Source organism: Ipomoea triloba, chromosome 5, assembly GCF_003576645.1.
Source record: "Ipomoea triloba cultivar NCNSP0323 chromosome 5, ASM357664v1".
Classification (NCBI taxonomy): domain Eukaryota; kingdom Viridiplantae; phylum Streptophyta; class Magnoliopsida; order Solanales; family Convolvulaceae; genus Ipomoea; species Ipomoea triloba.
In genome coordinates, this window is record NC_044920.1 from 22,821,678 (window position 1) to 22,893,296 (window position 71,619).

A 71,619-nucleotide genomic window follows, 5' to 3' on the forward strand; every position below is an offset into this window, starting at 1 on the left:
AGTGAGATCTCGCCCAAAATGGCCAAGTCTCTCCTTTCTGGCAGAAACTAGAATGCCTGAATTTCTGGTTTTTTTTTTTTTTTTTTACTTTTCAAATAAATATTATTATTTTACATATTATTATAATTTTTTTATTTTAAATAAAATAATTAAAATGTAAAATTATACAATTTTATACATTTTACAGAAAATGAACTAAACACATCAAGATAGTTTTCTAAAATGCAACCAACTATTGCAAAAGAAAAAGTTTTTTTAAAATGATTAATTTTCCAGAAAATATTTTCCATGAGTAATTTTACTACTTTCCAAACACACCCTTAGTATTCTCTTAATAAACATATTTTATGTTTATTTGTATTATATTGCAGTTGTATTAGTATTGTAAAGATGAACATTCAATATTATAAAAATGAACCATTAATATAATATTGTAAAAATGAACCTGAAATATTTCATTAATGAAACTATTTGAAATCCACCATTATAACGTAGTTGCAAACAATTGTAAATATTGACCTCATTATGCCCTTAAACAACCTCTTTGGAGAAGGCCGGCTATGCAAAATGAATATGCTGCATTACAGCGAAATCATACATGGGAGTTAGTTACTGCCACCTGTCATAAGATCACTAAATGTAAGTGCGTTAGAATAATATACTTTTAACCCTAAATAATTAGTCTATTAGTCAATTTTAACCTATTTGACCTTGTTTGACTTGGTTAAAAAATTAATATAAGTGTTTGGTTAATAAGCTTTTTGTAACTCTAAAATACTAAATTTCAAAAGGCTACTCACAGCCTTCCAATTAGTCTTTTGAGAAAAGAAATTATACAAAACAGCTATCATCTAACAATTAATTTACCAAACACTTTTCTACAATTAGCTAATATTATCAATTAATTATACTTTCTAACCCAATCAACTAACAGTATCAACTAACCACCATTTACCAAACAGCGACTTTATATTTTAGGTCCTTTCCAACATTAGTCCTTAAGCAGGTGCCCAACCCGCGTACACTTAGCGGGGGTCGGGCCAGTCTCTTCGGACACCTGACGCCTTAGCATCGTTACGTTGCAGTCATTCCTTGAGCTTCCCTGCAAAGGGGGTATAGTAGATGTATGACAAGGAATGTGTCCAAAAAATCATCTTTACGAATAGTCTTACTTAAAAAAAAAAAAAAAAACCTTTTTTATTATATAAACTATGAATAGGTTAAAAGATCAACACTGTCTACTTAACAAACAAATTAATGTGTACCCCAAAAAAATATAATATCCGATCCACATTTTAATTACGCAAATTTCACCTACATTGACTAGTATTGACAACTTCAAGTCAATAAATGAAGTTTCCCATAAGTTAGGCCTTTCAAAGCAGCATATAACAGGTAGCTTATAGCTACCATACAACACAAAGTTTCATGATCAGAATTCAGAGCCAATTAACCTCCCAAAGAAATATGGATCCCAACCCCATCTATCCAGCCTTGTTTATGTTCATCTTGTTAATCCAAACGCCAGTAACTTTGTGTCAAAATAATGGCAGCAGTAGTGAGTATGAGGCCTGCGGCGAGCCATTCAGTTGCGCCAATATTGAAAACGTAGGCTACCCTTTCTGGGGAGGGAGCCGGCCGGCCTACTGCGGCCATCCAAGCTTCGAGCTGGACTGCAGTAAAGACTCGCCGGAGATTACAATCCAATCGGTGAAATACAGAATTGTTAATATCAGCAACGGGGCACAAACGGCCACTGTTGCCAGAGATGATCTGACAGCCAATATTTGTCCCTCTAATCCTCGGAACGCATCCTTGGACTTCAACCTCTTCAGCTACGTTTCTTCTGGGGACAACAACATCTCCTTGTTCTACGGTTGCACCATCACAACTCCGGTTTCGTTGGTTTCCAACCTCTTCAACTGCAGTGAAGCGAATTCCAACTCGACCGGAAATGGCCTGTGGTTGCCTAGTACTACAGGATTGCCCAATAATAACATCAAGTGCGGGTTTGAAATCTTTGTTACTGTGACTCAAGAAGCTTTTGAGGCTTTAGGTAATGCTTCCCTGGCTTCGGAGGAGCTCCTGAGAACATCCGTTGGTGGTGGTTTTCCTGTGGAGTGGAAAGCGAATAATAGTTTATGCCAGGAGTGTACAAGCTCAGGGGGAAGATGCGGTTCCAATGGCAATTTTACTTCAACGCAATTTGTTTGCTATTATGGTATGCTCCCTTTCCTTTTCCTTCTCCATTTTTTTTTTTTTTTGGATTAACGAGGTAAACCCGACTCCTCACTGTGTGAGTATATGAGTAAACTCTCGCCCTGTAACCCTAGCCGGCAAAAGACCATAAGAAGGTAAACCAACCTAGATTACCCATAGCTGACGGGCTCAAACCCAAGGGCTTGAGGTTCGAACCCACGACCTCTCGGCTGTGTGTGTAACTCTCCATTTTCTATCACCTTGGGTTGTAGTAAATGTGGTTAACCTTCCTACATACTAAAAACACTTGGAAAATTTGACTTAAAATAACATTTAAAGTAGCTATTTTGTAGTATAAATTTTAGTTAGATCAACTTCTAATTTTTTTGGGGTTACAAGGGAAATCCGTAGCCAGTATCCGAGAATGTGCACTAGGTAAATCTGTCTTGTGACTCTAACCGGAAAATGACCACAAGGAGGTAACCAACCTAAGTTGTTCATAGTTGATCTGCTCAAACAAAAAAAGGCTCATATTCGAACTCGTAACCTTGTGGTTACAAATTTGTATCTTTAGTCATCCTCGCTCAGGTTACCCATGGATCAACTTTTAATTTGGGTCGGGCCAACGTAAATTCGAGTTCTTCTAATTGAGATGTTTAATTTCGATATATTATATGCACAAAATGAAAAATGAACGAATGAGAAATTGATTTTCAAAGTGTACATAATTGAATTAGAAAAAATGAAATTGAGAATACTTATAAATAACTTTTGACAAAAATGAATGTGGGCTTTCATCAGTATATATACAATTGCACTTTTTAATAAATTTAATTTGTACAACATAAACTTTTGTCATCTTCCTTTAACTACATATAGTCTTTAGAGGACTTGGACGCAAATAATGCCCAAATTATTTCTTTGGCCTAATTATTTCTTTAATAATTTAGACTGTACTATTCCCAATCTCAAGTAGCGATAATATTTATTTGTATGTGCATTCTTTTTCCACGTTGTGAAAGTGATCATTGTGCATATATATATTAGTCTAATCAAGTAGCGTGAGGATATTTGTTTGTGAAGACAAAAGGACAAACAATTTCATTCTAACAAACACGCCAACTTTGAAGACCCAAAGCCTTCACTTATTTCAAATATATGGCCATAAGATTCCAAGGTACCAACTTTCACGAATGAATTTAGGAACGGTTTGAAAATACTAAATATGTTTTCTATAAAATGAATTATTTTTTGAAAAGTATTTTCATCTGTTTTCGTTTTGGGCTGTTGACTTTTTTGTGTTGATTTGACATGGATGAGTCAAAAATAGGTAGGAATAAAAAGGTGGACAAAACTATGTAAAGTACTAAGCTCATTACTTTCTTCTCATTAGGATTTTTGAGAAGAAGGTAATGAGCCTACCTTCTTTTAACCAAAAAAAAAAAAAAAAGAAAAAAAAACTGCTTACATTGCTCACGTGTGGCGAGAGGAGATGCTACATTTGATAATAATAATAATAATAATTATTATTATTATTAGTATAATATACGACTACAATAGTCGTAGTTACGTTGTTATTTTTTTTTTTTTGGCTATTATTATTTCATACAAGTACAGTAGATAGTAATAGTTATTATTATTATTAGTAACAGTCGAGTCGCACTACCGATTCTGAAAGCGAAGATGAAGACACCCTAAATACTGCGAGTTTTAATTGTAAAATTCAGCCTATGCATTTTGATTTTATGTTGTTAATTAATATTTAATAAAATAAAAATTATAAAAAACAAATTCAAAGTAATAAAAATTGAAAGGGTTGTGTTCTAGTTAAATATAAAATTACGAAGGATGCTTATCAAATCGTATCAATTCTTTAATTGTTTTGAAGATCTTATAATCACATATATTAAATAAATTAATGGTGTTTATATCTCTAATTAATTAATATATAAAAGTGTATAGTAGTAAAGAAGTCTTAAATTTTTTTTTTATTTAAAAAAAAAAAGAAGTGAAAAGAAGATAATTGCATTGCCTTCTTTGTGACATATTTGGTCAAAGCAAAAAATATAAAAGAAGGCATTCCAATTACCTCTTTTCAAATAGAGTTTTAAAAAGAAGGTAATGTCATTAGTACTTTACACATTTTTGTCTAGGGTTTTGAATCAACACATTTTTGTCCATATGATGTCAAATCCACACATTTAAAGCAATGACTCGTTTTTCGTGGCTATCTTTTCTCTCTTCTGGTCATATGCACTTACATGGCTTATCGCTAAATGCTTGCAGCTCGCAGTAGCAGCAATAGCAAAAGAAGGTCACTGGGCAAAGGTATTGCTTTGTTTCCAACAATTCAACTGATTTATTGTGTTTGCCTTAATTGGCTTGCCTTTTGAACAAGTTCTACATTATTCTTGTTCAATTTCCAGTTCTAGGCATAGTGGGTGCTGTTCTTGGTGGTATTTTCATGGGATGGTTAGTATGTAGACAAAAAGGAAAGTGGGTCGTTGCAGCACAAGCACAACAGCAGGAAGAATTGCCGCCTGATGACCAAAACATTGAAGCATTCATAAGGACTAATGGATTTCATGGTACCAAGCTATATACTTATTCGGATATCTTGAAAATGACCAATTCATTCAATGACAAAATAGGGGAAGGAGGCTTTGGTTGTGTATACCGAGGAGAGTTACCTGATGGATACCCAGTAGCTGTGAAGCTATTGACAAATGCAAAGGGTAATGGAGAAGATTTCATCAACGAAGTTGCTACCATTAGTCGAACTTCCCACGTGAACGTAGTTACTCTTGTAGGGTTCTGCTACCAGAAGAAACGAGCTCTGATCTATGAATTCATGCCTAATGGATCGTTAGACAAGTACATAGGCAACATGGAGTCGCCTAATAAGAATTGTCTGTTGGAGTGGAAGACATTGTACCAGATTGCAATTGGCATTGCTAGAGGGCTAGAATATCTGCACAGAGGGTGTAACACAAGAATCATGCACTTCGACATTAAACCTAACAACATTCTTCTGGACAGGGATTTCGCCCCGAAAATATCTGATTTCGGCCTGGCAAAACTGTGCAAGAAAAAGGAGAGCGTTGTATCTCTATCAATGTACGGCGCTAGAGGAACCGTAGGATACATTGCTCCAGAAGTTTTCTTCAGAAGCATCGGAAGTGTGTCACACAAATCCGATGTTTATAGCTATGGCATGACGGTTATTGACATGGTAGGGGCAAGGGAGAATGGAGACTTAGATGAGACTAGTGACTCATATTTCTTGAGTTGGGTATATGAGTATTTGGAGCAAGGATTTGATTTCAGTGGTGAAGGCATCAGAGATGAAGAGGATAAAGAAATGGCAAGAAAGTTGATATTGGTTAGTTTGTGGTGCATCCAAACAAATCCAGCAGACCGTCCTTCTATAAGAAAAGTGGTAGAGATGTTGGAGGGAAGCATTGAGTCCTTGGAGATTCCACCTAAACCATTTTTCAGTCTTCCTATTGATGACTCACCTCGTCACCAGTCCCCTATATCACCAGGTCCATAGTGTGTCAAATGAGGATTCTAAGTGTGGGATCATATGACCTAATCTCTACAAACTACTAAATCCTCCCTTCCTGATGTTACGTTTTCTCCAAATAATTGCTTAAAATGATACTCCGTAATAGACTAATAGTGTTCAAATTAGCTTTCCTTTTTGGAATGCATTTCGTTAAATTCCAAATTTTTCAAACAAAATCTCTTTATGATTTGATTCAATAGCATTCTGGTAAATAAGAACAAAATTTTATTAATAACTGTCGGATAAAGTATTAGAGCAAAAAGATCGATTAAATTCATCTAAAAGGCGAATTTGTAATCTTGTGATTACTAAATCAACAACATGACCGATTTGATTAGAATCGTCTGATCTCATGCCCCTACAACTATATTTTTCCCTTTCATCATGTTTCTATCTAACAAGATTTTTCCATTTCATTATGTTTGATCAAAATCCTGTAATTGCAACTAGATTTTCCACACAGGCGGCAAATAGTAGCATTATATTATTGCTCCAATTAACAACACTTCAAAAATATTAATGAACTTCTTTGGTATTGGAATTGCCAATTTCAATCCAAAAAATTAAGTTTCTGGGTTGTTGGTGCTTTTGCATGCAGTTTTGTCTCTGTCAGCATGGTCACCATATCTTGAAGAAGGTAGCTGATCACCCAGACTCTAAGAACAAAAACAATACCGCTACAAAACTGTTATCTATTTTCTAACTTCATCTATTTTCATTCTCGATCCGATTTCTATTTTCTGTAGAAAATTTGTTTACTAGCAGTCATTTTTTCAAATTTATTGTGGTCTAGTGGCATCAAACCCTTCCCTTTATACGGGAGGTGGTGGATTCGAGCGTCAATGGAGGCAATACTTACTCTTGTGCTTCAATAGGTTGAGAAAGTAATTATGAACAGATACTGCAGTGTAATAGAGTTAGTAGTATTCAAAAAAAACTAACATTATAAAATTAATGCAAGTTTAATTTTGATTAATTTTTAGACCTTATATTTAAAATATTTTTAGATATGTTTGGTTTAAATTGAATAAATATAATAACTTTTACTTGTAAGTCTAATATATGTAAGATTTTTACATTTAATATACAAACAAAATTTATATCTGTATATAACATAATTAAAAACATATCCGAATCAATAACATATTAATTTCACTAAAAAAATTAGTCTAGATAATATTGAGCTAATATTTAAAATATTTTTGGATATATTTATTTGAATGACATGTATATATAAAATTTTTACTTTGAAGTTTAAATATGTGAAATTTTAATATATGATATTTGGACTAAACTTGTATCACAAATTCACAATATAACATAACTAAAAGGGTCACACTTGTGTGAGACCGTCTCACGGATCCTTATTCGTGAGACGGGTCGGGTCGGGTCAAAGCAATATGCAAATGTCATACTTATATGTGCAAATATCATACTTATATGCTCAAACATAACACTAATCAAGAATACAATTTTTGTTACTTATAAGAGAAAAAATAATACATTTTTCATAATAAGTAATGTTGACAAATGCCACTTACTTATAAGGGCAAATATAATACTTTTGAGGAAAAAAGTAATACTTTTAAATTGAAATGTAAAAGTATTGTATTTTCTTTTCTCTCTAAAACCAAAGGCCTTTCTCTGCTGCTCAACTTCGGCTTCCACCGCCGGCCTCCGGCCGGAGCTCTAATAGAGCTTTGAGCCGGCGATTTTGGTCACCTCTATGTTTGCTCTTGCTCTTCTTCCGCCACGACCACCGTCGCAGTTTCGTCCGCCTCCGACCACCGCCACAGATCTTCTTCTTCTGTTTTCTCTCCCTTTGAATAAAATAATAATAGGTAGGTATTGGGGTTTGTGTTGGTAGTCTTGAACTCCCAACCCTACTTTGACTTTACCCACTTTTTATTTTCTCTATTATTGTGTTTTCCTCTCGTTAGTTTCACGAGCAATTTTTCTCTCGTTACTTTCACGAGCTTTTCATTTTCATTAGTATAAATCATTTAGTTTGGTTTCGACAAGTGTTGGTCTTATCCTGGGCGAGCAAAAAAGAATGATGACGAAGACCCAGATCTTTGATGAAGCTTTAAGCTCTCTGAAGGAACATATGTTCATAGTTATGAAACAGTTTGCGATTCAAGTTTTCTATAGCATAGTTAGAAAAATTGTTTCTATGTCTGACTGTAAGGAATGGTTTACCATTTCATTGATCATTGATGTAAACGTTTAATTTTATGTTATGAATTAATGGAATAGTTACATTTACCTTAAAAAAAAAAAGTATTGTATTTTCTCTTAAAAATATTACATTTACCCTTATAAGTAACAAAAATTTTATTCTTGATTAGTATTACATTTGAGCATATAAGTATGACATTTGTGCATATAAGTGTCACAATTGCACATTGACCCGACCCGACCCGTCTCATGGTGAGACGGTCTTACACAAGTTTTTGCCTAACTAAAAATATCATAATCAATAATCTATTGGGTTTAACCAAATCTAAAATTTGATGTAGAATTCAAGTTTAATTTCGATAATATAAATATGTATACATTTAAGTGTGAACAAATAAGTTATGTTTATATAAGTAAATGTGAGTAGAAAAGATAGAAGATGGTGATAAGTAAAAGAATTAATAATAATGAATGTAATCATATTAATGAATAAATGTATGTGTAAGTAGATAATGATGAGAATGTGGTTATAGTACTAAATAGATAATATATGATTTTGTTTTCCATTTAAAAAATAATTTTAAAATTTTTTTCAATTTTCTAAAAAATTGAAAAATGTTTAAATGAAAAATTGTACTAATAACATATTTTATGTTTTCTTTTTTGCAGGTACATATTTTATGTTTTCTATTCTCCAATTCTCTAGCTTTCCAAAAAAATTGCACAAATTCTCCAAGGGCCCTAAATCTTTCAAAGTCGTAGAGTTTGTCTAAATCTTCGAAAGTCGTGGAGTTTGTTAAGGAAAAAGTTGATTTGAGGTCTACAAGGACTCTACTTTTTTTTCTTTTTTTTTTTTTTTTTTTTTTGAAAACCGCAAGGACTCTGCTTTTTAATCTCTGCTTTACATTTTGATTAATTAATTAAAAAATGTGGGTCATAATCTTTTTTTTTTCTTTTCATTTCCTCCCAAAAAATCAAGACACGGAGGTTTACTCCCTTGGAATACACTTATTATTTTCTATATTGGAGTGTGATTATTACTTTTGTTATATATATAATTGCATATTTAAAAGTGTACAATTGAAATGGTAAAAGTACAAATTACGAATATCAAAAGCATGCATACATACATATATATATATATATATATATATATGATATTTTAAAATTTATATACAATACCGGCATTAAACTAAAAAATTGCATAGTTTCAAAGTTTTTTATTGTTAAAACAATGAATTATGGCCTTCTTTATTATAAAATATAAAAGAGAGAGAGACCCTTGTATATTTCAATAATATGCAGTAATTTACCGGGTCTGCTCCATGTCATTATTACCACCTACCATAAGAGCATCCCTAATAGAGATTTTACATAGTTTTTAGAATAGTAAAAAATTAAAAGAGTTGATTTTTAACAAATGTGGAGGTTGATTTTAAGTTGGTTTTTTATCCTGCAAGATTAGTTTTGTATGGGACCCGCCACGAGAGAGAAAAAGAAAAAGAAATGGGCAGCTTTGTGGGTGGCCTGCACAGATCACCCCGGGTGGCCTGCACAGATCACCCCTAACTGTACGAGCTCGCTGGTACCTCAGTAGCCCTCTGTTTTTTTGTTTTTTTTTGGAATTTTATTTTTTTCCTTCTTCTCTCTCATAATTGGCACACCAAAATTTAAAAAAAAAAAAAAAAGACCACTACTATTGAGTGACATTGACCGACTGACATAAGCAGCTAAAAGTCAAGAAACCACTAATACCAAGTCCAATCCTACTTAATAAAACCAAAAAAAAAAAAAAAAAAAAAAAAAAAAAAAAAAAAAAAAAAAAAAAAAAAAAAAAAAACAAAAAANAAAAAAAAAAAGAGTGACATTCACTAGCATAAGCAGCTAAAAGTCAAGAGTTGAAGTTTCTCAGCAGTTAAACCGGGCATAGGTAGCTAAGCCGCAATGCTTAATGATCATAGGCAGACACCCAAGCCAATATGCAACTACAATACATACCTACTGATAACTATTGTTGCATGTTTTTTCTTTTTATCTAACTTTTAAATTAATTGTGACATTATTACTATTCTATAGAAATTTATTCTTACATAAGTGACTTTGATATTCGAAAGTAAAAATATGAAAAGTACGTATGCAAAAAAAATAATAATAATAAATAAATAAATGAAAGATACGGAGTAATTATTATGATTTTAGCATGACTGAGAGCAATGATCAATTTAAGACTAAGTTTGGAATCCATATTGGCCTGGCTGTCTGCCTCTGATCATGAAGCATTGCGGTTGAACTACCTATGCGCAGCTTAACTGTTGAGAAACTTCAACTCTTGACTTTTAGCTGCTTATGTCAGTCAATAATGTCACCTTTTTTCTTTTCGTTTTTATTAAGATTGGATTTGGTATTACTGTAGTTGGTAATAGAGACATAGAGCCCGCAGGCCCCGTAAATTACTGCATATTATTTAAATATACAAGGGTATAATATTTTCTTCTTTTTTTAAAAAAATAAAATAAAGAAGGGTATAATTCATGAAGTAACATGCACCCAAAACATTCCTATTTTTTTCAACTTAAATTTATCTTTCACTTTTTCTTTTTGTACAATAAAATTAATGTATAAAAGTTTATAGGGAAAATTGTATTTTTCGTCCCTATATAGGATAATTGTAGAATTCGTCTATAATTGTTGGTCATGCTCACTTTTCGTTCCTAAGTTATCATTGGCGTTACACTTTTCGTCCTTTCGTGCTCACTTTTCATCCCTAAGTTATACTAAAATTACATATTTCGTCCCTAATGTTTTATTAGTAAAGGGACGAAAAGTGCAACGTCAATGATAACTTAAGAACGAAAAGTGTGTATGACCAACAATACACTTAGGGATAAATTCTACAATTATCATATAACTTAGGGAAGAAAAGTGCAATTTTCCTAAAATTATACTGTTAAAAAACTCTAATTTGATATTGTTTAAATGATATTCATATTAAATACATATAAAAATGCAAATTAACAAAGACTTGGGATGAGGTAACACATGATTCAAATGTCATGACTAAAGAGGGAGATAAACTCGATATGATGTTGGGTTCCAAGATTACCAATCGTCAATTTAGGGGCTAACATGCCACTCAAGATTACCAATCGTCAATTTAGGGGCTAACATGCCACTTTCGCGAGCGATCTATACAAGACCAAATTAAATGGCGAGGATTGTCCCACTGTCGTGGCGCATCAGTCTCCTCAACAAATTCCAAGCAATCTAGTCCCTAAAATTCTCTATTTTCATAGAGGAATAAAGGGGTTGTGAGATAGGGTTTTGAAATGTCAACCCAACTTTCGTTGCGGTTGAATTCCCTGTAAGATTAGTGTTAATAATGATGTTGTGCACCACGCCTTAACACAAGAATACAAAGGATCTCTCACAACATTTGGAACCCTAGAACCGATTTGACCCCTTTTATGCAATAGAAATCAAATAGGCATTCGAACCTCATGGTAACCTCAATCTCTAGTCCTAAATAGGACTACTCACTCATCATTTCAGTCAACAAAGCAATAACATTAAAGTAAAGCATTATAAAGCAATAATGGGAAACAAAGCAATAGACACTTATATTCAAAAAAATAGAATGAATCCACAATTGAGGAAGAATTTCGGGAGAACCCGGGTTCGATCCCCACAAGCGACGATTCACCCTGGGCCAGCTCTTGTGTCTCCCGGAGCGAACGTGGGTAGACCCGGATCATTAAACGGACGAAGAAAGACCCCGTGAATTTACCAAAAAAAAAAAAAGAATGAATCCACAATCCTTTTTGGAACTAAATCTGCAAAATGGGAGAATCTATCCTTTCGGAAGAAGGAAAAAGTATTTTTTTCACCTAAGATTCGAAATCTCAATCTATTCTGTTTACCCTACGCTATTGTTCACTATCTCTTCAAACTCTCCTTTTTAGATCTGAATATGACAAAATAAATCGTGCATCAGGGCTCGGCGCATGAGCATCAACACAAGCGTGTTGAAGCCCATCTATGGTAATGGTCATGGCACAAGCATGACAATGCCCGTTACAAGCCACGTTGCACTGTGGACCCTGGTCTAATATACATAATTTGATTTCATAATGCACAGAATTCATGTTCATAATACACATACACATAAACACGTTATAATGAACATGAATTTAAACACTTAACCTAATACACAGAATTTATGTTCATAATGCATAAAATTCATGTTCATTATATCGTATTTATGTGTATGTGTATTATGAAAATGAATTTTGTGCATTATAAACATGAATTCTGTACATTATGAAATCAAATTCTGTGTATTGGATCAGGATACACAGTGTACTGTGGACCTTGATCTACGATATAACGAATAACGATTGCATCAGAGTGTTCCCCAACTAATAATCGCTCTGACTTTTTTAATGTTTTTTTTTTAAATTTTAAAATTATATTTTTTAACTTGTAAATCGTAGTGGGCAAAACCCCCCAAAAAACTAGTCGTTATACTGTGAACCATGGTCCACAGAGCTTTGTAGACCATGATCTAAAAAGACGTCGTTTCTTTAACGCCGTTAAGTTTTAACAAATCCCATATTTTTTGTAAGTTCATAACAAAATGAAACTACAGTATATCTAAAATAAAACTATCTCACATATTATGTTCATATTATCAAATGAAATTGAAATTGAATTGAAATGATATTTTAGTTGTGTTGAAATGAAACTGCAGCATGTATAAAATGAAACTGAATAATATGTCTCACATATTGAGTGTATATTGTCTAATGAAACTGTAATTATATCGAAATGATACTGTAGTTACGTTGTAATGAAACTACAATGTATATAAAATGAAACTGAATAACAGTTTCACATATTTAAGTGTATATTGTCCAATGAAATTGTAGTCATATCGAAATGATACTGTAGTTATGTTGTAATGAAACTACAATGTATATAAAATGAAACTGAATAATAATTTCACATATTTTATTTATAATGTTCAATGAAATTGTAGTTATATCGAAATGATATTGTGGTTGTGTTATAATGAAACTACATTGTGTATAAAATGAAACTGAAAAATAGTTTCACATATTTGGGTGTATATTGCCGAATGAAATCGTAGTTGAATTATAATTATAATTTAATGGTGTTGTAATCCGACTACAACGTGAATAAAATGAAATTCAACAACATGTCTCACTGTAATAAGACTATTGTATGCATAATGTCGATCGAAACTATAGTTCACTAGTACAAAAAAGTACATAAAACACTGAAATTTAGCTACCGTTCTTGTAAGAACGGTAGTGTATTCTTAAAAAAAATGCGCGGTGACAATTTTGTAAATAAGTGAAGAACAATCCACCACCGTTGTTAGCTAGAACGAATGGGATTTTAAAAAAAATGTGCTTGATATTCTGCCATCCTTCCAAGATGAAACGGTGACGGAAAAGACATTAAAATTTTTTTTTTAAAAAAAATAGATATGCATTTTGCTATAGAAACGGTAGCGAAATATTAATTATTAAAAAATATTTGAACTAAACAGATCAGATCTCAGCGCCCGCATCCACACCATTTCCTCACCACATTCTCGCCACACCACCGCATCCACACCAGATCTCAGCGCTCGCATCCACACCGTTTTGATGTTATATATTATTGTATTGTGTTAGATAGTATTGTGTTAAAGTTTGATGATTTAAAGTATTGTGATAAAGTTTGATGATTTAAAGTATTGTGTTAAACTTTGATGATTTAAAGTATTATGTTAAAGTTTGATAATGTAAAGTATTGTGTTAGATAGTATTGTGTTAAATTTTGATGATTTAAAGTATTGTGTTAGTATAATTTGATTAGTTTTGATGATAATATCGTGTTAGATAGTGTGTTGATAGATGTATTGTGTAGAATTGTTGATATGATATGGGTCTTCAGCTATAACATGTACATGAATTAAAAAAATTAGGAGTTTTAATTAAGAGTTAATTCTATTTTTTGGCCCTAGATTTATATGTGGCAATTCACTTTTAGTCCATTTTTCAAAGCATCCCTTTTTGGTCCTAGTATTATTGTAACATGATCATTTGTGGTTCTTCATCAACAAAATCGTTTAACTTTTGTAAAATACAAGCGCATTTAGGTCTTCAATTATGATTTTTTTTTTCAAAAAATTAAAAATAAAAGTATAGCTGGTCAACCCACTTTGTAAAAAAAGATCGAAATGTCATTGTATTTAATGACATTTCAACAATTTTGTTAATGGAGGACCAAAAATGGTCATGTCACAATAATACTAAGACCATGAGATATTTTAAAAAAGGACTAAAAGTGGATTACCACTTATAAATTTATGACCAAAAATGGAATTAACTCTTTAATTAAAATAAATAAAATATTAAAAAATAGTAATCCGCTACCGTTCCTAGCTAGGAACGGTAGCGGATGATCAATTATTAAAAAAAAAAAAAAAAGTAATCCGCTACCTTTCCTAGCTAGGAACGGTAGCGGCTGATCAATTATTAAAAAAAAAAAAAAAGAAATCCGCTACCTTTCCTAGCTAGGAACGGTAGCGGCTGATCAATTATTAAAAAAAAAAAAAAAGAAATCCGCTACCTTTCCTAGCTAGGAACGGTAGCGGCTGATCAATTATTAAAAAAAAAAAAAAAGAAATCCGCTACCTTTCCTAGCTAGAAACGGTAGCGGATGATTTAAAAAAAAAAAAAAAAAATCCACTACCGTTCTAGTAAAGAACGGTAGCGGATGATCAGACTTTCCGCTACTGTTGTACAACGGTAGCGGAAAGTCAGTGACATTCAGAGACTCTCCCATCTGCTACTATTGTACAACGGTGGCGAAAAGAAACAACACCGGTTTGGATCATGATCTATAATACTCGGTGGACCATGGTCCATGATATAATTTGCCCCAAAAAACCCTTGTGACCATTAGAATTGCTAGAGGTGGGTTTTTGGGTGGCAAATGAAATGTAGTTTTAAAAAAATAAAATTAAAAGAAAAAAAAAAACAAAAACAAAACTTGGGTGATCACTATCTTGACGTCACTGGGCATATGGACTGCCCCTCACATGGATTTTTTTTTTATTGCTTCTCAAGAATTGTATCTTGCAGGTACCCTAGCAAAAAATTATTTAAAAAAAAAAAAAAAAAAAAAAAAAAAAAAAAGTCTCCTCTCACCTCTCTCCACCGTTAGAGGCTTTTGTTTTTACATTTTCATCAGTGACTTCCTAGAAATTTAATATGATACTCTTTCAAGTTTCAACTGAACACAATTTATAAAAAGTCTACCAGGAAAGTGATTTGCCACCTAACATATATCATCATGATTATCAATAATCTCTTTTCTAACTCTGTTTCGCTCATTTATCTCTAAAAACTACATAGTATTTGTTTATTTTCCAAACAATGCAACTTTCCCCCTTCAATTCACTGTAATTTTCCGCATATGAATTCCCGAAGCCTTGGGTGGTTCTCTTTTCTCCCTCTCCTTCCCATCCTGCAATTCTTGATCCTAATGCCTCATCAACTTGATTCTGCAATTCTTTATCCTAATCCAGAAGAAACTTATTATAAGAGCTGTGGAAATATGTTCAACTGTGGTGATATCAGTGATGTGGGATACCCTTTTGGCAGCTACAATGATCTTCCGTACTGTGGTCATCCTGGTTTTGAGCTCTCCTGCAATCAGCGGAACACAACCATTGATATCATGAACCAGACATATCGTGTCTTGAAAATCAATCAGGCTTCGAAAACAATGAAGATAGTCAGAGAAGATATCATGGAAGGAAATTGCACCCAAAAATTTGTTAACACCACCCTGGATAACTCGCTGTTTGAATATACTACCACCTACGTAAACCTCACCTTTCTATATGGTTGCGATGGAGGAATTAATAATATTCCAGGGATAGGCACTATTCCTTGTGGGGATAGCAATGATGCTTATGTATTGCCACTAGGAGCTGGGGTTTCTGAAAATTGTAGCAGTAGCGTGATGGTTCCAGTGCCAGTAGTTGGGGCTGGATATGGAGGGTTTGTTATTGATTCGACGCTTTTAATGAAAACACTTAAAGAGGGGCAGGAGATTAGATGGAAGATGGATAGTAAGGCATGTGATGATTGCACTAAATCTAAGGGAAGGTGTGGATTTAACAAGGTCACCAATCAAACTACTTGTTATTGTCCCAGCCCGCCTTATATATCTGATACTTGTTCAGTTTCTACTCCAGGTATATATGCTTGTATAGTAGTTACAATCATTATTGTGTGAACCATGATCCATACAACTGTGTCGTATTGTGTGGATTATTATACTATCAAATAATATACTTTCAATACACAAATAATGTACTTTTAAGTATATTAAAAATTTACATTGTATTCAGAAAAAGTATATTAGTTGAATACTAAAAATACATTACAAATACATTAATTGGGTACTGAAAGTACATTATTTTGTATAATGTACATTCAGTACATGAATAATGTACTTTTAGTATATTAAAAATGTACTTTTGTTATGGTCCCAGTAGTTCCTTCCCTTGATATTTCAGCTCATGATTGAGGTCCGGACTTCAATTTTAAGTCTGGTCCGGCTGGTCCGGCCCATATATTTTTAAAAATATATAATATGCACATATAATCTGATCTGAAAGACTAATGTGGCACATGAGATTATCAAATTACAAATTGTGAAATTGGTTTTATATCTATTAAATTAAATTGTTTTACGTGTCTACTATTTAACTAGTATACTAATTAGTAATTACTACCTCAAAATATTTTAAAGGTATAAAATTTTATTTGGGATTTAGGAGTGCCAAAAGGACAATAGCTATTTTTAATTGAAAGAAATATATTTTTTTTATGAGGTTTATTCCTCACCCTGTGATCCTAGCCGGCAAAGGATCACGGGGGGTAAACCAGCCTAGGTTACCCATAGCTGACCGGTTCAAACCCTTGGGTTTGAGGTTCGAACCTACAACCTCTCAGTTGTAGGTGGATCTCTCTTACCACCTGGGCTGGGGTCACCCCCTGAAAGAAATATTGTTTGAGTGGATGGGGAGTGATGATATACATGGTACCCAAGGAATTCAATAGCATTAATATAATGTGATATTGTTCAAGTAGACATACATTCTTTCAGCTGAATCAACTTGCTCATATACTCCACACTCAACATGCATATGCTGGGTTAGTTGTTAGTACGTGAAAACTATACGTATACAGATTGTAATTGAAATATAGTAACTACAGATTTCTTCTTGATCAAGATTTGTGTATTATTACTATTTTGCATATAACATTTTAACACCTATATTTTCTTGCAGAATCTAGGAAAGGGCTTAGCACTGGTGTGAAAGTTGCTCTAGGTAAAGTAATTACCTTTCCCATCACATAATTTTTTGTTAATGTGACAGATGCTCTGACCTACTGTCATTAGATTTCTTACCATCTAGCACTTAAAATTAGAATGTAACCCTACTTCAACCTTTATATGCAGTTGCCATGTTTGGCTTATTGGGAGTAGTACTAACTACAGCGCTTATAATATACTTCCTCAAAAGGAGATGTTTCTGGAGAAAGGGAAATGAAAAGCTAGAAAAAATTGAAGCACTCGTAAGGACTAATGGATTTCATTCGACCAAGCTTTATACTTATTGGGATATAAAGAAAATGACTAATTCATTCAGTGACAAGATCGGCCAAGGAGGTTTTGGTAGTGTATATAGAGGAAAGTTACCTGATGGATGCCCAATAGCTGTGAAGCTATTGACCAACACAAAGGGTAATGGCGAAGATTTCATCAATGAAGTTGCTAGCATTAGTCGAACTTCCCACGTGAACATAGTTACTCTTGTAGGGTTTTGTTATAAGAAGAAAAGAGCTTTGGTCTATGAATTCATGCCTAATGGATCATTAGACAAGTACATAGGCAACAAGAGCTCCCAAAATAAAAGTTGTCAGTTGGAGTGGAAGACATTGTACCAGATTGCAATTGGCATTGCTCGAGGACTAGAATATCTGCACAGAGGGTGTAACACAAGAATCATGCACTTTGACATTAAACCTAACAACATTCTTTTGGACAAGGATTTCACCCCCAAAATCTCTGATTTTGGCTTGGCAAAATTGTGCAAGAAAAAGGAAAGCGTTGTATCGCTATCAGAGTGTGGTGTTAGAGGAACCGTAGGATACATTGCTCCAGAAGTTATCATCGGAAGCATTGGAAATGTCTCGCACAAGTCTGATGTTTATAGTTATGGCATGACAGTTATTGACATGGTGGGAATAAGGGAGAACGAACACGCGGCTCAGACGAGTGACTTATATTTCCCGAATTGGATATATGAGCGTCTGGAGCAAAAATTAGATTTCAGTCTTGAAGGAATCATAGATGAGGAGGACAAAGAAATGGCAATGAAGATGATGTTGGTTAGTTTGTGGTGCATCCAGATGAATCCAGCAGACCGCCCTTCCATAAGAAAAGTAGTCGAGATGTTGGAGGGAAGCATCGACTCCTTGCAGATTCCACCAAAACCACATTTCTGTCCTGCAACTGATGAGTTTCCTCAGCAGTCCTCTACACCATCAGTTACCACAGAAATCTGAGGCAGGCAAGGGTCCATTATGTATCAAATGAGGATTTTAAGTATGGGATCTTATGACATATCTAAATACTGCCAACCTGCTGTTTTCAAAGAAAGTAAAATTAGTGTTTTGTCATGTAAGAACAAATTTGATAAATATTCATAACTCTCATACAGAGTATTAGAGCTGAAATCATCTATTAAATAATGAAACCGTGTAATATAATTTTTATTTTAATTAACAGAGTACAATATGTAGATTGTAGATACTGTTGTCTCTTGATCATTATGGGTAGTCTTAGTATAATTGTGTAGGTATGGTAATGATTAGGTTATGGTATGTTAAATGAGAAGGAGAGCATAAGCAAATAGATTGTGGTGAGGAAATTGAATTGAAGGGTGGAGTTTATGCATTAATGCACACAGGGACATGAGACTTATGTCCTTCGGAGAAGGCGACTAAGACTCTAGTCCCGGGTCCCCTTCTCCAGTCACAGGAGAAGACGACCAATTTGTTTTTTTTTTAAACAATGCGACCAATTTATCCATGCTATTCCTCCGGGGACTGGAACGCAAGTGAGACTTGCGTTTGTGGTCAACGTCTGAACAAAATCAATTAACAAACACTTGTGGGACATGCGTTCCCAACCTCAAACGCAATAATATGTCTTTATGGGAAAAGCTTCTCATTTCTGTCTTTAACCCAATAATATGTACCCAAAATATGGTACTATAAGGATTAAGAATTTAAAGGGAGGAAAGAGTAGTAGGTCCAAAATCTCTTCACACCACTCCACCATGCCATGCCACGATATGCCGCCTCCACACCATGTTGTACGTCCCCACCCCACATCAAGCCCACCGGTGCCCTCTAACAATACACTAGCCACGGGAGCCTAGCCACAACTCCTAGTCATTTTACTTTGTACTACATCTCCTTAACTTTGTTTCTTCTACCTCAATTCCTACTTTTATACCTTCCAGAACTTTGTACCTCACTTTCCCAACTTTACGTTTTCTACCTCTTGGACTTTATGCCTCATTGCATTTGACCCTAGACCCTGATAGCATAAGCTAATCATTACCATACCTACACAATTATACTAAGACTACCCATACTAAACAGGATACAACAGTTTCTGCATATTGTACTCTGTGAATTAAAAAAATTATATTACACGGTTTCATTATTTAATGGATATTTCAGCTCTAATACTCTATATGAGAGTTATGACATAACACTATTTGGTCAAATGATAAAGATTTTAATGAAAACAGCAGGTTGGTAAGGTTTAGAGATTATGTCGTAGGATCCCATACTTAAAATCCTCATTTGATACATTATGGAGACTTTCTTGCCTCAGATTTGTGTGGTAACAGATGATGTAGAGGACTGCTGAGGTGATTCATCAGTTGGAGGACAGAAATTTGATTTTGGTGGAATGTGCAAGGAATCAATGCTTCCCTCCAACATCTCAACCACTTTTCTTATGGAAGGGCGGTCTGCTGGATTCGTCTGGATGCACCACAAACTAACCAACATCATCTTCATTGCCATTTCTTTATCATCTTCATCTGTGATGCCTTCAGGACTGAAATCAAACCCTTGCTCCAGCTGCTCATATATCCAATTGGGAAAACATGAGTCACTAGTCACACCTGTGTCTTCATTCTCCCTTACTCCTAACATGTCAATAACAGTCATGCCATAACTATAAACATCAGATTTGTGGGAGACACTTCCAACGCTTCTGCAGAAAACTTCTGGAGCAATGTATCCTATTGTTCCTCTAGCACCATACACCGATAGAGACACAACGCTCTCCTTTTTCTTGCACAGTTTTGCCAGGCCGAAATCAGAGATTTTGGGGGTGAAGTCCTTGTCCAAAAGAATGTTGTTAGGCTTAATGTCAAAGTGCATGATTCTTGTGTTGCACCCTCTGTGCAGATATTCTAGTCCTCGAGCAATGCCAATTGCAATCTGGTACAATGTCTTCCACTCCAACTGAAAACTCTTATTAGGCGACTCCTTGTTGCCTATATACTTGTCTAATGATCCATTAGGCATGAATTCATAGATCAAAGCTCTTTTCTTCTGGTAAGAGAATCCTACAAGAGTAACTATGTTCACATGGGAAGTTCGACTAATGCTAGCAACTTCATTAATGAAATCTTCCCCATTACCCTTTGTGTTGGTCAATAGCTTCACAGCTACTGGGCATCCATCAGGTAGCTTTCCTCTGTAAACACTACCAAAACCTCCTTCTCCTATTTTGTTATTGAATGAATTGGTCATTTTCTTTATATCCGAATAAGTATACAGCTTGATAGCATGGAATTCATTAGTCCTTATGAATTCTTTAATATTTTCTTTTCTTTTGTTTCCCTTTCTCCAGGAACTTCTCCTTTTGAAGAAGCAGATTATAAGCATTGAAGTTAGCACTACTCCCAGTAAGCCAAACATGGCAACTGCATATAAAGGTTGAAAGGAGGTCAGAGCATCATATTAACAAAAAATTATGTGAAGGAAAGGTGATTAGTTTACCTAGAGCAAGTTTCACACCAATGCTAAGCCCTTTTTTAGATTCTGCAAGAGGAAATACATGTTAAAATGCTATGCTAAATAGTAATACACAACTACTGTGGCCCCCACACACTTGATCAGGATGAAACCTATAGTTACTTTATGTTAATTACATTCTGTATATCCATTTGAAAAAAAATATTATTTCAAGTGGCTATGTTTAGGATTACCTAAGTGTTTTGGCATGTTGCTAAAGGCTGAGCAGCTGCTTGGTTCACTATAACAATGATATGTTATGCCTGTTATGGTACTGGAGTCATAGGAATTGGGAAGGAACTTGATATGAAGCACTGCTATATATAGTACAGATGATGTTGTACAGACAGATATTGCTCTACAAATCCCCTATGGCAATGGTGACTGTTAGTGCAGCATTGCTGATATTGAAGATTATTTCTATATTCTGGATAGGATAGTTATGTATAGGGCTAGGGCGCCAACTACAATCTAGTTGAAAGCCAGGATAATTGCAGCAGCAGAAGAGAGGGCTATGACAAGTGACATAAGAATATGAAGATTGTAATGGCAGTGAAGAAAAACATTAGATTGCATTTTTCAGGGGCAAGAAGAAACAAGCTTCAAATGTTGAAATGTACTTGAAGATGAAAGAGTAAGTAAAGAGATAAGGAAGGACAATGAAAAGGGCAGGGCAGGGAGCATACCATTTTTATCACCATTAGTGTGACTGCGAATGTTGGTGCAGGTGGATGAAAAAGTTCCATTGGCACAGTAGCAAACAAATTGTGTTGAAATGAGATTGGCATTAGAGCCACATCGTCCCCCGGACCTCAGGCACTCCTGGCATAAGCTGTTATTTGCTTTCCACTCCACAGAAAAACCGCCCGCGATGGATGTTCTTACCAACTCCTCTGAAGCATGGGAAACATTACCTAAAGCCTCAAAAGCTCCTTCAGTGACAGTAACAACAATCTGGATCCCGCACCTTAAATTGTCCAATGATCCTATTCTGGGCGAGGTCCCGAGGCCATACACACCGAAGCTGGAATTGCCTTCACTGCAGTTGAAGATGTTGGAAATTGAAGCAAAGGACACATGGTTTTTAATGATGCAATTGAAGCTGGAATTGTCTTTGGATTCAGTGCAGTTGAAGTTTTCAGAAATTGGATCAGATACAGCAGGGAAGGGCCGGGCAGGGATTCTGGTGTTGAGAGCAGGCTTTACAACGGTGCAACCGTAGAACAGAGTGATGTTCTGATCGCCAGAGGGAACGTAGTTGAAGAGATTGAAGTCCAAGGATGCATTTTGAGGATGCGAGGGACAAATATTGTTTAACAGATCATTTCTGGCAATTTTGGCAAGCTGCGACTGGTTGCTGATATTAAGAATTCTGTACTGTTCTGATCGGATAGCCATTTCCGGGAACTCATTACTGCAGTTCAGCTCAAAAGCTGGGTGGCCGCAGTAGGGCGGCCGGCTACCTCCCCAGAAAGGGTAGCCAATGTTTTCAATATTGGCGCAGCTGAATGAGTCACCGCAGCTCACATACTCACCAGGACTGCTACCATTATTTTGACACAAAGTTTCAGGCGCCTGGATCAAGATGAGGGTTATAATGATTGAGAGCAATGAATTGGAATCCATATTTCTAGCTCAGACCATGAAACCATCCATAATGATGCTGCATAGTATCAACTTGAAGCCCAAACTGCTGAGAATCTTTATTTCTTGACTTGGAGTAGAGGTCAATATATTGCCAGACGCCAATCAAGCCAAATTACCTCAATTACAGTACTAATCTGGTCAAACTGCCAGTGTTTCTCTTCACACAGGCTCTATTTTGCCCCCAACAAACGTTAACATTTCCCTCTTTGACAAGTAGGGATGGCAATGTGTCTCGTCCCGTTCGATGGGAACAAGAAGGGAGAGAAATTTCGAGGATCGGGAACGGGGACAAAGATCTCCCTGCCCCGCCCCGCTCCTTCCCCGAACAATTTTATTTATATATATATATATGGGGTTCCAATGCGGTTGGTTGTCTCTGGTACAGTTGTGGAGATGAGAGTCATTGATCTTGTCAAGATTAACGTCCAAGATTAACAATAATTAAAAAATACATGGTGATTTTTGCATCGAGGTCAAATTTAAGGTGCGTGATTTTTGTGTTATGTGTTTAAGGTGCGTGCGTGATTTTTGTGTTCTGTGTTTAAGGTGCGTGAGTTGTTAAAAACTTAAGTGTCGATCTAAATCTTTGGGTGTGTGATTTTCCTTATTAAGGTGCGTCGGTTGTTGAAACTTAAGGTGCATCGGCCAAAAGCTTTAGGTGCGTGATTTTCCTTTTAAAGTGCGTCGGTCTAAAGTTGTAGGTGTGTGAGTTTCTTTCTTTAAGGTGCATTGTTTTTCTTATTAAGGTGTTTCGTTTTTCCTTCTTAAAAAAAATATAAAATAAAATCAATTTTATTAATTTCATAAGCAATTTCATGAATTCCTTTAGGTTGTCTGTCATCCTTTAGGTTTATATCTGTGTTGTTCATTCATAACTCTAGTTTGTGATATTTACTATAGTTAATTTTTTTTAATCCTAAGCAACATAAGAGGTGCTCATGCAAATCAAGGTGCTCAGATGAGAGCATTGAATGTGTAAAAGACAGAGAGAGAGAGAGAGAAAGAGTGCGCGCGCGCACACAAATATATATATATTAATCATTATTATTATTTTTAATTTACCTTATGAGAGTATATTATAGGACATTTCGATCATCAACAAATTTGAAAGGACAAAGAGCTAGAAATTTGGTAAATTGGAGGAGAATTGAGGTATATATCAAAATTAGAGTATTAATATAGTTTTTATAAGTTTACTAGTAATGTTTTACTGTTTTAACTTTCTAATATATATACATAAAAATTCATAATTTGTAGTGTCATCAACAACTTGGTGGTGTAGAGTGTTTAGAGAAAATTGAAAAGTTTGGGGTTGGAAGGTCAGATTTCAACTATTTATATACGTGATAGAGATGAATGAACCGTATTCAGTTTTTCACTAACTCAACATTACAAAGAGAGTCCTGCTACTATACAAAGTGTAACTCCTAGAGAATAGGTGAGAGAGAGAGATAAACCCTGAGAGCCACAAGACTCAACACTAGACTAGAACAGACTTAACAACTAATAATAATAACAACAATATAACAATAATAATAATATGACATTATAACTCATAATAGAGTCTATGAAAATTAATAAGTTTTTAAATACTAGTAAACTTTTAAAAACTCTATAAAAGTTTAAATAGAATATTAGTATACTTTTAAAGACTCTTTAAAAGTCTGAATCGAATACGGGTAGACTTTTAAAGAGTATTTAAAAGTCTAGATCGAGTATCACCAAACTGTTAAAGTTATTAAAAGTTTATAAAAGTCTTAATTTAATATACCCCACTAAAACAATTCTTATTCTCAGTTATGACAACCTTAAAAAAAATATTTGTAAAATTACAATAAAGAAATACATCAGATTTAAGTTATCATTCATCAACACAACCTATTAAACCAACATGGGGAAATATTTGTAAAATTAGAATTAAGTCATCATTCATCAACACAACCTATTAAACCAACATGTTTATTCATGTTATAACTTAACAATATATTTAAATTTGTTAGATCAAATTTATAATTATCACTAAATCCAATAGTACTAAGTACTCCTCGGGTCTGGGCTGACACCCCTCCTCCTGAGTGTATTATTACTCATTTGATTATTTGATTAATGATATGCTTTGGTTACTTTAAAAAAAAAAAAATCAAAATCATGGGTTATTTCCGCAAAATTTCTACTGCAACCACCGCCCGCTACCGCCTTCTGCCACTGGACGTCAACAATTGGAACATGATTCACAATGGATTTGGGACCACAAGATGAAAGGGACTCCTCAAATGTGTGAGGTGAGGACCCGAAAAAAGATTTTTTTTTTTTTTTTTTTTTTTTGGGAAAATGGCACTTTTTCCCCATATATTATGTGCATATAGCACTTTTCCCTGAGTAATTAAAGTGACAGTTTTTTCCCCTCAATTATTTTAAAAGTGACAGTTTTCTCCCTGTAATGTTAAATTGACATTTTTGCCCTTAAAAATAACTATTTCATTTATTTTTATTCTCCAACTAATTATTACTAATATGTATGGAAGATCGCTCGATATGAACCTAATCGAACACTGTAGCAATTGAACCTAAATAGTATGGACGGTTACATTTACGATTCATAACCGAAAAAAATAAAACAAAATAATTGTTGAATTTAGACTATTTTTAAATAATAAATAAAATTATAAAAATAAATAAATAAGCTTCAATTGGTGGTTCAAAATCGAAATTAGAACCGAACCGTATCGATTTATCAAAATAAGTGTTTAATCATTTTCACTATATATGATTGTGGTTCAGTTCCGGTTCACGGTTCAACAATTATTTTATTTTATTTTTTCGGTTCTAAATCGTAACCAGAGCTGTCCATACTATTTCGGTATGATTGCTACAGTGTCTGGTTAGGTTCGAACCGAATCGTGATCATCCATAGATATAAATAATAATTTGTTGGAGAAGAAAAATAAATGAAATAGTTATTTTTAAGGGTAAAAATGTCAATTTAACATTACGGGGGAAAATCACCACTTTAATAATTCAGAGGTAAAAAATGCTATATACGTATAACATAGGGAAAAAGTGTTATTTTCTTTTTCTTTTTTTTTAGAAGGGACCACAATAAAAAAATAAAAATAAATAAAAATAAAAAATAAAAAAGATGTTTTGCTCACTGGTGCTGCCGGCTGCTGCAAGGAAAGAAACGAGGGGAGTGAAATGGGAGTAACTTTAGGATTTAGGGGTTTAAATACGGTAGTTGAATTACAATATGGCAGTAAATAAGGTAGGTGTACTGTCACTTACCGTATTTACTGTCATTATTTAAAATTAATTCAAAAACACACCAAGCTTAAGGGTAGGCTTTATTCAAAAGCAACTCGCCTAATTCAGAGTATTTTCTTGGTCTCGTAAACCACCCCAGAACCTCCTTGTTTGGAATCTCACCTTCTTCGCCCTCCTTGCCGGCAAATGGACCCCAACAAATGTTGTTGTCACCGGCAGCAATATCTAGTTGTTGTTCATAACAATAATAAAAAATTTTAATAATTTTTTAATAGATGTATGAAATTAAAAAGATAAAAATAAAAAAATATGAGTATTTATGAGAGTTTTGAAATGCTACCGCAAAATTTGACAAAAATAGATGAAAAGTTTGTCTGGTTTAAACAGAGAAAAAAAAAGGTCTTTAGGGAAATTGAAAAGTTTTATGTTGGAGGGTCAGATTTCAACTATTTATATTTGTGATAGATTCTATGAAAGTTAATAAGTTTTTGAATACTAGTAGACTTTTAAAGACTCAAATTTGAATCGAATACTAGTATACTTTTAAAAACTCTTTAAAAGTCTGAATCGAATACCCGTAGAGAATTTTTAAAAGTCTAGATCGAATATCACCCAACTTTTAAAGTCTTGATTGAATACACCCACTAAAAGAATTCTTATTCTCAAGTATGACAACCATAAAAAAAAAAAATTGTAAACTTACAATAAAAAATATTTGTAAACTTACAATAAAGAAATACAGAGTACATAAGATTTATGTCATCATTCATCAACACAACCTATTAAACCAACATGGGGAAATATTTGTAAAATTACAATAAAGAAATACATAATTTATGTCATCATTCATCAACACAACCTATTAAACCAACATGGGGAAATGTTTGTAAAATTACAATAAATAAATACATAAGATTTAAGTCATCATTCATCAACACAACCTATTAAACCAACATGTTTATTCATGTTATAACTTAACAATATATTTAAATTTGTTAGATCAAATTTACAATTATTACTAAATCCAACACTACTAAGTATTTGAAACTCAGAACTTGAGACGACCTTGTCCGTCTATACAATTAAGCATTGGCATTGCTAACACAGGGTTAGCTCACTGATTCAGTATGTAGAATTTGAGAGAAGAAACCAAAGGTTCGAAACTAGAAAACAACAGTGTAAGAATTATGTTCAAAGTAGACAAATCTTTTATGCACACTGACATTTAGCCCTTTCTGCTCTCTCACATGTTCCTTCAGGGGTTGGGGGTTCCGCCTTTTGGAAGAGCAATTAAGCATTGGCATTGACCTATTGACCTCAAAGTCAATGAAGACTGGCTTGTCCCGTAAGTCAAGAAATGAAGAGTCTCAGCAGTTGGGAGTTGGGACTTCAAGTTGATTCAATGCAGCATCATAGATTGTTAACGGTTTCATGTTCAGAGCCATAACTATACCCATAGCCAACCTCTCTGTAAAAAAATGTGTTCTAATCTTAGCATTAACCCATTCCTCTCAATCATTACAACCCTCATCTTGATCCAGGCGCCTGCAACTTTCTGCCAAAATAACAGCACCAGTCCTAATGAGTATATAACCTGCGGCGAGCCATTCAACTGCGCCAATGTGGAAGGCATAGGCTACCCTTTCTGGGGAGGAAACCGCGCCGCATTCTGCGGCCACCCAGGCTTCGAGTTGAACTGCCGTAACGACTTCCCGGAGATCTCAATCCAGTCAGTGCAATACAGAATCTTTAACATCAGCAACCAAGCCCAGACCGCCAATATTGCCAGAAACGATCTGTTAAACAACATTTGTCCCTTGCATCTTCAAAACGCATCCTTGGACTTCAACCTCTTCAACTACGTCCCCTCTGGCTATCACAACATCACTCTGTTCTACGGTTGCACCGTAAAAAACCGCGTCTCGTTTCGTGGAAATCCCGACGGCTTATTCAACTGCAGTAAAGACAATCACGGCCAATGGGCTTGCAATTCCACAAGCCATTCAGGGTTTGGTTCATTTCCCGGCATCTTCAACTGCAGTGGAGATGATCCCAATTGTATCATCTTCAACATCTGCAGTGAAGGCGGCGATCTCGGCTGGGCTTGCAACGGCACAGGCCATGTAAAGTTTGGTTCAGTTCCCGGCATTTTCAACTGCAGTGAAGGGAATTCCAGCTTGAATGGATTTGGGCTCGGGATTTCGCCCTTTACGGATTTATTGGTGAATATAACGTGCGGGAATGAGATCTCTGCTACTGTGGGTGAAGGAGGGTTTGAGGATTTAGGGAAAGCTTCTGGATTTTCGGAGGAGGCGGTGAGAAGCTCCATTGCTAGTGGTTTTCCGGTGCAGTGGAGAGCAAATGATGAGATATGCAAGGAGTGCGTGAGATCAGGGGGACGATGCGGTTCTGGTGGGATGAATTCTACAGAATTTGTTTGCTTCTGTGTTAATGGAACTTCTTCGTCGATCTGCACTCGCACTCACAGTCACGCTAATAGTTATAACAATGGTACCATTGGTATGCTTCCTTCCCTTCTCCATGCTGCAATTATTGTAAAAGGTTAAAAAAAACCCAGCCAAAATGACTAAAAAATAAAAAATAAAAAAAGATCACAAAGATACAAGTTTGAATCTCAACTATCTTGATTTGAGTCGGTCAACTATAAGCAATTGGGCTGGTTACCTCGTGATTCTTTGCCGGCTAAAGTCACAAGGCCATAGTTTACCCCATACACACGCTCGAATAGTGACTGCAAATTTACACTTGTGTGAGACTCTCTCATGAATCTCAATCTGTGAGACGAGTCAGATATTTGATTAATGTGTCAGTTTTTTTTATTAATGAGTCAAATATTTGACCTCATTAATTAAAGATCCGACCCGTGAGACGGTCTCACATAAAGTTTTGCCAGCATGCAATGTTCATTGCCCAATGGGACTAGATTTCTTGTCTAACTTTCCATGATTCCATCCATGTGTTCACAAGCTGGCAAAATTTTAAAATTTTCAGATCAAGTTAAATCTAAGAAATATAGAACTAAGTTTCTCAAATAATCTATAATATTGTGATTCTGGTTGAGTTTCTGGGGCAACTCAGCCAAGTTAATTAAACTGTTGGCTTGGTAACTATAAGATTGCAAGTTTTACTCCCAAGTCCTTTGTCGACTAAGATCACAATACAAATTTTACCCAATACACACCCAGAGGTAGTGACTGTGAATTTTCCTCGTCACAAAAAAACTCAGGTTTCAAGAAATTTCAGCTCTCTGATATTTAAAGTTTCATCTTCAAGTACATTTCAACATTTGAGGCAGGTCAAATCTTGTTTCTTCTTGCCCCTGAAAGATGCATTCTAATGTTCCTCTCAAACTTTTCTTCACTGCCATTACAAGCTTCATATTCTTATGTCACTTTTGTCATAGCCCTCTCTTCTGCTGCTGCAATTATCCTGACCTTCAACTAGATTGCTGTAATGGCGCCCTAGCCCCATGCATAACTATCCAATCAAGAACATAGAAATAATCTTCAATATCAGCAATGCAGCACTAACAGTCACCGCAATATCTATCCACAACATCCTTGGCCTTTAACCTCTTCAACTACAATTCAAATAGTGACCAAAACATCAGTCTCTGTACTATATATAGCAGTGCTAATAGATTTGTGTAATACTGTTTTGCAAACATTTTAACATTTATTTCCTCTTGCAGAATCTAAAAAAGGGCTTAGCACTGGTGTGAAAATTTCTATGGGTAAAGTAGCCACCTTTCAATCGCATCATTTTTTGTTAATCTGATGCTCTGACCTACTGGCATTAGATGCGTTCCAGCATATTTACATTTAGAATGTAACCCTACGTTCAACTTTTATATGCAGTTTCCATGTTTGGCTTACTTGGAGTAATACTAACTTCAGTGCTTACAATCTGCTTTCTCAAAAGGAGAAGTTTCTGGAGAAGGGGAGATGAAAAGCTAGAAAACATTGAAGCATTCATAAGGGCTAATGAATTTCATGCTACCAAGCTATATACTTATTCAGATATAAAGAAGATGACCAATTCATTCAATGACAAAATAGGAGAAGGGGGTTTTGGTAGTGTATACAGAGGAAAGTTACCTGATGGATGCCCAGTAGCTGTGAAGCTATTGACCAACACGAAGGGTAATGGAGAAGATTTCATCAATGAAGTTGCTAGCATTTGTCGAACTTCCCACATGAACATAGTTACTCTTGTAGGATTCTCTTATCAGAGGAAAAGAGCATTGATATATGAATTCATGCCGAATGGATCATTAGACAAGTACATAGACAACAAGGAATCACCGGATAAGAGTTGTCAGTTGGAGTGGAAGACGTTGTACCAGATTGCAATTGGCATTGCCCGAGGACTAGAATATTTGCATGGTGGTTGTAACACAAGAATCATGCACTTTGACATTAAACCTAACAACATTCTTTTGGACACGGATTTCACCCCCAAAATCTCTGATTTCGGCCTGGCAAAACTGTGCAAGAAAAAGGAGAGCGTTGTGTCTTTATCGGTGTATGGTGCTAGAGGAACAGTAGGATACATTGCTCCAGAAGTTTTCTGCAGAAGCATTGGAAGTGTCTCCCACAAATCTGATGTTTATAGTTATGGCATGACTGTTATTGACATGGTAGGAGTAAGGGAGAAAGCAGACACGGATCAGACTAGTGACTCGTGTTTCCTGGATTGGATATACGAGCATCTGGAGCAAGGATTCGATTTCAGTCTTCAAGGCATCACAAATGAGGAGGATAAAGAAATGGCAATGAAGATGATACTGGTTAGTTTGTGGTGCATCCAAACAAATCCAGCAGACCGCCCTTCCATAAGAAGAGTGGTGGAGATGTTGGAGGGAAGCATTACCTCCTTGAAGACTCCACCCAAACCGGTTTTCTGTCCCCCAACCGAGTTCCCTCAGCTGTTCTCTACATCATCAGTTACCACAGAAATTTGATGCAAGAAAGGGTCTTCCTTCCTGTTGTTTTCTCCTAATCATTGCTGGAAATCATAATTTTATTCAAGTTAGCTTTCCTTATTTGAAGTGCATTTTGTTTTGTTTTTTAATCAAAATGTTGTAGTTTCAATATGATGTATGAGAAGGGATTACCAGATAGGGTGGCCACTCTGCTACAATAATTTTAGGCTTCAAAGCATCATAGAAAACCAATCCAAATTGTAACCGTGCTTTTAAACAGGCTTCATGTTTCTTCAGTTCTCCCTTTAAAAATGAACTGAAGTGAGTGACTCGAAACGACTTCATCTTTTGCACTCCTTGAATTGGTTTAGAGATTCAAGCAACACAAGAGGTTAATTGAAGAAAATGCACAAGTTTGAAGCACTGCTTCTACATACTGCTACCCAAATGAAAAACCAAGCCACAAGAAAGCTTCATTTCCAAGAAAAATCACCTGCCTACATATTCAGAAGAAATGCAGAAGAATAATGTTCTGTTGAATTTGAAAGATCCAAAGGCTTGGCGGGTAGAGAATAACAACCACCCGCCAGTTAGGCAGAAGCAGAGATGAAGAATCAAGGAATGAGAATATGTATATAATACCGAAAGATCACAATATAATACTATGGAGTATAATTCTATGTTTCTAGTGAAGAAACATAGTACATATATATATACAGACACATAACTATTAATTTAAGCATATATTCATAAACAGACACAACCCTATCGACAGACATAACCCTTTGTTTTTCAACAGCTTCAGCATTCTCCTCCCCTACATTAGGTATCACATAATTGATTTACTCGATTCAGATCTTTTCGGCTTTTGTGGATAGCTACAGCCTACAGGCAACCCTTGAATTCAGAATTGTGGCCTTCCTGAAATCAGGCTTGAGTTCCAGGACAACTTTCCTACAATTACGAACAATCTGTAACTTCAGTATTTTGGCCTTCCTGAAATCATACTTGAGTTCCAAGACCACTATCCTACAATTCAAATTATGTCACAAAGGTTTTGTGTATTGAAAACAGGGCATGGTTGCCAAAGTGGGAGGCTTACCAGATAAGGTATACACAGTCTGACCATTTCACAGCTTCCTTTTCAGTCATATGTACTGCTAATTTAGGAATATTACCATGCTCTTCTCCTGATCTTCTCCAAATCCGGTACTGCTCTCTAATATGTACAATTGCCAAAACGCAGATTCCAATTTCACTAATTGTTCCACATCCACTGATCCACTGATGAAAATCTAGAAAGTTGCAGGAAGTGTTAATTTTATAGAGTAGAAAACACACTTGAGGCTTTCAGAAAGCTGAATGCGACTCATTGGATGGGAAATGAACATAATAGAGCTAACACTGGAGGCACAGAATGCATCAGTTCTAGCAGAAGTTTTCGGTGCAAATCCAGCTACCTCAAGCCTTACTTCTCAATAAGGGTATACCTGATGTGAACCCTGGAGGTACATACAACTCTGCCCGCAACCACTTCACTGAGACGTGTTGATGTCAGGACATTATTCTTATCTGTGGGGAACTCGGCAAACCATCAAGTGCACTCTTTCTGCCACACATATAGATTCCATTAAAAAAAAGAGAATTTGATCTTCAGTCTCCAATCCATTAGCATTTAACTATGCATTTAAGTAATGTGTTTTTCATATTCTCTCTGTGAAAATAAAAATTAAAAAATGCGGGGTAACCCCAGCCAAGGTCACGAGTTCGAATCCTTGATTCCTTGCCCCCTTGGTTTGAGCCGGTCAGCTATGGGTGTCACAAGGCGGGGTTTACCTACACCCCCAGAAGGGTTGTAGGGTTTCCCTCGTCATCCAAAAAAAAAATGCCAATCGATTGACCAAGAAACCTACTACAGCTGGGAGGGATATTATTCAGAAACCAGACATGACAAATTGACAATAAAACAATTTACATTTGCATTACCTAGAGTATAAAGTGTTTAATCTTTCTAACTCCTTTATTTCATTGAATTCTTGAAATCTGAAACACTTCAATTTCACTAATGAAGTTAGAGATAGAGAGGAATACCAGTTTGCGCTTTAAATCCAAGATAGCTTGCTCTTTTTGATTTGCATAAAACTTCAATGACTGAAATAGAAAAGCACGAAACAATCTTAGCTCTAGTACTGACAAAACCTTTTAAGCTTTTCAGAGTACCTCAAACAAAGTATTTGAAATAGATATACTTACTCCAAGTCTCTGCATTTCAAGTGACTTGAACAATGCTTCTCTTTTAGTAAGAAGATTTTGAGGTGCCAACTTTGGACGTTTATAGTTTTTCCCACGATACAATATTATAGCATGGCCTTCTTTAAGTTTGTCTATAGAAACCAGAATCCCACCACTTTCTACCTCAAGAAACTGTGCAGTTTGAAGAACTTGTGAAAATGTTTTCTGCATTGTGATAACTTTTGCAACTTCCCTGTGCTTCCAGTGCTGATGCAAACCTTCAATTACACCACCATAAACACCACGCCTTCCTGAAGGAAAAATTTGAACAAGAGTAATTAATAGATACTTTGTCAATGCTTTGTCAAAGTATGCTTTCTGAAAGTATCTCAAAACTTTAGTCATCCCAATAAAACTAAAATTTTGGAAATATTTTATCGAGAATGGACAATAAGTTTACAGTAGAGCAATTAATAGTCCAAACAAGTTGAGTCTATTATGATCAATTTAAACTCAATAATGGATATGCGAAAACGGCAGAAAAAGACTCTTGCTTATTATTACCAAGGACCAAACTTCCATCCATCTTTAATCCTATACTTCGCAGGCACTCTTTTTCCTCTTCTGTTATTATTTCCTTATCTTCATCCTGCTCTGAAGGTTCCCATGCAGAATCCAACTTTTCTAATACCTTCACTGATGTTTCTATCTTCTTTTTGAGCTGTGAAACCAAGTAGAAACAAATCTTTCATTCCACAGCAACCATACACAGAAGGAAAAGGTCAAGAGGTAATAATGTAATATCTTACCATGAAAAGCTTCCACTCTTGATTTCTCAGTTCTTTTTCCAATCTAGCCTTTTGTGTCTCCATTTGAATCTTCACTTCATCATTTCTAACTTCCTGTTTTGCATAATCTGTGAAAAGCTGGAATTCTGACAAAGTTCCAAGTATGTCAGAGTTCACTGAAGTTTCATATGTTGCAGAAAAGATTTCAGTTGTTTCTAGCCGAGCAGATTCTTCATGAAATTGATGTCTCATAAGTAATGCTTCTCTCTCTGCCACTAGCGTTGCCACTTGAGAAGGAAGAAAGTCCTTCCCTCGATATAGGATTATAAGGAATTTATTACGTAATAGAATAATTCCTCCAGTGAGTCTCTGCATAAAAACCAGAGGATTTCACTAAACACAACAATTAGATTAAAATAAGACTTAAGCCAAAAAAAAAAAAAAAAAAAGTTGCTGCAACTCCATTACTTGTCATTTTTTAAGCAACCCCAGAAATTTTAGACTTTTGAAATTTTTTACATCATTCATTTGCATTCTGCCTATTCATAATGCAAGGACAAAAACATGCTAAAAGAGTAGTCTGATATTCGCATTATGCATTTCTACCAATTGCTATCAATAGGGATTATGAAATTAGATAGGCTGTTTCAATCATGAATACCACAAGGAGAACACTTACCTTGAGTTCGCTTGCCATTTGCTCATTGTCTGTGTTTGGGACTCCCCATTTCAAAGCAATTTTTGCTATATGACATTTCTCCCACAATTTAAGCACTGCTTCAGCCAATCCTTGGAGTTTTCTATTTCTCCCTGAGGTTACATGGCAATAAAATAGTTAGACTCGAACATGAGACACACGGACACAAGAGTTTATAAAGGAGCACAACATATGGTGTCTAAACAAGCATGCAAAATAAAAAAATAAAAAAATAAAAAAAAAATTCAATAAACCACTCTAACTTTAACATGCCACAAATTACAAAAGCAAGAACAAAATACCGAGCACAAAATGAGTTGGCAAAGGACGAGCAAGCTTCCTCAAGTATGTTAGCTCATGATCCGTCAGCTGTGATCTAACATCTGGCGGGCAACGCCTAAGTGGTGGCCTGAATCCAGGAACCACTTCCGGAAGCAAATCAGCATCCACTGGCAAAGGCTTTGGATACCACCAGTCAACAAAACGAGGTCCTAAACCATCCAACAATCTGTCAGCTTCTCTTTCATAGAGTGATCCATCAATTGATACACTCTCCTCTTCACCACCACCACTCAATGAAGAATTCGGTCCATCATCAACAAGATTTCGACGTTTCTTTGGCGAAGCATTAAACCCTAGCTGATAATTGTGCCCTCTATAAACAACCAGAGCATCTTCCTTACTCCACACAACAAGACCCCCAGTTTTCATCTGTTTTTCTCTCAAAATGAATAATAAACATATCAGCAATCTCAGCAGAATAATAGTATTAGACATTATAAAGTTAGTATTTTGTGAGGGAAAAATGTTGAGAAAGAACTCTAACCTCAACAATTTCGCGAGCCCTAGCCATGTTTCGACATAAAGGCACATCAAACTTGAGCATGGCAAGTTCATCGGTCCTCCAAATCAAGCGGACTTGATTAACAACATCTTGAGTCACTCCAGCCTTGTTAACCTTCACCCATTTTCTCATCCTCGCAGACTTATCCCTCAACCTCTCAAGAAACTCTCGATCAAGAATCGCCTCAGCAGCCGTCATCGCCTTTTCTGTGTTCATTCTCTTAATCACAATCCCCTCCTCCTCTTTCTGCCACGGCATTCTCCTAATCCCTTTTCCAAATTTAAGCCCTTCACCAATCTCCTCCAAGTCTGAATCTTTATCTCCCCACAAAGCTCCGGGTGTAAATTTGAACTTTTCCTTTTCCTCAGTTTCCCAACTCTCTTCTTCCAAGTCAACAATTTCTTGAAGCTTCTCAATGCGGTGAAAAATCTTGTTCATCGCTTTCTTGCCTCTTCCTCCACTCACCTTACTCGTCAATGCCTTATCAGGGGTTTCGTTTTCGATAAAGGTGGAGTCTTTCCTCCTCCTTCTTCGTTTCGAGAAGTGCAAGACCTGATTGGGTTCCACGAGAAGCGGACCCTTCATCCACGGAGCCGTGGGTGCTTTGATAGCTGAATTCGAATGATTAGTTTCTTGTTTTTTAGGCTCAATGCCATCGCGGTGATCCAGCCTCGAGCTGGCAATGATTTTAGCTTTTGGAAACAAGAAATGGAGAATTGGTTTGCGGTTGAAGACGGGATTATACGGAAAGTTGAGGGTGTTTGATAGAGCGCAGAAAGAAAGATTTGCAGACATGGAATCTTAGCTCAAGATTATCATATATGGGTATCTGAATTTAGAATTTCTTCATTTAAACTTTGGAAAACAATACTCTATAAATCAAGAACGTCCAACGGCGGAGGCTGCAGTAGTGGAAGCATAGGCTGCCAGGAAACACTTATCTCATTCTCAACACTGACGTATCTTCCGATTCTGTTACTTACGATTTCAATAGTAAAATGACGGTAGTTTTTATTGCAAATGACTTTGTGATCAAGTGTCATAAGGGGACTTTCTCATATAAGAGGTTATGAGTACGAGTATTAGTGGAGATAACTCTTTATACTTTAATAAGTTGAAAAAGTAATTATGAAGATATATTATATTGTAACTGAATCAATATTACTCATAAAATACATTATATACATTATTCTAACTCGTAATATTAAATAATGTTGTTTTGGACTTGTCATGTCAACTCAAATAGGTATATTTTAAAAATCAATTTCTCATTCACAAATTATCTATTGCAAGCATATATAATATATCAATTTAAACCTCTTACTTGAGAAAACTCAAATCCACTTTAAACAACCCAAATCATGAGTAGACCTCACCAAAAAATTATACCACAAAATGACCCCTCTAAAAGCTATTTTAAGCCAATTTTCCCAACATTTGTAAATTATTTTATAAAAATATTGTTATTAACTAAATTATTTTGAAAAAAAAAAAAAAAAGAAAAGACATCAGCCTGCTTTGAACATGTTGCTTTTCTTTACCGTCCATTACTCAATATGACCACTGACAACATTCAAGCTTATAATGCAAAATGGGCAAGTAAAACAACTAAAGTTAATAAATTAAATAAATATCAAATCAAAGTAATTAAAATTTGTACACTTGAAGCTGGCTCAGAGTGCAAGACAAAGGTCTAATACAACTTCATCTACCAAACTATGGAGGATATCCCTATCAATTTCAACACCATTCTCATATAATTCAATCTCAAAGTCAGTCCATTTACCCAAAGAATGACTCATCTCCCATTCTATTAGTTCATCAGGGATCAACCCAGCTAATGCCATCCACATTTTCAACTCCTTCAGTATCTCAGATACCAGCATCTCTGTGTTCAGACAAGGCAGTAGATTGGTCCAGGCTCTGAAACCCGATTCAGAGTATCGACTAAATTTTGAGTCTAGATACTCTAGTACATAATCGAACATAAACACTCTAAGTCGGTCCTCCTGTTTGGCATCCTCAAAACCAAGAAAGGCGTTGAAGCTCATACATATAGCATTTTCCAGCGTTTCGAGTTCATAAATGAGAAAGCGTGTTACAGAAAAGCCTTTATCTATAGCATGATTACACCAAGCTGCATTTCCAAGCATTAGTTCAGCGTTCAAAAGTACCTCCTTTGCATGGCTTAGCTTGCTCCCTTTCAAATGCCCGTGAGCTAGATTGATTTTTTGTAGAACTTCGGGAATATTGTTAACAAGGTCAGCAACCAGTACTTCACAGCTATTCCCTGTGGTTGAATGGGCTGCGGAGACCAGATGATCTGCCTTGGGATCTGATGAACGTGATTCTTCGTAGTAGAAATCTACAGATTCAACAATCAATTTATCCCCTAGAAATGAAACATGGCAAAAGTTAGACTTTATAATGGTGAGGTATAGAATCTTTAAATATTGCAAATATGAAGAACGGTTTGTACTTGAACATTCATCGAGACTGCTGGAGAAGCAACTGTCATTTGAAGAATATGGATCTTCAAGAACAGTTCCCGGGCTGAAGTGATCAATATCACGAGAATCTGTGGCTGACTTCTCTTTGGCCTGGGCACACACAAAGAATCAAATATTTGAAAAGCTGTATGAGTTATAACTAGTACAGTAGTACTGAAATATGAACTGACTAATCCATCAATACCATTAACAAAATCTCTAGGGTCGCGTGTATAGTTTTAAGTTTGAATTTCAATGATATCCAGTTCCAGCAATTTATAAATTATAACGAATACTTTTAGGTCACATCATTTGGTAATATATGGAGTTCTTTTGAAAAACAAAAACAAAAAAGGGAAAAAGGAAAAGAAAAGATAAGCAACTGAAGCAAAGTGTTTCCCATATCTAACACACATGACCCTTAACTTTTGTGATTAATTTTAATATCACGGTGGTCATATCACATATGTATTTCTGAATATCATTATATCATATCCATTAGTGCTACAGTCACGAGGTAAAAAGACCCTAAACTTTTGAGTGCTTATAGTCCACCTACAATCAAAGTCATATTGAAAGGCTTAATAAATTCAGTTCGTAAAGTCAAGGCAGTAACCTAAGAACAAGACTCACCTGGACTTTTCCGGAAGTATTTTCATGTGACATGTTTGTAGGATGACTAAGACCACTTTTCCTGTTAGGTTTATCCGAAAAATCATCGCAGTGAATTTGTGTCTCTTCTGTTAATGCCGAAATTAGTTCCTGAAGAATCGTAGCAGTAGTTTTTCTTGGTGTAGTGACTCCTGCAGCAAACTCATCCTCATGGCAAGTCAGTTCCTTCAGCTTCTGCTCCAGAATTTCACCCAATCTGTCTCCCCTCAAAGCAAAGGGTTTACGAGAGCATTTACTACCATTACTTTCCTTCATTATCAATTTTCCAGGAGTACTATCAGAACATGAGTTATTTCTGGTCATCTTTCCCATAACTTCAGCATGCATCCTAGTCTTCTGTTTTACTGGAGATTTATTGTCACTGCCTTTGTGTCTACTGCAAATTTCACTAGGTTCTTGTGGATGTGCCAATTTACTTTCAGTACAAGACCGATTGATAGGACGTGTAGGATGTACAATTTCCTTTTGCCTCATTGAATTGGAACCACCACTAGATTCTTTTAACAAGGAAAATCTTCCATCTTCTCTAGTATTCATTAACCTTCTCTTTTGAACTGTTGACAAGGAATCACTTCTATTATGAAATCTTCTCTCTGTTTCAAAATTATAGATATCTGCTCTTGTTGGCACTATCGTTCGGATCTGTCCACTTAAGCTTTTGTTCATTGCAACAAAATTTGTTGTCTCATTGATGGCTTTAGCCGTTGAGGGTACTCTTTTGCTCTGCAAACTCCTTGATTGCAACCTTGGAGGAACTATATCTCTTCCTGGCAACAATTGGTTTTGTTTTTGAGTGTTGTGCATTAGGCCAAGAGGTGAACCATTATTTGGTAACTTCCGCCCTTGGCTGGTCAAATGCCCTGGTGTTAGACCTCTGTTAGTCGGTTTCTTCTTGAATTCGGGTTCTGTAGAGTACGATACATCCATTACTACCGCAGCAGAATACAGAGGGCACTGCCTTCCATTTTGTTCTTGAGTGGAAAACATGTGTCCTCTTGGCATACTTCTTTTTGAAACTTGATGACGTTCGGTGCAATTTGAAACAGGTGAATGAATTGTGGATGGTTCTTCTTCTCGATCTGCTCTGTAGTCAATAATGTCAAGAGAATTACCACAATTTTTACATGAATGTTTCGCTGTGTTGGAATAGCCCATAGAGTGCATAGAGCAGTCTGAAACGTCTGGTGCTAAATCTGTTGCCTCCTCCGACACTACCTCTTGCTTAGGTCGATGCAAAGTGTTCGTGTAAGGTAGCGCAGTTTTCGTCCTACTCCTCTGCAGCCCGGGCTCCAAAATCCTAGCTGCAGCACCCGCCAACCAAGATGCATTTCTTGCTGACACATTTCTAGGAATTACTACGGGAGAAGCAAGCTTTGCTTGGTTCTTCCTAGGTTGCGATAACATACTCTTTATTTGCAACACCTCAGTTCCAAATCTAGTAACCTGCTGTCTCTCACTCGGTCCCATATTGTCAAACTTCCGAGGCCTAAATTCTTGCTTCGCCCCCATTTTTCCAAACTTTCGCTCTTCCCCTTCAGACTTGTCTGTATCATTACCAAGTTTCTCTCCTTTACCACACCCAGTTCCATCCAACGACACCTTCTTTGGCCTATCCCGTGGCAATACTGGCATAGATTCCAGCCCCATGAGCCTAGCAACCAATCCGGGAGATCTCATATCAGGCTTCTTCTCACAAACCATGTTGTTTTTAACATTAGGAAAGCCCCCACTGTTCTCATCAGCAATCTATATATATCATTCATACTCCATTAGACTCCAAAACTAAAGACACTACAGAGCTCTGTTTGGTAGAGTTTATTTTAGAGCTTATAGCTCATTTTAAGTTACAAATAAGCTATAAAATTTGTCTAGTTTAAAATAATAGTTTATTTTAGTAGCGTTTCAAAATAAGTTAGGTCAAACAGAGCCCGAATCAATTCTATGCTTTCAAAATTAGCTCATAAAGTGCATACCAATCGATGCTTTGCTTGCTTCTTGTCCTCTCCAAACTTCTTTGAGCCTTGTTTCGACCGAACTAAGGTAATGCAACATACACATAAACGAAAAAAACAAAGGTTTCTAATTCTTATACATAGTTACAGAATAATACATTAAATACATGAACTATTAAGGAAAAAAAAAAAAGAGTTAAAATAGGCAACCTGGTGAAAGTAGCTTCTTGGAAAACAGCTTTTTCTTGGCGAATCTACGGTTCCAATCGAACAACTGAAAGAAAATTCCGGTATAGCCGCCGGTCCTCTGAGGTTTCCTCTCTGTTACAGCTAAGGATGAAGCAGCCATTCCTCCTCTATCACTCATTTCTCACCAAAAAATGCAAAATAAACTTAAATTTCTTCTGATACGATACACTCACGAATAGCACTAGTGAACCATATCCCACCGACCCATCGATCTAAATTTCGAAAATTTACAAAACCCCTTTGTCTTATATCTCTTGAAGAAGCCACATTTCATGGCAGGACAAGAAATGGAACTGAAGAAGTAAGAATACTTGCCGGAAATAGATGTGTCGGTGCAAATGTGCAATGCCGAATAAAGGTAAGAGACTTTCACAAGAAAAGTTCACAGGGTAAAAACACAGACACCGCACTGCATCAAACCACAGTAAAAAAGAAAGAGAATAATCATGCGGATCTTTTCAGCAGATGGGTTTCTTTTGAGGATTTCAAGGTAGTGGAGGTGAAAATGAAGATGATAATGGAGTTCTTCTTCTCCCTTGTATTATTAGACCGTTTCTAATTACTTTTTTAAAAACTTTTAATTAACATTTTTTTTTTGAAAACAATTTTTTTTTAAGAATTGAAGTACTTTGCAAGTTCGCATAGACTGTAATCCGGTATAGTATATTTTCTTACCACAAAGAATCTAATTCAATATTTTATTTAAATTTAAAATTGAACTTTTATATTATATTGTAAAATAGTATAATATTTTGATATGAACAATATTAAGTTTTGTGGAAAGATGATGCCGAAAAAGATGATTTTTTTTTTTTTGAACATAACCGAAAAAGATGATTAAGAAATAAAGTCATACAATTACCAAAATATTCTTCGGTTTAATAGTAATTGGATGGAAATGCAAACGGAGGAGTACATTGAGCAAAAAACACACAAGTTTAGACTAAATTAGGTCACACAAATCATTTAAAGCATCCCCAATAGGATAATAGGCATAAATTTTGAGAAATTTTTGTAAGTATGACTAGAAAAGAGAATATGATAATGAAGGGAAAAAGAAAAAAGAAAAAAAAAAAAGGTGTGAAAGATTAACGCGCCCATTGGGCTCGTGGAGTGCATGCACCCGACTGGGTACGTGTGGTGTGCCTCACGCAAGACTAGGGGGAGTTAGTTTTTGGGTGGCTTCCACTTTGGAGACAAAAAAAAAAAACAATGTTCTTATCTTGTTATCACAAATCTTCTCTCTCATATTTCTCTTGTCTCCACATCACACAAGGCCCCACAAAAAGTCCTAAAATCCACTATTGTGGATGCTCGAACAAAATCGAAAAAAATTAGCATAGTCATAACCATTTTAGGTATTAACTCAATTTCAAATATATAAATTTTATTCAAAAAACACTAGTATTAGATTAAATGTCACAAAAATTAAATTGTAAATATTGATTAAGTCTCCCCATAGTATGCATTTGATCATACCTGTTTGTTATAAATGACAATGTGTTTTTGTACATCTGTATGACAGGAACATGTAATGTCAAGAGTTTATGAATCTATGGGAGCAAAGAGTTTATGAATTTAAGTGGACAATTTTAGTCAAGTTAATTAGAATTATTGACTTGACAGACATAAAGTTTTAGTTTGATTTCTAATTTAATTTTTACCACAAACAAAATTATATATAACTCGTGTCTCTGTGTATATATATGTCTAATTAATTTTTTTCCTTTAATTTGTACTAGTGTTCGTAACTAAACTAACTAAACATATAAAGAAGTAAAATAATGTAGAGTAAACCCCATATGTAACTAACATTTTAATTTGTGTAGAAATCCAATTAACATAAATTGCAAAGTCAATTATTATTTCAAACAAAACTCGAGAGTTAAGCAAACTTTAGAATATTTAATTCTGGTATGCATATTAAGGGTGTGTTTGGAAGTCCTGAAAATGATTTCCGAACTTTTAGTGTTTGGCTACAGCTGGAAAACCCAGTCAACGGAAAATGTTTTCCGTTGACTGGGGAAATAAGTCTCAAATGGCGAAAAATGACTTTCGCCTAATTTGGGTGGATATTTTCTGCCTTCACCGCCCAAAGGTTTCCAGCAGAAACCATGGTATGGTTTTCGTCCCGCCAGAAACGAGAGCACTATGCTCTGGTTTCCGGCGAAAACCGGAGGTGTTTTTTTTTTTTAATATAAATTAAAAATATTGTTTGTTTATATTTTTATATTTTAAATAAAATAATAAAAATATATAATTATACATATCTATTCATTTTCCGAAAAAATGACTTATTTTTCTAGAAGTTATTTTCCTGCTTTCCAAACACACCTAAGTCATTAAGATATTTGTTTTGTTTTTTTTTTTTTTTTTTTTGGTTTTTCCCCCGGTATCCCTCCAGCCGACAGCTAGAAGACTAACCTTCGTCCCAACGGTCAGCACACTAAGTGGTAGCCCCCAACCTCATGCTTAAGGGACGAAGTGCTGAACCACCACGCCAACCATGTTGGTTAACATTAAGATATTTGTACGTAAGAGAATATCAAACCAATATGGTATGCGTAATATGCCTAATAATTTAATCACTAAAAATCAATAATACAAATACTTACTGTAATAAAATAAGCTTATTAAAATAATAAATATATTAATCAGTGGATCCCCAAATCATGACCACTGAATAAAACATTAGAAATTTTTAAGTGGAATAATAATGGATTAGCAATTAAAAATATGTATATATTTATTTTAAGCAAATTGGGATCAACTAATTCAGGATAATTAGTGAATAGGATTTATTTATTTAATTGTGTTAATGGGTCTAACTCCTTTCATCTCCACTCCAACTGTCTTTCCATTTAGGACCAGTCGGTCCTTCCTCGCCCAAAACCTCATTAGGAAGGCTTCTAACGACTTTCTCCAGTTCAGCTTTCAGCTTCCCTGGCATGAACCTCTCCACCTTCTTCAGCTCCTTGGCAATATCGTAGTTGATCTTTGGACCCCATTCTCTAGCGTAGTTCAACCATGGCGGCTCTGTAACTACAGACCCTAAATACTCTGCTGACACTATAGAAAAACTCGCCCCCGTATCCATCACCGTGTTCCCTTTCTCCGTGTCGTTCCTTATACCTGTTGAACCAAAAAGAAATGAATTTATAATTGTTCTGCTGAGACCTGAAAGATCAAGTCCAGCACTGGTTAGGAGATAGTTTAATGAAAACCTATGAAGTAGGGAAACTCTCAATGCGGGCTGACCTATCCCATTAGGCCCGTCCCACAATAGACTTTGTTATTCGCGGGCCTTTACAGGTCGACTCTCAAAACTCACGGGCTAGGATTACGCAGCCCTAGCCCGCCTTATGCGGGCTCGCGAGTTTCGTAGGTCAGCCTGCGAGCCAACTTTCAAATTTTTAAAAAAATTTATTATACTTTTATTCTATATTCTAATAATTTAACTTAAATAACATTAAATTTTGTTGTGTTTTCTTGAGTAATCTGCTGCGGCTTGTGGCCCACGTAGCTTGCTAACACGCGAGAGCCAAAGCCTGTGAGGCTCGTGGGCCCGCAATTTTGCGGGCCAACATTTACATCCCTACTCTGAAGGGTTAAGTCCACTATCCAATTAAGGTTGACTGGTGCAAGGTCAAAAGATTGTGGACCTGGATCCAAACTATGTCGTTTTTGTCTTCTTTTTTTACTAAACATTTTTTTGCTCAAACAACATGATAATGCCAACATCCTTGATTGGGATGAGACTCGAACCTGAGACCTTCCATTTGGAATGGTAAGGTGATGCCATTAGACCACAAGGTACTTAGCATTACTAAACATATAATCCTGTAATGTGTGAATGTGGAGTTTACAAAGTGTGAATGTAGAGTATAGTGTATGTAAATGTAGTCCACCTTAGGGTCCACGGCATAACAACTCATGGATGAAGGACTCAAGTTCAGCACTCTACTATAACTTTTGGTCAAGTGATAAGTATTTGATATTAATAATAATATCATAAGTTGGACTAACTAATCTCTTGGAACCATTACCTATGACTTTGCTTCCTTGCAATACCAGTCCAGGTGCGGGATAAGCTGCGTGGCCGTGCAAAGATGAATAGACAACCGGCTTGTTCCCATTTTGGAACTCAACCTGAGAGGCACTCACCCACATTCCTCTACTATGCTCTGAGAAATACACCCTTTTCAATTCCCCATTAAAGTTGCTGATCCTCAACGTCACATGCTCCCAATCTCCGACGTGTTCTCCGATCTTCCCCAGTTTTATCGTCAGGAATTCCACTTTCGCCCTGGCCGGACCGTTAAACGGGTAAAACATCCACAACGCAATGTCCGTAAACGTCGCACCCAACATCGGCTTAACGTGAACGTAACACGTGCAATCTTGAAGGTTTCCTTTCTTAACTCTGTCTTTGTCTGCGTCGTTGGTCGGGAGGTCCAGCCAGTACGCCCCGTCGCTGTTGCCGCCTTGCGGGAGATTCGCGCCGGTTTGTTCGATAGGCGCCGGCGAAGATTCTTGGCCTTTGGTGTAGAGTAACGCGCCGTTTTTGAAAAACCAGGGGACGGAAGAAGGGAGGAATTCTTCGTCGGGGTGAAAGTAAATCCATGGGGAGTAGGTTTGGAGGAGAGATTTGATTTGGGGTAGATTGGGCATTGAAGATGGGTTGGGGGTGTTAAGATTCTTGAGACAAGATGGGACGGAATCTCCGGCGAGAAATGTGCCTGTGCTTACACCGGAATCTTTAGTTCCCCTGTTTTTCGGGCGGGAAGAGTAAACGTTGAGCCCGTTTGTTCCCCAGATCCAATCCTCGGTTTCCGAGACGTCGGTGAAATCCACGCGAACGCATCGGATTTTGTCGAGAGGGGGTTTCTGAGGAGAGGCGGTAACGACGTGACCGACGGGTTTATACCCGTCGGAGGGCACCGGCGCCCAGATATAAACGGCGCCGTCCTGCTTAATCTTGGCGTTTTCGCTACTCCAAACAAGGGTGTAGTCCACCGGCGTCTGTAAAGCCGCTCGGCCGCCGTTTGTGACGTCTTTCGCCACCAGGACCCACCCGAAAAGTGGCGCGTTATTGGGTTGGCCGTAATGTCCGAGCACGTGGAATCCGTCTGGTACGGCGGACGGCTCGAAAAAGGTGGCCCCCATTCCGTCAGGTCCGCCTTCTTGGGCCGCCCAGATTTTAGTAAAGGTTGATACTTGTGACACCAATAATCCCCCCAGGTCAATCGTTCCGCCGCCGAAACCAGTTCCCGGTGGCCATTGGGGCAGCGGAGAAGGAAGCCGGAAGGCGTTTTCGATTGACATCTTCGAGATTTTTAAGGTCGTTGAATCTGAGCAGCTAATGTTTGTTGCCAGTGCACACAATAAAATGAGGCAACCAAGAAATAGAGTCTGCAGATTAATACAAACCTTGTAAGGCCAGCAAGAACAAATTACATATGCTGGAGCTAGCTTGTTATTATCAAACGTTTACCAGTACGAGTCATACTATTTGTTAAGATTAAACATTTATCATTACGTCAAAATTTATAGCTAGTAGCGAACATGCAACTACCAACTTAATAGCCTTACATTTCGTAATAGTGGGTGCTGAACTTGACCTTTTAAGTCTCGGCCCAACAAAAAGGATGGGTTTTGATTAACTATGGTTTTAGATAAAGACATGCTTGAAGCTATGGTGTTACGATGCTTGAAGTTAAGCTAAGAGATTACTGCTAACTACGTTTCGTGTTGGAATGCCCAAAGCATGATATTGATGGGCATTTTGAGGTTGCACTTAAGCAACCAACCAATTAACCTCAATTTCACAATAAATAGATAAAGAAAGAGAACCAAAGTATATACATACTACGTAGTATTCAACTTAATTGTAATTAATTTGTCAAGAATGAGAGAGCAAATTAAACAACAAACCTGTAAAGCATTCCTAACATCACGCAGCTCTACTGTGAAAACCTGTGCCGAGTGAGAGCCAAAGATGAAAAGACGAGTGGAAAATGCCATGAGAGCCGGCAGCGTTGCGGCGGCACTGTTTGAAAAGTAACAAATTTTGGGTGGGAGCACGGGATTTATAGAGAGGTGTTGTTAGCAATCAACAACGTTGTCCACTAGCAGGCTTTGGTGGGGAAATGATCAGATAATGTTTTGTATGGTAGTACAACTGTACAACCAATGAAGGAATATATATATAGTGGAACTCAAAATCTGTTGGCCTGGGTTTTGCCACACAGCTAGGTAGATCTGTAAAGGTGTACTAATTTACAGTAACAATATGGTCAGAACAGTAATTAATTTACAATAGCAGACATAGCAATTGGAATATTAGTGGAACATGTGTCAGACAACACAAGTTGGTTAAACATGTTTAAATTTATCAGAAATATAATATTTTCTTATAAATCTCACTATTTAAACAAATACACTATAATAAAATAACTAATAATTAAGTGAGATATGAATTTACTTTTTACAATTTTAACTCATACAGACCAACCACTCTTGAACATTAAATTAGAAATTTGAACTAATGCATGCATATGAAGAAATCTTAATTTGAGGAAGTTTTAACTAGTGTGAAGAGAGTTTTGTTGAACTTCTATTCTTTTATCAAGGAGAGTATGAATGACGGATTAACAAATTGATAAAACTCAATTACTTCTAATATTGCAATGGATTGACTTACTTCTTGTCTCTTATAATGTCTAGCATAATTGTACGCTAGCTAGCTTTGTGATTTTGGCATCTCCATATTGAACATATATTCATGACTTTGCAATATTCTCAATTAGCACATCTCTTTCTTGAACATTACTTGAAACATTTTTAATTGACTATATGTTAAAACACCAATTTATTTCTCCATTAAAGTTTTGTGCTCTGGTTTTACAACTACAACTTGGTATGAACTTGTAAATGCTATTGGAATTGAGTCTTAGAAGTAAGGGCCTAGTCTGCATCGGACCAGTTCAGATGTGTAGAATTTTTAATTTAATTTGAAATCTTAATTCGCTTAGATTTCAGATTAATAAAATAAAAACAAACACAATAAGTACATTCTAAACCCATCAATTTTGCACACTTGGGAGAGAGTATCATCAATTGCTACCATCACACATTGGTAATACTCGACCTTGAAAATCTCTTTGTTAGGAATATAGCGGAATAATGCGAAAGCGAATAATCGAAAATTGAGAATGATAGAAGTTAAATAGGGACAAATATTGAAACAACAAATGAATTAATTAAGTGGAAAAATATAATAATATATATATATTAGTTAATCTCTAAAAGAGATTACAAAGGAATAATATATATATATATCTATGCTACGTGAGAACAAATTAAGAAGGAAGAAAAGAATTCAATTGAATTGATGTGCAAATTACAAAGCAAATAAGCAACCTATTTATACATTGAAACTAAGAGAATAATTCGGCAAGGATGTGTGGCAGTTGCATCAGTTGCGGCATGCACATTGAGGATAAACCATGCGACGTGGAGGAGTGGAGCAAAAATAGGAGAAATGGTGTAGAAATGTTCCAGGGTTAATTTGAGCCACATACTTGAGCCACATACTTGTCTAACACTCTTCAAACTCATATGCAAACTATAATGGCAGCTGTAGTGAAATTAAGAGGATACATTCAACAATTTGAAAGTATGAACCTAAGTGGTACACATGAACAAGATATTGTGAGTACATTGTGCATTTTTTTTATTCACTTGCTGAAATCATGACTACTTTTTACATCTGTCTTATTTACTTGCTTATATTTGTGGTTTAATAACAACTTGATAGAGCAAAAGATTCATGGATACAAAATGCTAAAATTTGAAAGGGATTTAAATTTAATCACGTATAGACTATCCTTAAAAGGCTTAGAGAAATTTAGTGTCACACCAAGTTGAGAACAAAGTGTTGGAAGTTGAAAGCAAAGTACCGACATTGAACATCACAATCACAATCCTATAGAGCCTATAAGTGAATAGGCTCATTTGTGTTGATTTAAACAATGATTTTTGAAAGTCAAGACTTGAGTAATAACAACAACTCTACAGCGAATGTCCTACCAGAGGAAGAAGGAAAAATAATAATCAACTCAATGAAGAATATAGCGAATTTTTAAAATCCATTATATAGAATCAACACATATATACATCAAATGAATGCTCCAAACTTTCAACAAACTCAAGATCTACTCGAAAAAAAAAATGTGTTTCGGTCGTTAAAAGATTAGATTGCATACTATAGTAAGGAAAGTAGAGTTGGCATAACAACAAGAAGAGAGCAAAGATAGTTGAGAAGAGAATAAAATCTTACACATAGATTTAGATTCCATCAAATATCCAATACTGCGTGAGTCTATTAGACATGATCAACTAAGAATTTTGCAAATTAAAGAGAGTTAATGATCAACCATATAGAGGAGGGATTGAATCAAGTAGTCAATTTAATCAATATGCTTAGATTAATTTTGGATGTACTCAATTTAATTTTGTTGAAGTTAGTCTTTATGTAATTAGATTTTAATTAATATATATTTAATATTAGTCTTGTTTTAATCATATCTTTCAAATGGTATATATGATTTATTTTTAATAATACAAATTTTATGTTTAAGTATTTAACAAAATATGTAAATGCATAACCAAAAAAAACAAAATAAGGATATAAAATGAATACATAAAAAAAAAGGAGGGGGAAAATAGGAAACAAACATTACAACGTAACACCAAAATGACATTGATGAACAATGCAGCGCTATATATGGCGTTGGCGCTGCATTGTTCATCAACGCCATTTTAGTGTATGATTTGGCGCCTTCATTAAAGATCAGTTTTTGCCAAATCTTTCATCAAAATGGTGTTTACGTACCGCCTTCTTTGGAGATGGCTTAAATTAAGTGTGTACAAATTTACAGTAAAAATATGGCCAGAATAGTAAGCAGTCTAAGCACCCCATGAGATTTTAATTTACAATAATTATTTGTGGCAGACAGCAATTGGATGGAATATTCGTGGAACATGTTAAAAATAAAACAAGTTTTTTTTTTTTTTTTTTAGTACATAAAACAAGTTGGTTAAACATGTTTAAATTTATAGAAATAAATCAAATACAATATTTCCTCATAATTCATAAATCTTACTCTTTAAGCAGATACATTATAATAAAATAACTAAGTGAGATATGAATTTATTTTTTACGATTTTAACTCACACGGGCCAACTGCTCTTGATTTGAACATTAAACTAGAAATTTGAACAAATGCATGCAAAGAAATTTTAATTTGAAGAAGTTTTAACTAGTCTTACCAAAAAAAAAAAAACTAGTCTGCGAGGCCCACTATATATATATATAATTAATTAATTAAAATTAAAATTGTATAATTTCTAAACATAAAAAAATCTAATATCATATATTATTAGAATATAATCAATACATAAAAATATTATAATAGAATTTTAAAATCTTTGAAGATGGTCTGCGAGGCCCACTATATATATAATTAATTAATTAATTAAAATTAAAATTGTATAATTTCTAAACATAAAAAAATCTAATATCATTTAGGTTATATTATTAGAATATAATCAATACATAAAATATTATAATAGAATTTTAAAATCTTTGAAGATGGTCTGCGAGGCCCACTATATAGTCCACAGGCTTTATTGAAGATGACCTTCATGAGGTGGACTAGGGTTGAAGAATTATAGTCCGTGGGCTTTATTGGTCGACCTGCAAAAATTACAACCCGCGTTAGACGGGCTAGCCGCATTGATACCCCTAGCTAAGACCATCCTCATTTAATTTTCATTTAATTGGTTTATTAAGCATATTTATGCAAAGTCGAATACTCCTATAAATTGATTTATGATATATTTTGATCATTAAATGCTGTTGCAAATAGATTCAAACATGTCTTTCTTATTTAAAAATTACTACGTATAACGAAGGTTGATGGATAATTTTTTATAGGCATTAAAATCGCAAATTTATTGTAATGGTAAACGTGTATCTTAATTTATAATTTTAAAACATAAAGACTAGAACGACTAGTCAAACATAGATGAAAGACATACTAAAATCGCATTCTTTTAATTTGTACATATCACAAGCCAAAATTAAAGAAGGAAAATAATAACAATTTGAAAGATGGAATTAGCTAGAAGGTTGATGAATGTGGTTGATGACGAGGATAGTGAGTTATGGGCATTGAACCATTTACAACCAAGCAAGCGATCAAGTTAGCTAACGGAGGATAGTGAGTTATGGGCATTGAACCATTTACAACCAACCAAGCCATCAAGTTGCAGCTAACTAGCTAATGAATGGTTCAATAGGCAGGATTTGAGAGAAAAGATCAAAGTTCAGTTTTTTATAACAGTAGTGTGTGTAGGAATTATGTTTAAAGTGGACAGATCTTTGTATGTACCGATATTTGATCCTAGTTGCTGAGCCATTGAATCACCGTGACCGTGATTTATATTTTCTCAAATACTATCGAATCGAGATGTGAGGTTCTTGGAGTTGGAAATTCAATCTTGAAGTTGCAACTAGTTAGGGTCCTAGCTTAGGTAGAAAAATTACAAAGTTTGTAACTCATGGAGTGGGAGCCATAATCCACTAAACCATTCCTGACACCTGACTTTGTCTGAACATTTGCAGAGAAGGCAATTCAGAACCAACTAAAAAGGTTTACTGTGCAAACTGATCTTATTCTCTGTGCAATACATGCACTTTACTCATTGCTGATGCAGCCAATTGCCACACTCCCCTCCCCTCTTGTCCTAATCCTGGGTTCCATTTAACCAAAAACCCAACAACAACATACAAACATGCATGTGTGTGTTAGGCAACCGAAAGCTATGTCAGATCCATAACACTTAATAATGTGAATGCAATGTCAAGCTCCTTACAATTCAAAAAATAAGCATGTGCCATGCATTGCCCTTGGCCCCAATATATCAGCCCCATTTTTTCCTTTTCCTTTTCTTCTTTTCTAAACAATTTGGTAGACGCTAAGTCACCCTCAAAATCCCTTCTATTATTGTCCCGGCCTAATAACAATGATCATGTTATAATAATATACCTCCAATTATTGTATATCCTCGTCTTGTTATTAGATTGTGTCAAATATTTTATAATTTTTACATTATATTATTCTTAATAACATTAATCATATATATAGGTATTGTGTATGTTTGTATTTGTGTGTTATAATAATATACGAATAATTATATATTAAGCTAACCGAATATTTAAAAACTTTTACAACTTTACTATAAGTAAGCATTTTATCTAGTGTTAGAAAATGGCATGTCAAATAAATGTAAAAAGCAATATCAAATATAAGACACCATATTCACATCTGTCAAATAATTTCACAAAGTCCATAGAGGTTTATCGCTTCACTTAATGTCATATATCACGATTGAAGGTGACGGAGGAAAAAATGAGTCGGACGAAACTGAAATTACTTAAGTATCAAAAAATAGTAATAATAATAAGAATTTCACGAAACATTTTAAATATAATAGTGATTATGCAATGAAAAATACGAGAATTCATCATTTAAGCGTTAGTTTATAACCTTGTAAACCAAGTTTAATCAATAACTTATCACAAACAAGTTGAAAAAACAAAAATGAAGAGGAAAGAAAAACAAGCCTTTTGGAGAAAATAATGGATTTATAGAAATCTGAAACAATAGGAAATCACTTCTTCTTGTTCTTATCTTTGCCATGGGAGAACATGGAACCTAGACCAAAGAGATTTGCCGGAGGAACATTCAAGACCGGATTAACCCTAACCCCATTGCTGGAATAAGAACTAGAACTAGCTTGGAATTTCTTCGAAGGAGGCTTATGATTGGAGGCAGAGAACAAATTGTGTTTGGTTGAAGAAGCAGAGCAAGACGAAGAAGATTTGTGGGATTGGTGTTTGAGGTTAAAGCTATCCCTGGATAGCGTTCTTTTCGGGATAGGCGACGACGAGCCGGTGGAATTGCTCCGGGATAAAAGCGGCAAAGGGCACAAAGTCCTAGCGTACCCACTCCCGCAATTCAAGCTAGAACTACGTTTGAATTTCCAGAAAACCTTGGAACCGCTCTGCTTTTGCCCGTCCGATGAGGATTCTAACGTTTCCGGTTTGGTTTCGCCGGAATTTTCCTTCTTGTCCTGGTTTTGCGACGCCGACGCCGACGGCGGCGGCGGAGGAGGAGTTTTTGGTGGCTGCGGCGCTTTTGGTGGGTCCTGCTTTCGCGGCGGACCACCCATTCTCCGCTTGATCTCAATGGGGAGAATTTTGCCGTTGAAGAAAAGCTCGTCGGCGGAAGATGAGTCGAGGTCGAAACTTTCGCGAAAAACACAGAAATCGAAATCCATGCTGGACGAGGAGGAGCTGGATCGAACGTATTGTTCGACGGGGACGATTTCGGCTTGAGAAATGTCGTGGGAGAAAGATATCCTGGGACTCAAACCCAAACTCGGATCCTCCGAACAAACTTCCATCGCCATTTCTTTTAGGTGTAGATAGAAAACTTGGGTTTAGGAAATTAAAGCAAACTACTTGGGACTTGAGAGTGATGATATGAAGGATGACATGCTTCAATCCTGCATTCGTGTATTTGTGTGTCACAGAGAGAGAGAGAGAGAGAGAGAGAGAGAGAGAGAGGGGGAGGGTGGTGGGCTGATATACATATACTATACAAATCTAGAACCTATTGTCAGAGCAAAAATAATTGGTGTATTTGTAAGTAAAATTTCCCCTGTTCTGATTTATAATTATTAAAAGAAAAAATTTTAAAAAATTAAAAATTGTGCACTTTTTTAGATTAATTAAAATACGCTAACTCAACCCAAGTAAAAGTGAAAATAAATGTTCCAGGTGGCTAGCTCAACTAGTTTAACCGATCACCTTAAAATGTTTGGTTCAAGTTATATAACATAATCAATGGAATGTGAGTTTTGGAATATAATGTCACATTTTCATGTTCGATTAAGTTATTGTATTTTTCTAAGAGAATATAACTTTCCCATAGGAATACAATATGTCCTCCACATAAGATTTTGAAGGAATGTGATTCCCTCACATAGGTATTTTGCGATTTCCATGCGTATTTACTACTTTTGCCATTTAATTATAATTACTATGAAATATATATTTTATGTTGTGTTATTACACATATCATATTTAATTATTTTTTAATTACATATATTAATTTATTTTTTATATGTCATGTTAACTTATAAAGTAATTTTATTTATCAAGTTTAAGCTCTTAGTTAATTATTTTTAAATCATGTACTTATATATATGTTATAATTGCCTTATTTATTTATTTATTTATTTATTTATTTATTTTAATTTTGAAGTTATAAAATGCATAAACATATGTTAAAGGTATTAAAGTAAAATAAAAAACATTATAACCTAAAAGATAACCCATAAACCAAATATGTTTTTATCGTTAGAGATATTAGATTCTATGTGGCTAAAGTTAGCTTTGACTTAACTACTTACCCATTCGGTAGGAGTTTGGTAAGTCTTCTAGTTATCGTATTATTGTATGATCATATTGGTTCATGAATGAATATCAGAAATATAGCTTCACTTAGTATCAGATAGCGTTAGGTCTATTCTATCCATTAATCTCTCTCCCATTACCAATGTCAACCAACTCTTCCGAGCCTACACTGCCGCCACCGTCCAGTCTCCGATCCGGCCACCTCCCTAAACGACCCACTAACATTGGCTCACCATTTCGTGTCAATTAAATTACATACCTCAATTTTAATCAAGAATCTAACATTCTCAGTAATTTAACATTCCCAACAATCTAATATTCCTAAGGTAATTTAACATTTTGTGAACCAAATGCCAAAAGTCTTGTTCCAAGGACACAGTGTGGGGTTCAAAGACCCCTTGTGCCCAAAGTATACATGCAAGGGTGGAAGCCTGGAGACTGATGGAGCTAGATTTATCTCCTTCAAGGAGTCGTGGTTTAGGATTAGTCTAACCTAATTTGAGATACTTAATGTATAAAAAAAAATAAAAATAAATATAATACTACTTTATTTAGAAGGAGAAAATATAAACTTATTCGCTTCTTTAGTAATTCAATGCCAAAAGTATCCAGACTTTGCAGACCCCTAATGCAGTAGTATGCCGAGTATGTTTTTGTTTTGTGTATTCTCATCGGCTTCTCGCTCTCAAACACAGAGAGAGAGAGAGAGAGAATTATTGTGACGTGGGGCTGCAGACAAATATGTTGGGCATGTTTCTTAGGAATGAAATTTGATCTACAAAAGTTTTTGCCATAACCAGTAGACAGCGAATATACACATTTTTAAATTCCAATTTACATAAAAATAATATTTTCTCAGAGCTTGAGAGATATTTTGAGAGAGAGATAAAGGAAAAAGAAAAAAGAAAAAAGAAAAAAGAATGTACATTATTGCTACAATAATTATTGATATATGGTATGGCAAGGCCGGGAGATGGTGACAATTGACAAAAGGATTTGGTCATTTTCAGTTTAGTGAGAAATAAACATCCATGTATAGTAGTGGACGCAGAGAAACCCTACTACCTATCAGGGATGTTTGGTGTGATTGTGTGGATAACAGATTGGATTAATTCATATACAATAATTACTAATCGTGGCAATTGTTTTGATCAGCGATGTGTACAGTAGTACTAATTGTTTGTTAAAACATGTTTGGGAAGTTAATTACGGAGTATTTATTATTAGAGTTAATACCACAAATGATCCTCTGACTATTGGGCTAGTACTCCTTTTAGTCCTCGACTTTCAATTCGATCAGTCCTCTGACTTTTATTTTTTACCACAAATAGTCCTTTGTTAAAATTTCTGTTAAATAGGTATTAAATCTAGGGGTAATATCGTCAAATTGATTAATATTATTATGACTACTTCTTTTTTAGAATTATGTGACAACATAATTAATTTCAAACATTAATAAACATTAACTTAATAAATATAAAGACAAATTGGACGTGACAAATTACATAAATAAACAAATTAAATAAAAATTCATGATTAATGTTCACAATTTGTACTTGATTAATTATATTAATTCAACAGTGGCGGCTTTCAGTTATGTCCCAAACAAAATGTTTGATCGATTAATGAAGAGTGAAAACTATTAACCGGCCATGTATGAACAACCATGAAGACGATGGGAGCAAGGTTCTTGAAAAAAATTTCTTCCATTTTAATCTGTTGGTTAAATTAAAACAGATAGCTCTAATATTAAATCTTCATTTTGTACGCATAATTATGAAAATAAGGTGTGTTGTCTTTTTATTTAGGAGTATTTATATTTGTTAATTGTTTCAATTATGCTTGTTGGTGAAAAATTCTAAACATTTTTATTTATGACCATTATATATATCAATTTGACGATAATACCCTAAATTTAACACCTATTTAACAAAAATTTTAATGGATGACTATTTGTTGTAAAAACTGAAAGTCAGAAGACCATTTGTGGTCGAATTGAAAGTCGAGAATTAAAAGGAGTACTACCCCAATAGTCAGAGGATCATTTGTGGTATTAACTCTTATTATTACTTCTTAACTTGTAAAATGTAGGGGTGGCAATTTGGTTCGGTTTATCCGAACCGAACCGAATCAGACCGATCCGAACCGATTCAATCCGAACTAGTAATACAAAATAGAACGGTTCGGGATTCTTGTAAACCGAACGATTCGGTTAAAAACTGAACCGAACCGAACTAAACTTTGTTAGGTTTTAATAATAATAATAATAATAATAATAATAATAATAATAATAATAATAATAATAATAGTAACAATAATATTAATAACAACAACAACACCAACAATAAAAATAATACGGAGTAATAAAGAAGTAAATCTAAGTCCCTTGATGTGTGCTCCGTCCGTCGTTTAATTCCTATTCTCACTTGTATGTTTGATTTCTTTATAGCTTGTTTTCTACTTTATGCTTTTGTTGTTTGCTGCAATTGTTCTTTACCTCACAATTAGTACTTAGTAGTATGTTTGGACTTTTATTTTGTTATATAATGTTTAGATTTTGGATATGGATAATGTGATAGTATGTTCAGAAAATTAGGAAATGTTGAAATTTGGAGACTTAAACCGAACCGAAACCAAACCGTTTCAAACCGAACCGAAACCAAATGTTAAACCGAATAGTTTAAAATTTTTAAAACCGAAAAAACCGAACTGAAACCCGAAACGCCCACCCCTAGTAAAATGGCTTACAAAGATATTATTATCTAATTTAAAAATATAATAAGTCTCAATCAAAGTTATATCCTTAATTTATGTTCATGTTTTTAGTGCTAACCATTTTGTACATTGTGTTTTTAGAGTTGTACTATATAATTTTTTGGACAAAAATACCCTTACCGTTATAATTTCCGTTATCTTTTTCATTAACTTCACCATGCACATGCACCCACCATATATTTTTCTTATATTCTTTAATGATAATAATATTTGTAGACATTATATATTGGGTTAATATAATAAATAATTTTTTTTTTCATTTAGATTTTAATCAGTAAGAATTTGTTAGTTATTTTTTAAAATATAAATATTGGGCATATATATGTTTTTGCGCATCGACATAAAAACAACTAGTATATCTTGTAAGTGACAACTACCACGTAGTGTGATAACATTTGGGTTACCATTCTAAATGGGTAGTCATATGTTCAAACTCTGGTGGTGAGAGTTTAGATTCTTTGTGTTAACCACTCATTTTGAATGGTAATAGACGTATTATCACATTACATAATAGTTGGTGAAATTCGTTAATCTAAAACACTACAATTTTTAACACTCTGTGGATTGTAGCAGATTGAGCCTAATTTGCTAATATAATATGTTGTTTATGTTAATACTCATGGGGTGATTTGTCCAAGTCAAATTGCTAAAATTGATCAAATAATATCAATATGTCAACTAGTCGGGGAATAATTTGTACAACAACTTATAAAATATTTAACTATTTGTGAATTAGATATATAGAATTATACAAATTTTAATGAAGAAAAATTAGTACAAGTTGAATGGTTAGCTTTCGATATTAGTTGCATTGATTAAATATGGTATTTGAAATGCATAACTTGTGATTCAAGTGAAAGAAATTTAATTTCTAATCTAATCTAATCTAAAAACATAATAAGTGTGAATAAAAGTTATACCCCCCATTTATGTCTGTTTTTTCTGTTAAGTTTTTTTTGTACATTATGCTATAAAAGTTATACTACATAATATTTTGGACAAATATACCCCTACCGTTATAACTTCCGTTATCTTTTTCCACTATTGTTACTATGCACATGCCTCCACCATATATTTTCTTATCTTCTTCAATAATAATAATAATATATACACATTAAATATTAGAGTTATATGTTAATTATTTTTTTAAATATAAATATCTAATTTATAAAAATATTTTACATTATTATTATTATTATTTACTATATTAAAATTTAAAATTTTAGTATAAAATACTAATATTGGGCACCTATTTTTTGCGTATCGCGCATAGAAAAACTAATTTTAAAATAAGTTTCAAATTTGAAACTATATATGTGCATAATCGAAGTCGTATATGGTGAGATAAGCTAACTAAATTGGGACAATTATTTCTAATATAATTTTATCCAAAACAATAAAATAAAGGAGTGATGCTTCTCCAAAAACTAATTTTAAAATAAGTTTCAAATTTGAAACTATATATGTGCATAATCGAAGTCGTATATGGTGAGATAAGCTAACTAAATTGGGACAATTATTTCTAATATAATTTTATCCAAAACAATAAAATAAAGGAGTGATGCTTCTCCAATCTAAAACAGTACACAAAATCCTATCATTTGGTGTGAGTGTATATTTGGTTGTCATTTCTAAAAGGAAATTATGAGACGAATCCTCGCTCGCTCGGTTTGAATTGCATAATATAATTTCCTATTTGGAAGCTGTTGGTGGCTTCGTATTGGATCCAATATTCGCAGAATATATCATAAACCCAATTATTAAACACCCCCCTCCCCCTCGGCAAATTATTATTGTTCACACAACCGTGTGGACAATCATAGTCCAAAATAACGTCGTTTTGATGTTAAAAAAAAGCATGCTTCACACGCTTATGTGTTACAATAATGAACCTTTTAAAGTAAAATAATATATTTTTATGAATTATAATAACGTACTTTATGAGTAGGAATAATGTACTTTGTGTGTTAAAATAATGTATTTGATGTGTTTTGAACCGTGGTCCATGCAATAATGATTGCTCCCCCTCCCCCTCTCATAATTATTAAATTAATTAAGACGGATAAAATCATTTTAAAAGGTCTACGTGTCATGTGTGAGGAGGTATCAGGTATGTTGACCATAATATATATAAAAAATAAACATATAGTTGTCCACATAGACAGTTCAACTGGTCATATGAGTGAAGTTTGGAAGCAAAGACCAGAGATTGAGTCTCACTAGTAGTAGTGTGTGGGCAACCCCTCAAAATGCGTAGGGAGTTACCATGATACTTTATCTATCGGCCTTTGGGTTGGGGATTCAACCTTTTGGGAGTAAAAAAAAAAAAGGAAAAAGAAGAAGAAAAAACATAGAATTCCAGTATCATATCATTCAATTTATATATACTAAAAATTTTACAATACTTATACCTCAATACAATCGTACATCTCATTTTGTTAGAAATATTAAGGACAAATTGTATCATTCTACTAAGGGAGGTGTATTCAATAAGGACTTTAATAGATTTTCAAAAACAATAAAAGTGATTAAAAAAAACAATTAAAGTGATGAATTTTAAATGACTTTCATAAAATCTTTCTAATTTTTAAAAAAATATTTTTTTAGACTTTTATCAATTTGGTAGGAGTTTATAAAAGTACGTAGGATAAACATTTATAAACTTTTAATGTCTAGAAAAAAGTGATGTGCAACAAAAATGTCCCTATTTCTTTCTTCTTCTTTTTTTTTTTTTTTAAAATAAAAATAAATAGTATAGGAGAAGGTTTTATATATGCATGTGTGTGATGAATAAGGTGTAAATTAGGTAAGAATTGAAGAAGAAGCACAAATACAAATAATAAATGCGTGATATACGTACAGATCATTGGTGAATAATTAATTAGAAGGTTGGTTAATCATTAATATTGTATTAAAATCATACCGTGAAATTACTTGATAATTAAACACACCTCCACCTTTATTATTGCACTAGTTACTACCCGTGCATTGCACGAATAGTTCAATGTCCAATGTGTATATTTAAAGTAAAAAGGGTCAAATGCAATCTCGAACGTTTGGTAAGAAGTCAATTAGACCTTTGAACTTTTGAAAGTTACAATTAAATCCCCAAACATGTTATTCTGGAGCAATTAAACCTACTAACCCTTTGGTGACCTGTAATTGCAGGTCAATTAGGGTTCTGGCGACCCTTTGGCGAACCTCTGGCCAAAATCTGACGAACCATAGGTAAGTTAGGTCAAAATTCAACAACCAACTTTGTCGCCTTCTCCGGTCAACGGAGAAGCCATCTCCGTCAACTGGAGATGGCGACCAAACTGGTCGCAATCTTCGTCGACCAGAGAAGGCGACCAAGTTGGACGCCTTCTTTGGCAGAACGCGACCGGCGGCGACTGTAACGGTTGTCAGTCGCTGATTTTTTACCTAACTTGCCTAAGGTTCGTCGGATTTTGGTTGGAGGTTCACTAGAATTCTAATTGATCTGCAATTACAGGTCAACAACAGGTTAGTGGGTTTAATTGCTTTAGAATAACATGTTTGTGGATTTAATTGCAACTTTCAAAAGTTCAAGAGGCTAATTGACTTCTTACTAAAAGTTCGATGGTGTATTTGACCCTTTTCGAATATTTAAATTAGTGTTTCAGAATTTTATCAAAGTATCATTTGGTATCCTAGCATATATCAATGCAAGATTATCAAATTTTTTTCATAAAAATAAATATTTCAAGAATGCATAACTATGACATGTGATAGAAATTTTGGATTAACTGGTGCAGTAAGGGAAACACCCTCACTGGATAGTACCCTAAGCATATATAGTTTTTGCAACACAAAACCATATTAATTGGTTTTATCCATGCTTTCTCTTGTTGCCATTTCCGCTAAAAATAAATTCTTGATTTGATTCAGTATCTTGGTGTGCATCACTACAATTTTAGTGCCTTGGTACAGTGCACCTTCAAAAACATAACCAAATCCCCTTCACATAAAATACAATGATAATAGAGATATTTTCTCATCTGTGTTGAAAATGTATTGTAAATTAAGTAGATCATTTCCTTAATGCTCAATGCATGATTCTAATTAATTGACCAAATTAAAGTTCATGTTAAATTTTATATTCTATTTTTATTAATTAGTAAAGGAGAAGGTTTTATATATGCGTGTGGCCAATGACCTTGTGGTCTAGTGGCACGAAGTGATGACTTTCTTATATGAGGTAATGGGTTTGCCCCTTGGTGGGGCAATATATATTGACTCTTTGTGCTTCAATAGATTGAGAAAGTAGTTATGGTATTTTAGTATTTTAGAGTTACAAAAAGCTAATTAACCATTTTTTTTGAAGAAAGCTGATTAATCAAACACTAATCAAATAAATCAAAATTACCTGATAGACTAATTATTTTATCGAGTTAATTCCAGCAATGATCCTCCGACTATGTTGATTTTTCAAAATTAGTCCCCGACTTTTAATTTGGACAATTTAGGTCCCTTGACTTTCAAATTCTTTCCAACGTTGGTCCTTTCGTCAAATTTTGGTTAAATTGAAGTCAAATAAATGGTAAAATTGTCCGTTCACATGTTTAGTGTATTATTACTCGTATTTTTTCATGTCTTATACGTTGTATATATGAATATAATCCTAGCCGAAGTTTCAATCTAAGTCATATAATGAGATTATATTCATATATATATATATAGTGTATAGGACATGAGAAATACAAATAATAATACACTAAATAGGTGAAATGACAATTTTACTCTTTCATTTGACCTCAATTTAACCAAAATTTGACGAAAGGACCAACATTGGAAAAAATTTGGAAGTCAAGGGACTTAAATTGTCCAAATTAAAAGTCGATGATTAATTTTGAAAAATCAACATAGTCGAAGGACCATTGCTGGAATTAACTCTTATTTTATCACACAAGACCATATTCTTTTCATTTATGCTTGCAAAACACTTAGGATTATTATATACAACTAGTATTTTCGCCCATGCGTTGCACGGAATGAATTTGTTATAATATTTTAAAAATATTTAGATCGATATACAATTATATAAATTATAACATCGAATATTATATAGCGCAATTGATGAAATTGGTTTGATTGATTATGTTTTCTTTACTTGAATTAGAGCAAATAATTGTCCAATTACCCGTGCAATTCACGGATAATTTTTATTTATTTATTTAGATAATAAAATTAAAGAAAATTATTTTTAAAAGTCTAATATTGAACATGTATATTTATTTGATTATAAGATTAGTGCAAAAGTATCACTCAATTAATTGAATAATATATGACTTGTTTGTTTACAATTATCTTTAAAAGGTCGATATTTAATAATCTGTATAACTTAAGTAATTATATTATTACAAAAATAAATATAGAAAAATGAGAAATAATTTAACTTTAATTATTACGGAGTATAAAAATAAATTGAACGACCAATATTTAGCTTAATTACCATAATAATTATCAGACAATTATTATTAGTCAATTACACTAAATTAATTATTTTTCGTTAACAGGAATATCAATTCGTATATACAAAAAATATTACTCCGTATTATTATATATTAATTATTACTTCGTTAAATATTTGTGTATATTCATTAACTAAAAAAAAAGATTTTTTTTATTATAAAGGTAATTTTATTACCATTTAAATACTTTGTAATTCCTTTCAATTCCTTAATTTCTTAATCTCCATTATTATCTTAATTACAATTATTTTTTTTATTTTACTTAAATCCTTAATTTCATTATTAGTATAATGATAAAAGGAAGGAAACGACTACATAATAATATATTATATTACACTAAATTTTAAAATCTATTTATTAGTTCTCCTTTACAATGATTTTTACCTTTTCCATGTATTAATTAATGAAAAATGTTTTTTTTATTATAAAGACAATTTTATTACCATTTAAATACTCTGTATTAAATATTTTTGATAATATTAATTATCATTAAAATGATTATTTTGGCAATATTTTATTTATTACAAATATTAATATTTTGAAAGATTTGTGTACATTCATTAACTAAAAATGATTTTTTAATTATAATGATAATTTTATTATCATTTAAATACTCTATAATTACTTTCAATTCCTTAATTTCTTATTCTCCATATTAGCTTAATTACAATTATTTCCTTATTTTACTTAATTCCATTATTAGCTTAATTATAATTAATTCCTCAATTACTTAATTAGTATAATAATTAACACATTTTAATTATAGCAAATATTAATATTTTGAAAGATTTGTGTATATTCATTAACTAACAAATTTATTTTTTTATTATAAAGATAATTTTATTACGTTATTTCATAATATTATTATAGTACAAAAATTTCATATATTAATATGTAGATTTTTTGATTTAGTGGACAGTCTAATGAAAGGTGTAAAAATAGCTTAATTAGTAATATATGTATATTTTTTTTAATTATTGACTTAATTATCGTATATAAATACAACCTATTAAAAAGTGTGAAATGACGTAATCATATTTTCTATATGCAATAATATGAAGTATGGATTATTATTTGATTAATTACAATTAATTCATCAATACCTTATATCTTAATATTATTATAGTAAAATAATTTTGGATATTAATATGTAGATTTTTTTTAATTTTGTGGATAACCTAATAAAATGTGAGAAAATGGCTTGATTAATAATATATGTATAATAATTTGTCTAATTATTGACTTAATTACCATATATTAAAACAACATATTAATTACATACCAATAGTAATAACCATATAGTAATATGAATAATTATTAGTTTAATTAGAATAATAATTATTAGTGTACTAATCTTACCATTATTAGTTTTATTACAATTAATTTCTTAATTAGCAAAATAATAATTCTATAGTTTTGCTAAAATATATTTAACTAATTCATTAATTTCAGAAAATACTAATAATTGTATAGTAATATGACTAATTATTAGCTTAATTTTAGAATAATAATTATTAATGTACTAATCTGATCATTATTAGTATTACTACAAATAATTCCTTAATTTTAGCAAAATAATAATTCTTTAATTATACTAAAATCTATTCAATTAATTCCTTAATTTTGGGAAATAGTAATATCTCTATAGTAATATGTATAATTATTATCTTAAATAGTATTAGGAAAAATATTTGATGGCCGATGTATCTATACGCCGACGATAAATGAAAAGATTTAATCTCATTAAAAAAAATCAACATTGACCAAGTCCTTATTTGTAAAATTTATATTACTTTCTAAATTATTATATTTTTAATAAGAAAACTCTTTATTTTTTATTAACAAAATGTAGCTAATTTTTTAAACCTATTTATTACTTAGGTAATAAGGAAATATATACTTGGTTTGAGGTAAAACATTCATGATTCTGGTTTCACCTCTCCATATATATACAATGATCAAGCTAATTTAAACGGTAATCGCATTACATTATGCAACCATAAACTAACGTACATTAATGCTTCGTGCCGGCCTACTGTACATCTCATTTTTTTTTTGGAATAAATACAGCTCATATTTAATTTGTATATAAAACAACAAACGCAGTACCGGTGATTTATTATATTGTAAAAATTATGGAGCCGCTGGTCTGCAGAAGATAGATCGCAGACAGAACCGGAGACTTTGAGGCCTTTAAAAGCCCATTCTTGTCGGCGTTGGTTGAGTTCTTCTTCCTTTCTTGAAAGGGTGTAAACACTGGTGCCTAATTCAGCTAGCTCATCCACTACTGCATGTATAAACACAAAACAAAAAAGCATAAAATTTTCAAACCCATAAATGAATCCTCAATGCGTTTAATAAAAGCCATAACTTGATAGATCAGAATGATGAGGGGGCAGAGTAGAGGGAGAAGTGGAAGGAGGGGATAAGAGAGTCACCAAGATATGATTTTACAGAGAAAAGGGAAGGAGAAGGAGGCATTGCAAAATAAAAAATTATAATTTCTAAAGACTAATCTATTATATTTATAGACAGAAAATGTGATAATTATAAATTTAAAAGGAAAGTATAATTAATTTTAATTTATAAAGGAAAGAGTAATTATTCTGTTATTATATATATATATATATATATATATATATATATATATATATTCTTATTTTGTATATATATATATATATATATATTCTTATTTTGTATGCAATTACCTTTTGTAATTAAATCAGTAATTTTATTTGCCTATTACCATATTACCATAAATATATATGGATAATTAGCAATTGACTGATTGTTTTATTTGTCTATTACCATAAATATATATGGATAATTAGCAATTGACTGATTTTATGAATATATATATATATATATATATATATATATATATATATATATATGAATAATCTATATCTATACTATATATAAAAATAATATCCTCTTCCCAAGTTTTCCCGCCCAAACTCAGGGGCATTTTAGTAATATGGTAATTATTATTGTAGTCAATTAATTAAATATTTTATTAGTCAAATAATTAATAAAGTTTATTTGGTAAGAAAATGTAAAATGCAAATTAACTAATATCTATTAATTGGTAATATCGTTTTTATATTCACGTATCAACACTATTAATAAAAGTAAAATTCTCCCCTTCATATTTTCGGCACAAGATAATATTATTAATTAATTGGTAAAAAAAATTAATAAAATTTAATTGGTAACAAAATTTTATTTACCAAATTCTGTAAATAATTAAACCATTATAATTGTGGAAATAATTGAAACAAATTCTGCGTAATTTTATAAGAAAAAATAATTTATTAATTATTATTATTATTATTATTAATTACACCAATAATAATAAAAATAATTTGAATACTTATCTATACTTCTATATCTAGACTACTATTAATAAAAATAAAAATATAAAATTATTATTTGTGAAATTTCCGCAAAAACAATAGAAAAGATAAAATAAAAAAGAAAAAGTGATATTACTAATTGATTTAAAATATAAAAGATCATAATCTATACTTCTATACTATATATAAAAATAATATCCTCTTCCCAAGTTTTCCCGCCCAAACTCAGGGGCATTTTAGTAATATGGTAATTATTATTGTAGTCAATTAATTAAATATTTTATTAGTCAAATAATTAATAAAGTTTATTTGGTAAGAAAATGTAAAATGCAAATTAACTAATATCTATTAATTGGTAATATCGTTGCTATATTCATGTATCAACACTATTAATTAAAGTAAAATCATTTATCGAAAAAGGAAAATGATATTACTAATTGACCGAAAATTATTTTAAAACTTTGATAAAAAATAATTATACTTTCATTTTGAAAACTTTAAGTTATTTAAACTTTAAAAAAAATTAATTAAATAGCGGTTGTTAGATTTTTATAATAATCAAAATTAATTCATTCAAATATGGATTTGAATGAGGAAGATAAAAGTAAATGTAATATGGTGAAAATGAATATGCTTAAAGTATAAAAGTATAATTGCACATATATTAGTGTAATTGACTAATAATAATTGCCTAATAATTATTATGGTAATTAAGCTAAACATTGATTGTTGAATTTATTTTTATAATAATTATAATTAAATTATTTCTCATTTTTCTCATATTTATTTTAGTAATAATATAATTACATAAGTCATATTACTTATAGATCTTTTTAAGATAACGGTAGATAAACAAGTCATATATTATTCAATTAATTGAGTAATACTTTTGCACTAATCTTATAATCAAATAAATGTACACGTTCAACATTAGAATTTTTTATAATTTTGTATTTATTTTTATTATCTCAATATATAATAAAATAAAATGTATCCGTGCATCGTACAGGTAATTGGACAATTATTTGTTCTAATTCAAGCAAGGAAAACATCATAAAACATAATCGATCCAACCAATTTCATCAATTGCGCTATATAATATTCGATGTTATAATTTATATAATTGTATATCGATCCAAATATTCTTAAAATATTATAACGAATTCATTCCGTGCAACGCACGAACGAAAATACTAGTTAATAAAATAATAAATGAATAAAATAAATGATTTTACTAAAATGCCACTAAGTTTGGGCGGGAAAATTTGGGAGGAGGATATTGTTTTTATATATAGTATAGATATAGATAAAAAAAAAATGACATGGCATAGCCGTGATATAATGAAAGCGGAATAATTGTAGGGATATTTACCATCTTAGAATGCATTCACTTTAAATTTGATAACTATTCTATATGCAATACGAAATATATTTAAACTTCAGTTAAAATTCACATAAATTAAAGTATGAAAAATTGTTAGTTTTGTATACTAAAATTGCTACGTATATAATATTCATTTTGTAATAGCCACGTATGAAATTACTATATAACAATATTATATGAATAGACTCTGAATTAAGATGCAGAATTGAATAATGTAGGTTAGTTGTCCCTACTTCAAAAGCTCCTATAGTAACAGTTGTACATCTTCTTAGCTTGTTTAAGAAATTATGCTGAAATCCCCCATTCCCCAGCCGCATGTCTCCTCAATCATAGAAAATTATGTTCTTTCTCCCCAATTTTGTTCATGATAAGAGAAGCATTATTGCTTTCTCCAAGTGGTGTTATGAACTAACGTAAAGTTGTTTTTTTATATTTGTAATAATAATAATAATAATAATAATAATAATAATAATAATAATAATAATAATAATTTAATTTGACCAATAATAACAATTTTTACCTCTCAATTATTAAGAAAGGGCAAATTTTATTACTTTGCCACTTACAGCACGTTTGGTTCACGGAATGAATTTGAAGGGAATAGGAATACTATTCCATAAGGAATGGAATATTTAAGGAATAAAATATGAAATTAACAACAGGATGAGGAAGCCTTAAAGAGCCAAAAACTCATTCATTTAAGGAACCTTAATTGTTCTTAGTTACAAGTTTTTTTTTAAAAAAAATTAATATAGGAGCGTTTTGAGAAAAAGAAGATTTTTTTCCAAAATGCGTCACGGGGTAAAATTAGAAATAATAATATTAGGCTATTCCTGAGGACTCAGGAATAGCCTAATACCTAGGGGGGGCCTAGAAATCTCTATTCCTCTTGCAAGGGGAATATGTCATTCCCAGGAACAATGTTCCTGGGAATAGAAAGTTTTACCAAATAGCGGAATAAGCCTATTACTGGGAATGCTATTCCATTCCAGGCCTATTCAGCGAACCAAACGTGCCATTAAAGTAATATCTCCGCTCAAGATTTTTTTACCCTCCCCATGGCATTTAACTTCCTTGAATTGACCAGTGGTGAAAGGAGATAAAGGATTCACCCTTGTGATAAAAGGAAACATTATTCTTTGTAAGTTGTAACTAAGCAATCAACTTTTTGAATGCTATATTTTTCCCTATTAATTTTATAAGTTTGAACACATGAACTCGGGCCTGCACCCTACAACCATTAAACAAATCTTGTGAAGTTATTTTAGATTAACTGATCAGTTGAGTTATGCTGAGGGCAAAATAATTTTTGTATAAAAAAGCTTTTTTTTTTTTTTTCATTCTCTTACAAAATTACCACTTAACTAAAAATTATTTTTCATGATATTTTCTTATCTCATTAATTTGCCACAATTTTTCTTTTTATTTTATGAAGTAATATCACATAAAAAAGTTAGCATCTCTCTAAAGCAAATTTTCCCTACAATTAAGAAAATGCATGCTATTTTCCTTCTTAAAATGATCTTTTAATAATGTTGACTCCATAGCTTACATTAAAAAAAAATGTCGACTCCATATTGTGACATTATATATATATATATATATATATATATATATATATATATATATATATATAAACTCTTTTAATATTAATTGGTCGTGAATTGATTAATCCATCACGAATTAGTCAAATAATGAGATCTCAATAAAAAAAAAAGTCTATGTAACTAATAATGAAATTAAAAAAAATCCAATATAATAATAAATCATTTTAAAAATGATGTGAAATAATTTTAAGAAAGCAATGTAGTAGTACGTACTCTACAATCAATTGATGAACTTCCTTCCTCTAGTGGGATCCATGTGAAACAAGTGAACATCTTTGTTCAAAATTATTCAATAATTCAGACATAAATCATTTTGGTAGGGAATTACACGATTCATCATTCAATTGTTACATCATATCAGTTTCCTTGGAAGTACTTTCATTTCATCAAGAAATGATGAATTTTCAACTGCACCCATCTAAAATGCAAATTTAATTCTGTTGAAATGAATATGAAATTAATTTGAAACAGGTATCAACTTCAATAGCAATGGAGATAAATTTTAAAAATTATAAATATGAGGTTTAAATATGAAATAAGAGAGTTCGATTAAGGAGATATTCTCAAAAATTTGAAAGAAATTATTGTTCATAAAAAGTACTTGTGCATAAGAGAACATTTCAGAAGAGTTAAGTATCCATATGAGATATCTGAACAAAAAAGGTCTCAAATCATGATAAGTTATTTTAATAGAGTTATGATATTAGAAGACAAGTCTCAATAGAATACATGCAAGACTTATATATGAAGATTTGGCAAAACAAAAGAGATGATTTAACAAAGAAAGAAAATTGTTGAATATAAGACATCTTTAGATAGAAGAGTCAAACTATCAAAAGACTTGGAAAAACATGAGAGTTATGCCCATTGAAATGGTCAAGTAGAAGACTTATAAGTTATAATATCCAAAGAGAAGTCTCATAAAAAAACTAGAATCACCAGTAGAGAAATTGAATATTATCTACAAAGTTAAATGATGCTAATTGTTAAGATTAGAAGAGAAAAGCTCCATGCATGAACAATATAAGGACCTCCAAAAGAGACAAATCAAATGAATTTTATAAGACACATACAATGTAATTCGATGAAGAATGTACAAGGAAGAGTTAGACTTGTTATTTAGTAAAGGGTCACACTTGTGTGAGACCGTCTCACGGATCCTTATTCGTGAGACGGGTCGGGTTGGGTCAAAGCACCATGCAAATGTCATACTTATATGTGCTAATCTCACACTTATATGCTCAAACATAACACTAATCAAAAATACAATTTTTGTTACTTATAAGAGAAAAAGTAATACATTTTTCATAATAAGTAAAGTTGACAAGTGTCTCTCACTCATAAGGGCAAATATAATACTTTTGAGGAAAAATGTAACACTTTTAAATTGAAATGTAAAAGTATTGTATTTTCCCTTAAAAGTATTACATTTACCCTAATAAGTAACAAAAATTTTATTCCTGATTAGTATTACATTTGAGCATATAAGTATGACATTTGTGCATATAAGTGTTACATTTGCACTTTGACCCGACTCGACCCGACCCGTCTCATGGTGAGACGGTCTCACACAAGTTTTTGCCTTTAGTAAATGGTTTTTTGCCATGACATTTATAGTTTGTTTGACTCACTTAAACTCTTCGACTTGGTCAAAGAGTTAAATAAGGTGTTTGATAATTAACCTTTAAAAGAAAATTTTTGGATCCCAAAAAGCCAACTTTGAAAAAGTTACTTGGGTTTCACTTTAACTTGTGGAGAAAAAAAAATCAAATTTCTTTAGTCTCTTCTTAAATCATAAGATTGCCCTATGTTTTTCTTTTAAACGCCGCTTTTCATTTTAACCCACATATTTTTATTTTATTTAGTTTTATTTTAAATTTATTTATTACATAAAATAGATAGAAAATAAGACATTTTATTAAATATTCTTTATTATAAAATATTCTTTAATTGTTACTTTTATTTTTATAAAGAATATTTATTAAATAATATTTTAATTAATAAATTGATATTATAAAATATATCTTAAAGGTTATTTACATATTATCATCTAACAATTAATTTTAACAAATACTTATTTTCTGACAACTAATATATATTTCAATGAGTCAAACTACGTAAACACAATAAACTAATTATTAATAGCTAACATTATCCACTAACCGCTAACAATTAATTGTCAAACAAAGCAATGCCACCTCAAAGGCAATAAAAAAATACGTTGTAGTTTTTGAAAAGAGACATTGAGTTTGAAATACAAAGAAGATAATGTATACCATGACATTTGGGAAGAACTTCAACATAAATGACTACACTTTAATTTTTAGAAAAAAACTCACTTTGCATTGAAAAGTTGGAGGAAAATGTCTATCACAAATTATACAACACAAAATTTGGATAATGCTAGACATAGAGGTGTCAAAGGCTTGTGGTCGGCCCTAACCCGCCCCACTGGAAGGCGGGTTAGTATTGAAATTTTTTTGCCTGAGAGGAAGCTAGCAACCCAACCCTCATTATTATATTCAAATATTTCTAAAAT

General features: G+C 33.4%; 10 protein-coding genes across 12 annotated transcripts in view; 5 read left to right on the forward strand and 5 right to left on the reverse strand.

The window, feature by feature from the left end:
* The window catches only part of LOC116020414, a 9,535-nt gene extending 3,643 nt beyond the window's left edge, over positions 1-5,892 (forward strand). Inside the window, exons 4-6 of the mRNA XM_031260891.1 lie at positions 1,396-2,221; positions 4,486-4,527; positions 4,626-5,892. Coding sequence (XP_031116751.1) covers positions 1,396-2,221; positions 4,486-4,527; positions 4,626-5,752 — 1,995 coding nt within the window. The 3' untranslated portion in view covers positions 5,753-5,892. The remainder of the gene's footprint in view (positions 1-1,395; positions 2,222-4,485; positions 4,528-4,625) is intronic.
* Positions 5,893-15,502: 9,610 nt separating this feature from the next.
* Positions 15,503-17,392, forward strand: LOC116020415 (LEAF RUST 10 DISEASE-RESISTANCE LOCUS RECEPTOR-LIKE PROTEIN KINASE-like 2.7). Its single transcript, XM_031260892.1, has 2 exons — positions 15,503-16,220; positions 17,322-17,392. The coding sequence occupies exons 1-2, from the start codon at positions 15,503-15,505 to the stop codon at positions 17,390-17,392; spliced, it is 789 nt and encodes a 262-aa protein (XP_031116752.1).
* A 260-nt stretch (positions 17,393-17,652) lies between these two features.
* LOC116020416 (LEAF RUST 10 DISEASE-RESISTANCE LOCUS RECEPTOR-LIKE PROTEIN KINASE-like 2.1) lies at positions 17,653-18,603 on the forward strand. The gene has a single exon (XM_031260893.1). The coding sequence runs from the start codon at positions 17,668-17,670 to the stop codon at positions 18,601-18,603; it is 936 nt and encodes a 311-aa protein (XP_031116753.1). The 5' UTR covers positions 17,653-17,667.
* Positions 18,604-19,941: 1,338 nt separating this feature from the next.
* LOC116020417 (LEAF RUST 10 DISEASE-RESISTANCE LOCUS RECEPTOR-LIKE PROTEIN KINASE-like 2.1) lies at positions 19,942-21,012 on the reverse strand. The gene has a single exon (XM_031260894.1). It carries the CDS (start codon positions 21,010-21,012, stop codon positions 19,942-19,944), a length of 1,071 nt encoding a protein of 356 aa, XP_031116754.1.
* A 6,382-nt stretch (positions 21,013-27,394) lies between these two features.
* Positions 27,395-28,616, forward strand: LOC116020418. The gene has a single exon (XM_031260895.1). It carries the CDS (start codon positions 27,528-27,530, stop codon positions 28,614-28,616), a length of 1,089 nt encoding a protein of 362 aa, XP_031116755.1. The 5' UTR covers positions 27,395-27,527.
* A 519-nt stretch (positions 28,617-29,135) lies between these two features.
* Positions 29,136-36,494, reverse strand: LOC116019540 (chloroplastic group IIA intron splicing facilitator CRS1, chloroplastic). 3 transcript variants are annotated; one of them, XM_031259803.1, is made up of 12 exons: positions 35,538-36,494; positions 35,014-35,422; positions 34,694-34,824; positions 34,036-34,383; positions 33,791-33,947; positions 33,248-33,537; positions 33,086-33,145; positions 32,485-32,603; positions 32,097-32,289; positions 31,187-31,491; positions 30,168-31,077; positions 29,136-29,650 (listed from the first exon to the last, which is right to left on the reverse strand). In XM_031259803.1, the coding sequence occupies exons 1-8, from the start codon at positions 36,348-36,350 to the stop codon at positions 32,589-32,591; spliced, it is 2,223 nt and encodes a 740-aa protein (XP_031115663.1). In that variant the 5' UTR covers positions 36,351-36,494; the 3' UTR covers positions 29,136-29,650; positions 30,168-31,077; positions 31,187-31,491; positions 32,097-32,289; positions 32,485-32,588. The 3 variants fall into 3 exon arrangements, with proteins under 3 accessions (XP_031115663.1, XP_031115661.1, XP_031115662.1); XM_031259801.1 differs by lacking the exons at positions 29,136-29,650; positions 30,168-31,077 and having other exon boundaries at positions 31,445-31,948; XM_031259802.1 differs by lacking the exons at positions 29,136-29,650; positions 30,168-31,077 and having other exon boundaries at positions 31,445-32,023.
* On the forward strand, positions 29,767-31,290 carry LOC116019541 (LEAF RUST 10 DISEASE-RESISTANCE LOCUS RECEPTOR-LIKE PROTEIN KINASE-like 2.5). The gene is made up of 2 exons (XM_031259804.1): positions 29,767-29,803; positions 29,928-31,290. Exons 1-2 carry the CDS (start codon positions 29,800-29,802, stop codon positions 31,031-31,033), a joined length of 1,110 nt encoding a protein of 369 aa, XP_031115664.1. The 5' UTR covers positions 29,767-29,799; the 3' UTR covers positions 31,034-31,290.
* A 681-nt stretch (positions 36,495-37,175) lies between the features above and the next one.
* Positions 37,176-41,418, reverse strand: LOC116019347. Its single transcript, XM_031259517.1, has 5 exons — positions 40,879-41,418; positions 40,690-40,751; positions 38,678-40,462; positions 38,035-38,155; positions 37,176-37,947 (listed from the first exon to the last, which is right to left on the reverse strand). The coding sequence occupies exons 1-5, from the start codon at positions 41,033-41,035 to the stop codon at positions 37,229-37,231; spliced, it is 2,844 nt and encodes a 947-aa protein (XP_031115377.1). The 5' UTR covers positions 41,036-41,418; the 3' UTR covers positions 37,176-37,228.
* Positions 41,419-43,640: 2,222 nt separating this feature from the next.
* LOC116018859 lies at positions 43,641-47,000 on the reverse strand. Its single transcript, XM_031258876.1, has 3 exons — positions 46,852-47,000; positions 44,964-46,329; positions 43,641-44,049 (listed from the first exon to the last, which is right to left on the reverse strand). The coding sequence occupies exons 1-3, from the start codon at positions 46,939-46,941 to the stop codon at positions 43,742-43,744; spliced, it is 1,764 nt and encodes a 587-aa protein (XP_031114736.1). The 5' UTR covers positions 46,942-47,000; the 3' UTR covers positions 43,641-43,741.
* Positions 47,001-52,490: 5,490 nt separating this feature from the next.
* Positions 52,491-53,648, reverse strand: LOC116020707. The gene has a single exon (XM_031261202.1). The coding sequence runs from the start codon at positions 53,455-53,457 to the stop codon at positions 52,657-52,659; it is 801 nt and encodes a 266-aa protein (XP_031117062.1). The 5' UTR covers positions 53,458-53,648; the 3' UTR covers positions 52,491-52,656.
* Positions 53,649-71,619: the final 17,971 nt, after the last annotated feature.

Bases quoted from the DNA above. Each gene is read 5' to 3' on its own strand.
- LOC116020415 (XM_031260892.1), top strand. From the start codon at position 15,503: ATGCCTCATCAACTTGATTCTGCAATTCTTTATCCTAATCCAGAAGAA. The intron at 16,221-17,321 runs GTATATATGCTT...ATTTTCTTGCAG, and splicing joins TTGTTCAGTTTCTACTCCAG to AATCTAGGAAAGGGCTTAGC.
- LOC116020416 (XM_031260893.1), top strand. From the start codon at position 17,668: ATGACTAATTCATTCAGTGACAAGATCGGCCAAGGAGGTTTTGGTAGT.
- LOC116020417 (XM_031260894.1), bottom strand. From the start codon at position 21,012: ATGCTTATAATCTGCTTCTTCAAAAGGAGAAGTTCCTGGAGAAAGGGA.
- LOC116020418 (XM_031260895.1), top strand. From the start codon at position 27,528: ATGTGTTCTAATCTTAGCATTAACCCATTCCTCTCAATCATTACAACC.
- LOC116019540 (XM_031259803.1), bottom strand. From the start codon at position 36,350: ATGTCTGCAAATCTTTCTTTCTGCGCTCTATCAAACACCCTCAACTTT. The intron at 35,423-35,537 runs GTTAGAGTTCTT...AGAGAAAAACAG, and splicing joins GGGCTCGCGAAATTGTTGAG to ATGAAAACTGGGGGTCTTGT. The intron at 33,146-33,247 runs GTAAGTATATCT...TTTCTATTTCAG, and splicing joins TTGAAATGCAGAGACTTGGA to TCATTGAAGTTTTATGCAAA.
- LOC116019347 (XM_031259517.1), bottom strand. From the start codon at position 41,035: ATGAGTGATAGAGGAGGAATGGCTGCTTCATCCTTAGCTGTAACAGAG. The intron at 40,752-40,878 runs GTTGCCTATTTT...GCATTACCTTAG, and splicing joins CAAGAAGCTACTTTCACCAG to TTCGGTCGAAACAAGGCTCA. The intron at 38,156-38,677 runs GTGAGTCTTGTT...GTGTGTGCCCAG, and splicing joins ATACTTCCGGAAAAGTCCAG to GCCAAAGAGAAGTCAGCCAC.
- LOC116018859 (XM_031258876.1), bottom strand. From the start codon at position 46,941: ATGGCATTTTCCACTCGTCTTTTCATCTTTGGCTCTCACTCGGCACAG. The intron at 46,330-46,851 runs GTTTGTTGTTTA...ATTAATCTGCAG, and splicing joins ATGTTAGGAATGCTTTACAG to ACTCTATTTCTTGGTTGCCT. The intron at 44,050-44,963 runs GTAATGGTTCCA...TTGGTTCAACAG, and splicing joins GCAAGGAAGCAAAGTCATAG to GTATAAGGAACGACACGGAG.
- LOC116020707 (XM_031261202.1), bottom strand. From the start codon at position 53,457: ATGGCGATGGAAGTTTGTTCGGAGGATCCGAGTTTGGGTTTGAGTCCC.